At 49.1% G+C, this 60,948-nt stretch overlaps 1 protein-coding gene across 2 annotated transcripts; it reads right to left on the bottom strand.

Annotated features, from left to right (window-relative positions):
• Positions 1 to 37,669: 37,669 nt before the first annotated feature.
• Positions 37,670 to 43,545, bottom strand: BOD1 (biorientation of chromosomes in cell division 1). Of its 2 annotated transcripts, XM_009472228.2 has the most exons (4): positions 43,229 to 43,545; positions 41,791 to 41,915; positions 39,777 to 39,977; positions 37,670 to 38,550 (listed from the first exon to the last, which is right to left on the bottom strand). In XM_009472228.2, the coding sequence occupies exons 1-3, from the start codon at positions 43,457 to 43,459 to the stop codon at positions 39,779 to 39,781; spliced, it is 555 nt and encodes a 184-aa protein (XP_009470503.2). In that variant the 5' UTR covers positions 43,460 to 43,545; the 3' UTR covers positions 37,670 to 38,550; positions 39,777 to 39,778. The 2 variants fall into 2 exon arrangements, with proteins under 2 accessions (XP_009470503.2, XP_087610294.1); XM_087754168.1 differs by lacking the exon at positions 39,777 to 39,977.
• Between the last annotated feature and the right edge of the window lie 17,403 nt (positions 43,546 to 60,948).

Raw genomic sequence — 60,948 nt, forward strand, 5'->3', positions numbered from 1 at the left:
TTCCCACTCTCTCAGTCTTGAAGGGAGCTACTCTGGGGAATATCACGGCACTGCATTGTTATCATTTTGCAAGAGTGTTAAAGTCAACATGTTTGATGTTAGCTTTAGCAGGGCCAGGATCGCATCAATTGATACTGTCCCAAGCTGGGGGAGAACCTCCACAGTCTCCAGTTATTTACTTACTGCTGACCCAGTGAGTGAACCCATGTTTACACAGGGGAAAGCATGGAAGTGGTTAATTCGAAATGGCTGGGCAGGCATCTCTCTGCCTGTCAGCTTTACATCCCTCCCAGATGTGACACCTGATAGGGAAGCCGCTGGTGGGAACTGACAAAAGGATACAGAGGAGGCAGATAAGGAATAGCATGAAATTGTCTTTTGCTTCCCTGCGAGTGCCAGGGAAGAAACCAGCAGGTGTTTTCAAGGGGCAAATGGCTTGAATTGAGCACCAGAAACCCAATTCTCATCTCTCAGGATAGTCTTCCTAAGCCTCTTGTGAACCTAACGTCTTGGCTCTGGACGGCGGCTCAGTATGGTTGTTGAGTAGATTCAGATATCTGCACATCTGTAAATAATGAACGATAGCAATTACATGTTTTTTCTGAAAGACAAAGCAGTTCATTGAACGCTGTTGGCAGGGAGCAAAGCCCAGGAGGACCAAGCTTATGGCTGCTGATTTGAACGGTCCCCTCTATTAAAGGGGCACGGTTGTCACGGTGGACTTGTCTGAAACCTAGTGCTTCCAGCCTTCATGGTTCCTTTTACTTCCACCTCTCCCGTGGTTCTTACTCAGGCAAAGTGAGGGCTGACTAATGTTGGAAGGATTAATCTTTCCATTCCCTCCTTCCCTCTTTTGGCTTTCTTTTCAGCACTCCTTTCTTTAAAAAATACCTGCAGCAGCTTTGAGCCACAGACATGAAGAATGTAGATGGGGAAACTGAGGCACAGGGAAAGGTACAGTGCTGAAAGTGGCACAGTGTTGGAGCGAGCAGCAGAAGCCGGTAGAAAGCCAGTCTCCCTTGATTCCTCGTCCCGTGCTCGAGCGTTAGAGATGGATGCCATTTCATTTCTGGCAAAATCAATAAACCCTTGCATGTGTTGTCCCTGGCACGTTTCATGCTCATTTTCAGCTTGCAAGGAGCCACAGAGAGCCTTCTTCAGTACAGCGGATTTCAGAGGCCGGCTTCCCTCTTGCACGTTTGGATCCCCTGTGCTTGCCCATCCCAGGACCTGTTTGTATTGTACATTTAAACCCAATCGCGGGGAGCAAGCCTGTTTTGGTGCAATGAGTTCATCCATGGAGCCATGCCAAAGCTTAATGAGCAATCAGAAAGGTGAAGGAACATTCAACGTGCTTATTTGTTGCTGCTGCTGCTCCCAGGGGCGTCCTTTAACCCTCCGAGTTCAACACTAGATTATGCAAGTTTTGTTTTTGTGCTTAGTGGAGTGTGTAATTGTCCCTTCAGTGACTTGAAGAACTCTGAATGTTCAAAGACCATTTGGGGATCGGGGGGCAGAGGGGAAACCCAAGCAGATAAGTGACCTATTTAGGCAAGGTTCACATTGATTTCACTTTCTGTTTGGTTTGCATAACTGCTGCTAGTCTGGGCGCCTCTTCTTTCTGCACCGAGCTCCAGAACTGCCGGCAGGAGGTTATCTTACTTCTTGGTTGTAAGGGATCTCTGTGTTACGTGGTGGAGCCTTCTAGGCACTGAGCCTGATACACTTGGAGTTAGGTTCCAGCTACAATAAGCTAATAAGTGAAAATAATTGGCTTTTTTACCTCCAGCCAGAATAAAATTCCCCAGTTTCTCATTCAATATTCTGAAATATGACGTGACAAATTCAGAAGATGATTTGCTTGGGACTATCTAAAAGGATAAAATGAAAGGAGTGCTGTTATTAATATACATATATAGAGATGTGTATGAAAGTCATGATGAGACTTTTGCCACACGCTGCTCTTCCCCTGCCCTGCCAGCCAGCAGCAGGGAGCAGGTCCATCTCCCAGGGGAGCTCCCGGGGGATGCGGGAGGTTAAGTCCGCAGTTTCTGGGCAACCTCTGATGGTTGCGCAGGCGCTTGGGTGGCAGTGGTGTTGGCCACGTAGGCAAAAACAGAGAGAGACAGGCCAGACCTATGCGTCTGGACACTTAGAAATGTGGGCCATACAAAAATGACAGGTTTGGAGAAGAAGATAGAGGGATGTGCTGGCCTGGAGATTTGGCCCCGGACCAGGAACATTGCTGAAGGCAGGGTGGAAGCTCCCCGTTACAGACAAATGCGGCTGTGGTTAAGGTGGCTCTTGAGGGCAGTCTTTGTTCAGGCGATTTAAAAAGAAGCACGTAAACTTACACCTGCAAGAAGCGCGTTCGCGTGGGTCTGAGCCAAACCCCGTGGAATTCGGGAGGAATCTTTCCACTGACTTCAATGGGCTTTGAGTCCGTGTCCCAGGTGATTGGTTTGAAGTGACACGTAGACTATTTTTGTCTGACAATTTTTTCCTTTCTGTATTTTCCAAAAACACCAGTTAGAGAAGAACAAGTGAAAACTTCATCTGTTTTGCTAAAGAAGAACTGAAGCTTGTGTTACTCACTGCTATCCCAGGGCTGTCTGTACGGATTGCAGGCTGCATAGCTGCAAAATTGAGAGGTCTTTTTTTTTTTCTTTTTTTTTTAAATGAGATAAGCAATCTAAGCTATTTACATTCTTGTTCTACAGATTGAACCAATGGAATGGAAAGATCTCTGGAAACATTAACAAATGTGGTGTTTACTTGCTTTAGCGCATTACTGATTGCAGTAGGCGTATGAGATAATTTTTTTCTAAATTTGTAGAAACAACTAACAAATTCTGCAATGATCTGTGAAACAGGACACTCGCCAGAAGTCGTCTAACACAATGGCTGGCAGTATGGGGCTTACTCTGAATTTCAGTTCTGTTTCCTTGAAATTCCCTTTATCTTGACTTTTCTTCTTCCCCTGCACGTGGTGTGGGCTCTCCTGCTGCCGTCAGCAATACGGAGCAATGGAGTCCTCCAACTGTATGCTTAAGGCATTAAACATAAAATTCTTCTACCTCAAAGTTTCAAAGCAGTTTGGTTGCTGTTTTGTGTATAGATGTCGTTCTAAGGGATTTTACAGTTGAATAGCTGTAGGTGGGTTGATGTACAAACTTTCCTGTTGCTGTACAAGGAATGTGTAAAAAAGCACTGACTGATGCATCTCTAGAGACATCGTGCAAGAGCCTAACTTTGTCCTCTTTTTTAATAGAAACTTGGATCTCAAGCACTACCCTTGTGTAATGGCAGGCAAAAGGAAAAACTAACAGGCTTGCTGTCTTTTGAAATCCTTCAACAGGCTTTAAAGAGGGGCTTTGCTAACAGCACCATGTATAAGGGTGAAAAGATGACCGAAATGCTGATGAAAAACATTTTAAATGCAGTCAGAGCAATGTGATAGATCAGTAAGTCGGGACTGGCAGCCTTTCCAAGCGATGTGTGAGCCTGTGTTTTCCTCTGTGTAATTCTTGGGAGTGCCTTTCCCGGAGGCATGGCGATCTGAATGACCAGGGAGAGACAGTGGCTCCCCTGGAATCTGGAGGGGTGTCTGCGGGGGCTGCGAGCCCTCCCTCTCGTTCCCCTCTTTTAGCCCTGCTCCAGCTCACGGCCATCCACCCGCATGCAGAGCTGGTGTTGGTGCCCCGGTGTACGTACGGATCCCAGGAGCAGGGTACAGCAGTGACAACCCTCTCGCACGATGGCAGGTCCCACACCTTCCCTGCACGTCCTTCTTCCAGCAGAAGACTGGCTTTTAGAGCCTGTAGCAGCCCCCTTACAGTTTTTGCTAAATCATGGTCTTCCAACATACAGTTTACACTTTCACAATGCTTTGCAGCTCCATCCGCAAGAATTTGTCTCTATATTTAATGTATTTTGGCCTTTGATTAAAGCTTCTGCTGACAGCACACTTGGCTAGGGATGCACCAGCTCACAGGGCAGGGTATATGGTGGCAAAAGAAGTTTGTTGTGCTCTGAAAGAGCTATTATTACTGCTGGCATTTCCAATCACAGGGCTGGACCTCGGCTTGATACTTCACAGATTCCAAAACCATAATTACTGGCTGCTGCTTCTGCTGTGAAATGCTTTATTAAGTCTTTAGAGTCATTAAGGATTTTCAGGAAATTTATAGGAGCTCAGGTCATGTTGCCCGTTTGTTTATATAGCCTAGGATCTGCCAAAAATGTAGAGTTTCTGTAGTGAAGCCCACGCTCACCCACATCTGCTTAAGAGACTGATGGAAACTGCCTGCTTCATCTTACGCTGCCCTATCCTTGCGTGAGCCGTCGTGGGCAGTGGGATGCAGCCCTGCAGCAGGGAGCAGAGCATGATTCCAGCCAAATTAAGTGAAGCTGTTGGACTCGGAGCTGATTTCTTGCTGGAGGCAGCAACCTCTAGAGCAGTCGAAGTCTGGACGCTGGTGCTATAAGCTCAGGTAAAGCTGCCACTGCCTGCAGCGGGAGTAAGGACTGAGCTCAGAATGGGTAAGAAACCTGGGAATTGGTCCCAAGTGTTTTAAGGGACCATTGATTCCTCCCACCTTGGATCTAAGGGAGCCAAGGGGAGTCCAGGGCTTGCATGAATCAGACAAGGTGCAGCTTTATATGGGACCGTGCTTGACCGAGGAGCATTAGCGTTCAGCAGGGTGGCGCAGAGGCACAATTCATGACCCTAAGTCCTGTAATTTAATTCATCTGCTCCTTTTTTTTTTCCCTTTTTGCCTGGCCAAAATTTACACTTTGGGCTTTGCCATGCCCTGTTGTGTCCCAAACGTGTGGCACCAGCCATGATTTGCCCAGTTGTCACACAGAGGTGTCTGCCGTGCTGAGCCAGCTTAGCAATGGGAGGCAACCTACCAAATACTGTTCTGTGACGATGTTGTGCAGCGTTTGGGGGGACATTTGCCGTCCAGTTATCAGGTATGTGTTATTACAGACCGCAGAGCTAGCTTTTTACTCCGCTGTTAGAGGTCTATATTTTTAAAGCTGGAATCCAAACTGGCAGCATTCAATGTAAAATAATTGTGCCTTGGTCTGTAGAGCATTCATTTATTATAGGATTAAAAGCACTTGTAATGAAGAAGGCCAGTTACGATTACAGTCTCTCTATAATCGTGTGTAGCAGAGTCTAAAGATAACTTTACAGCAACCAGCTCACTTCTTCTGACACCAGTCCAGCATGGTCTGTGCTAATGTCAACGCGGGGGCTGATGGCCGTCCCTACAGAAAAGGCTTACCCCATTCTTGGGGAACAGAAAAGCCCAGTGTTTCTGCAAGCGAGCCAGACTCGTGTGTCTGTGTCTACGCTGCCGTGCGGCTTTGCGGCCAGACTGCGTTATTTATCTCTGGGTGCTCCCCGGGATTTACCCAGCTGTCCCCTGGGATGGGGCCGCGGGTCTGCCCTCTGCTTTTAAGTGCCCTTCGCAGCGTGGATATCTGTGGCAGGCAGGCTCTCCGGCTGCCTTGGAGCTGATAACCTCTGCCTCTCCCATCTGGACTGGCAGTGACAGCACATGGCCAGCATCAGGCAGAGGCAGTGGTCTGGGGTCTTTCCCGGCGCCTCTCGGGATTGCCTGCCGAAGGCCGACAGCCTGAGCTCAGCTGGAAAGGGGAATGCCAGCGTGCTCCTCTGGATCTCGGGACTGCCTCAAGGTGCTCCAGAGACTCTAAAGGTAAGTATGAGATCAGCGCTTGCCCAATAATATAGGCACATTTTCCAGTATCCTTGCGTTTAATGATAATTATAGTCAGCTATGGCCCAGAGCCTACGAAGCTTTCCATCCTCATTTATCTTTACAGATCAATAGGTGTCTAATGTAGGCTAGTAATGGTACTAATTATTATCCGTGAATTTCAAGGACATAAAAGCCCGTGCCAGCACAGGATTAGATAGCTCCTGACTCTCAGACCTTTAACAGGCCACTGGTTTCTCTTTCTCACCAGTGTTAATCGGCACAGCTTTGCTGACACAATGGAAGCGTCTGCAAAAGCAAAGGCGGCTCTGCCTTGGCAGCTTGCCTCGAAGAGCTCCAGGCAGGGGAGGATGAGATATACCATACGCCTCCATTTCCTGATTTGCAGTATATCAAGATATAGACAGATCTTTATTTTTTGATGTGAAAGCAGAATGAAAAACTAGGTTAAATCAGTCTGGAGGGATATTAAGCCAGTTCTCAGGAAGCCTATGCAATTGTTATGCCTCATCCCAGCCTTCTTGATTGGGAACATGCCTTTAAGAACATGATCAGCCCCAGGAGATCTCCCCCGTAGCCTGGGAATTCCACCCTGTCTGCTGACGAGGAGGGAGGCAGGGCCACAGAAACTCTCCATTCAGAAGGGAAAGCTTTTCTTCCTATTCCCCCCCCCCCCCCCTTTTTTTTTTTTGGCAAATTATAAATGTGCACATTGGATTTTTTTGTCAACCAAATCTAATGGGACTGGCCGGAGCTGAATGGCTGGTCTGTGTGATGCTCGGACTCGGTTTCTTTTCAGGTGCTGGTTGCTTGTTTCCCCGAGATGACGATTAGCATCTGCCTCTGGGCTGCGAGCAGCTGTGGGCGCTGCGCCGTGGCCCTGGCTGGAGCGTGCTGCTGGGAGATGCAATCTGTCATGTTAGGCTGGCCGGGTTTGTGTTATCGCAGGGTTGTGAGAATAGCGTAGGGCCTGCAGTGAGGATTTTTGCTCTTTTAAAAGGTGGGAAAGGCCTTCAAGGTTTGGCTTTCAGGCATATTCTCTTCTGTTCCCTGCAAAGAATTAGGCTGCCAGTTCAGCTAGGATGAACTGGTTGTGGGGATGACACGGGGAATAAAGAAGTTAATCAAACCTCAAGCAGTAGCACAACTCTCAAGGCCAACGTGCCTGTGATTTCCCTTGCTCCCTCGTGAAACTCCTGCGCTAGCTGGTGCCAGGCTAGCTGGGGACCGGCTCCTGGAGCCTGAGGTTTTTTTCCCATGGCGTTTAGAGAGCAGGTTCCCAGATAGAACATTTTATTGATTTGATATTCTGATAAAATCACCCAGATCTGAAATTCCAAGTGGAGAAAGAGAACTCCAGCCACTACAACTGCAAGAATGTGAAACCTTCAACCTGGCAACTGCTGGAGTGGGCTTCCCTCCTGTCCCCCCAGTCCCCCCACAGCCCCAGGGAAGCGTGTGGTGTACACACACACACACACACACACACACACACACACAGCCTGTTCTGTTGGGAAATTTACAGTTTGCCTTGGAGAGTGACCATCCATTACGGTTCAGTGCAGCTGTTCACGTGAAGACAACTTTAAACTCTTCCAGAAATTGCTGGCACGCATCTGTGGACGTCTCTCCCCCCAGCCCTTGCTCGATCCGTCGGGGCAGGAGCAAAGTGCTGCCACCCCCTCCGCCCTTGGGGCCACCAGGGCAAAGCTGGTGGCTCGGGACACATCCCCCCCACTGCTGTTGGCCGCTTTACCCTCAGGCCAGTTCTTTTGTAAATGTAACATCTCCATACCCTCCTTGCTGAGCAAGGCAGAGAGCTGCCCCTCGTTATGAACCTCTTGTGCATTTTATGATGTTTAACTCTGAAATAACAGCTTCCCTCAGCTCTGCTCTGCTGCCATCCGTTTCTGGATCAGCTATTGTATCAGGTGTTGAGATGGCATCAACTCTTAGTTCACAGTGCAGGCTCCCAGCTCAGGGTCTGTCTTCCTCCATACGTCCAGTGCAAAGCTCTCTATCCACACAAGGAGACGCAGAGACCTCTGCATGATTGCCCCCCGCATCGTTGCTCACTCACCTTCCTTTTGTCACCGCATTAAGTTACAGATCTTCCCAAGCCTGTTTCGACGGGGCCTGGGTGCCTAAGTCACCAGACGGTACAAATGTTCAAAGAGGGCACGTTAGCATCTGTGTTCTCCAGGAATAACCTTGTGTCCGTGTAGTCGTTCCTCCTCTCCGTAACTGCAGGGGGAAGGAGGAGACCTCTGTCCTCAGCTGGCTGAATAATGTTTCCCTTCCCACTCAGTAGTTTTGTCAAAACCAAGTTATTGACGTGGCGGTGAGTTCCCTTTGTCACCCTTGCCCTGCCTGGGTGACAGGACACCCTCCCATCGGGATGCAGGGATTGCTGCGGCAGGGTGTGCAGGGCTGCGGCAGACCTCGGCAGCACGAGATTGCTTTTAATCCCTGGGAAGCCTCCCTCCTCTCCCAGGGCAGTACGGGATGCATGGGAATTCAGAGTGAAGGCTCCAGGAGGGGTCCGAAGTCAGGAATTACACCGGCACATCTCCCACTTCCACGGGCAGTAACCTCCCTTGGCACACGAATGGCTTAGAGGCTGTTTGCGTTGCTGTGGCTTTTGGGAGTCGGAGTACGTGGAGCACCTCTCTCCCGAAGGCGAAGGGTTTGGGTGGCTCTGATCGATAGGCACAGCCCGTAGGAGGGCCCCTGAGGCCATGCCCAGCTCCGCACACCGGGCAGCCCAAGGCCAGCCGTGGCCTCTGCAGAGAGCTCAGCCTCCTCTGATGGCTGGTGAGGTGGCACTGGCGTGAGAGGGGGGCAAGGGCAGGCTTACTGCGGCCCATTGAGAGCAGTCAGGATCCTGGAGTGGGAAAAAAATGGACACCATATAGCCAAGAACTATACTTTAAAATGTAAAGTAATCCAGTCGTTTCCAGCCAGCGGCTTTTCCCCAGCTGTTTGTTTCCAATAGAGTATTATGATCAGTAATTGATACTCTCAGATGTCTCTGCACAATCCCCAGAGAAGAATGGCCAGGGCAATATATTTTTTTTCTCAGCTCACTGGAAAATCGAGCCCCAGCTGGGGCTAATAAGTGCTTTCATTAAAATACTGATCTTAATCCAAAGCTGAGAATAATGTCTCCTCTGTGTTGCAGCTCTCCTCAGCTCTGACATGGGCTATGCTTTTTAACAAGAAACGAAAGGAGGATAAATAGACGCTTCTCGCCCCAACATCATAAGAACACCAATGTTAGGTCCCAATGAGGTCAACATTTTTTTGATTGCACCAGTGGAACGTGTTCTTGTTTCTTCCACGCGATGAGCTCTTTCCAGTGATGGGGATGGGGAGTATGGCCAGCGTACCCCTCCATCCTCCTCCTGAATCCATCCTGCTCCACTGCCCGTGGGCGGTCTCATCAGGAAGAAAATGGGGAGCAAGAGTGCTTGTCTGGGTGCTGTGTGCCTGCCAAGACGGTGTGCTGGACTGCAAGGCAGAGGCAAAACCATTCCATGATTTCAACACAAGGGTTCATTTTGTCCTCCCACCTCTTCATTTTCTTCTGGCCGAGGCAGAGAGATTATTACTAATATTTACTCATCCAGAGCTTCTCAGATGGAGGAGTGATTTGCAAACCACATCTTGAAAGGTTGAATGATTTTTTTTTCCCCCGTTCTCACGCTACCTTCATGCAAAGAAAGAGAAGAGATCTCCCCTTTTTTCTAGGAATAGGGCCTGTGAATTTCTGAGTGAAGTTCAGTAAGCAAACGCGAATGACAAGAGCCTAGTTTCATGCTGTTAGATACTGTCCTGTTTCCAAGACTGGATATGGGTTTTGTTCTGATCAAGAGCAGGACCATAAGGCATGTCTTGCTAAGTGTTCATGTCGTTTGGCAAATCATCGAGTATAACATAAGAGACAACTCTTCTGCCTCACTTCCCTCGCTCCCATTCATCATATTCTCTCTCTGTTATATCTTTAATTTGAAGATGGTCCTGTCTCTGCTCACATCTTTTCTACTTGTGCTGTTCTGCACCAGAGGCCACAGACAGGGATGCTCTGTGAGAAGCCTCAGGTGTCGTGGGAAGAGAGAATCTCGAGATGTTTTGTAAGTAAGACCGGCTGGAAATCCCAGAATAGTCTCCTGCACGTGCATCAGGTTTAAAACACATGAAGCTGATGGCTATTTGAGGATGAACTGCTGTGACTCATTGCTGGAACAGGAGCACGTGTCCTGGTGCTCCTGTGAGGAATGCTCCCGGCACGCATAGAGGTACGGTTAGGATGAAGTCCTGATAGTTGAGGTGCGTTAGGAGGAACAGCTGAACTGTGGGATGCTTCCCTGAAATGACCCCTCCATCAGTTCTTTCTGTGTCCAGCCTTATGGCTACAGTTTTGCTTGTAGGGGGAGAAGGGCATTCCGGGTAGCAGAGTGAGAAAGCAAAGTGCACAAAACCAAAGAATTCATCAGATGCCTCTGAAAACACGCGGTCATTCCCATTTGCTCTCTGAGGAGTCGTACAGCTCTGGGGAAGAGTTTTAACTCCTTTAATGAATGGGTGCTGCGTGATTCATTCTGGTCCTTACAGAACCTAGAATGCCCTCTTTGAACATCAGCTCCTCTTTTTCGCACATGCTGGCCAATAAAAGCGAAGGGCCAGGCTTGGATAGTTTTACTGACAGCAGATTGCATGTTATTTCTTAGGAACTGCCCTTCCCTTCGTTGATACCACTCATAAGTAGTGCTCAGGGCAGGCAGGGATTTTGGATTCAGGGTGCCGCCCATCTATAAAGCAGGGTAACATCCTAAATTCATGGCTGATAGAAGGGGCCTCTCGCAACACTGGATGCAACTTGTAATATGAAGGACCAGTTCTCCCTGTCCTGCTCATTTCACTGAAGCGGGTTATCTAATCTCACTGCAGGTCATAGATCCTTATTTGAAATCCTCTTGCTTTGTGAAGTTCTAGTCAGTCTTAAATGTAAGGATACGACATCTTGTGTGCTGGTTTTGGCTATCCTATGGATCTACGGAGCTGGCACTCGGCCCCCCAAACACAGTGGATTTTGACCTACGCTGGCTATCCTCAGCTACGTGCGATAAAGGTCAGGCCTTTTGACAAAGACAATAGTAGAGCTGTAGTTAAAACTGAAGCATTAGGGATGTTCCGTATGGATTGATGAAAACAATTAGAAAATACGGAAATTTCACAGCAAATCTAAACCATTGCACTGCTTAGTAAAAACTAAAGAGCTGGGCTTAGAGATCACAGCTGGAAATGACTTTCTTGAACTGTGCTCGGAGACAGACAGACTGCCGCAGAGCCCTGGGGCGCTGCCGCTCCTGCTTCCAGGGCTTCCCCGCGCTCCCACCGCTGCCCCAGGCCTGGCATTGTAACGGCCCTCTGCCTCGCAGCATCCTATCCGGATGGTCACCCTGCTACTTAAAAATACGTCTGAGTGTTTATCTTTGCCTGTAGCATCATCTTGCATTTAGTCTGTAGGGGCTTCAGGGCAGGACCTGCCTTGTTTGGGTTTTTGTGGAGCGCCTGACGTATCTAAACCTGCTCTGCAATGCTGCAGTTGCCCGAGCCCTGTTTGGGAGGGCATAGGATGTCTCCTGTTACCATTACGGGGTAACCCGCAGTGAGTATCCGCAGCACAGCTCTGCCCCGCTGCCAGCTGAAATCTGTTCAGCTTCCCAACCAGCTGGAGAAGGACAAGCCATTCATTTAGATTGCACGTAACCCTTTATAAGCCGGGAAGCCGAGAATAGCAGAGAGAGGGGTTGGCAGACTCCCCTGTGGGTTAAGAAGGAGCTATTTGTTCTCATAATTACTTGTCCAGGAGAGAGGTCTGTTTGACAGTGCTTTCCTGCAAAGCATCATGTTTGCCCTGAAGCCAAATAAAACCTTGGTGCAAACTTCTGCCCAAAGAGAAGAAAAGGCAACTCAGAGGGAGTTTATGTGAATAAAAAGGCTGTAGCTGTTTCAAAGCACCTCTTGTGCATCAGGCGAGTGTGATCCCTAATATCTCAGATGCCAAAGAGGCTCTTTAATATCCAGGAATAGGCACAAATGTGGGCTGGTTTCCCTTGCCCTTTGCAGAGGGTTTTTAACTCTGTGTACGTCAGACCCCTCTCCCACCTTGCTCCGCTGCCCACCCCCTGGGTTTCACCTATTTCAGGAGATGCCAGTCCTGAAAACCTGTGTGTTCCCGGGCAGAGCCGGCCAGGAGCTGCCTGCTGGGGTAGCCAGAGGGATCAGGTGCTCTCTGCTCCTTGTTTCCCACAAATACAACGGTCTGGGATGGCTGAGAGCAATTTGGGCAGAGTGGCTGCTGCTTGGCTGGTAATTGTGGCTTTTGGGTTTTGTGTTACCCACTGACTAATCCTGTGCAATCTGCTCAGGTTTCCAAAGCTTAGTTAAAGTAGAGTGTCCATACCCCTCCTCCCTTCAGGCTGTGATGATGAGATTTGGCTTTTGTGTGGGAGGGGGCATTTCACTGCAGACCCGACCCCTGCTAGACCGCGGGCACAGCATCTGCAGTGCTCAAACTGCAAAAGCGAGGGCTGGGCAAGCGACTCTCGATTTCAGGGGTTTTCTTTTTTTCTTTCATCAACTTTAATCACTTTACCATCATCTCCAGTAACAAATGCACCTAATTAATGGGTAGAAGTATTATTGCTCTCTGTGGGCTATGGGCCAAATTGCTCAGCTGTGTCCTGCAGGCTCAGTCCTGCTCGAGGCCGCGGGAAACGAGCCACGCGGTGAGGGGCGCAGGCGTGTGTTTGGAGCGGGCAGACCTGAGATCTTGGTAAGCAACTGCTCTGAAATTCAGAGTAGCTGTGGTGTCCTGATCCCGGGTAAGAGTAGAGACCCTGTTGGAAATGCAGGAAGGAAAACCGCATCCGGACCTCGCTGAAGTTATACTGGCTCTGCCGGGAATAACAACCTGTAGGTTTGCTTTTTGTTGGAAAATTCTGTATCTATGACTTGGAAACACATAGGGAGCAGGTGCACTGTGCGGGGAAACAGCAGTTAGCAGCTGAAGCAAAGCCCCTGAACACTGAGAGATGACTTTTGCAGTTTTTCAACCTCTTTCTTGGTTCCCCTGGTATTTCCTATGGCAGACAAGTTTCTTCCTTCCCTTGTGCAAATGCCTGAAGGGAGGCTAGCACGGCCCAGGCATCGGATGCCTGCAGCTGCCCTGCCTGCACCGGGGCTCTTCCAAGCCTGCAGAGCTTTGGAGCCCTGGAAGGGAAAGATGCCTGGTGACCTGATAGTTGTCTCAAGTTGATAGAACTACTGCTTTCCTTGGCTTCTGTGAAATGCTTGGTGGAAAAATAATGACTGGGCCAAATCCTGTTATTTTACATCAAAGTAATCAAAGTGGTCACTTCACTGGCTGCCTCAGAATAAGCTGTTTCCTCTCTGAATAAGCCAGTTTGACCTCCAGTTTCTCTACTCTTTGAAGAGTAAGTGGGTTGGTGGCTGAATGTCCAGATAAAACACCTTCAAATTAAGCTGGGCGTAGACTTCTGAAGACATTTGGCTGTGTAAGACTTTGTCATGTGCCAAAGTCAAAGCAGCTCTAGCAATTCATTAAAAGGGGTGTGTGCGTGGGGAGGACAATGTGAATGAAATAAAATGATGGACCTCAAACTGATAGACAGCAAGATTTTGAGGACCTCTAAAGGATGTTTCAAACAAACATTTAAAAGTTTGAATTAATATTTTGGCCACTGACTGTTGTACAAAGCTGATAAAATTATCTCTTTTAATCAGTTTTACTGTTTATATTTGTGAGGTTTTGTCAATGGTAAGTTGTAAAGTGTTTATTTCCATGTCCAAAAAGCTCTGATTCCCTTAAGAATAAGTCTTTGGCCTTTTCTCCAGGAAAGGGTGTAATTTCTCCTGCTGAAGACACCTTCCTTGCACACAAGTGATGAGGCTGCCGTGCTGGTTTGGTCACAGGATTATGTTTTCAGGCACTAATCATAAGATTTTTGTGCCTCCATTTCCTTTTCTGTGTGTTAGTTCTCCCTGCTGCAGATGGACAAAGGTGGGTGCTGTGTGGCGTAGAGGCTTAGCTCTCGTACAGTGCTTTAGGATTCATGGATGGATCATTCCGTCCAAGATGGAAGTAATCCTTGGCACATCTTGTGTTGTTCTCTCTTTTTCATAAGAGCAGGATATACTTTTCTTACCTTGATATAGGACTCTAAAAAGGTGGATTTACACCCCTCTCTGCCTCTTACTAGAGACCTATAATGTAACCCAGTTGCACTACCTAGGCTAAAAGAAAGGTTAGAGTTAGTCTTGAATATGATGTTAAAAGGTTTCCAGTATAGCTGACCCTAGTCTCCCCTAGTCTGTAAAAAAAACCACTGCTTGCATGGAACAGCCATTTTTTGAGTGAGATCTATGTGCTTCGAAACCCACAATTAATCAGAGTTTCAGAAGCTGCATCTGGATAGCATCCCAGCCTTTTAGAGCTAAGGCGTGCTCAGATCGATGGGATGGCTTCAGGTCCTTCTGCAACTGCAAAACCTTCAAGGACACACTTTCTTCATCTCAATAGACGCTGCGCTGTGAGTAGGATCAGTCTATATTGATGGAATTTGGCCTTTTGTCAACATTAATATAATAAAGGAGGCTGGAACATTTTGGAGGGAGATTTTTGCACTGTGCTGGGCACAGGTGGTGGCTTGTTCTAGTGAGGAGACAGTATGGGAAGAAGAGGTGGGGTGGGCGTTTATCAGCAAGTTGCTACACTCGTTTGTAGAAGAGTATGGCCTGGTTTTAAGAGGTTCACCATCACTCTTTGGGGGAAAACACCCGGTGTCCTTGTCTCTCATGAGGACTGGTCATTAAAAGACCCTCTTCTGCTTTTCGTGGCTGTGGTCAGATATCCAGCAGTGATGAGCCATTTTCCTAAGTTTGCTTTATTTGTCATGTTGAGCCGGCAGTGTTCAGTGCCGCGATTGAGCGAGCAGCCGAGCTGGCAGCGGAAGCGTCCAGACAGCCCATGAACAGCAGCTTGATGCATGTGCAGGTACGGTATGTATTTATATCTGAATGCATAGTCTGTGTGGGTGCACATGTGTTCCTGGGAAAGTTTTTGAGTGAGTGGCTAATGCATCTCAATTACAGCCCAGTCTGGGGCAGCAGCCTTGCTAAGGCATTGAAAAGCTGTAAAGAATCCACTGAAGTTAAAAACACCATTTGGTTTCCTTCGCCGGAGGGACACTCATCAGTATCTCTTTCTGTTAATATCGGAGGGTTAAAGCCTTGGCAATGTTCTCAGCCGCCAGATGCAGGCAGAGTTCAGATGCAGGCAGAGATTTTTTGTGAAAGGCAGTTTCATTGCTGTTGGGTTAAAGCTCCAATTTTGCCTGATGCTGCAAGTTTCTTAAAAGCAGCGAAAAAGAGATTGATGTACAGGCTGCTGGCTTTTTCCCATTGTATGTGTCCTGTAAATGACCTGGCCTCTTGTTTTATCCACATCAAGATGAATTTCCTTACAATTCACTCCCCGCTTGGGATCATGTGAAACCTTGGGTTCCCCGAAGTGAGAGACGGGTGCTTTGGTGCTGACGCTGCACCTCTGGCTGGCGCACAGCGCTCGCGAGCAGCGGTGATCGCGGTGTCGGAGGCACTGAGGAACAGGGAGAAGAGACGTTCCTAAGTCAGTCCTCACCAGTTCATGCGTGGTGCAGGAGGAGGGCTGCTAACTCAGGCTTTTTCCTGCTTCAGACTGAGAAGCAACCTTAGCAGTGCTGAAGCCCATTTCTTTCTCTAACATATCTCTAGTAATAAATCCCATTTTCTTTCTCTGTCTGACAAAGGACACTCCCTCCCAGAGCCAGTAATAGAGCAGATTTCTTCAGAGACCCGCTGTGCTGCTCAACCCTGCCTCTTAAATATTTAAGCCACTTACCCAAGGTTACGCAGCAACTCTTTGGCTTCGCGCTAAGTGACTGAAATGCCCCTGATTGCGTTGTGGTTGTATTCCCATCTCTGGCGAGGAATTTCCTCTGGAGCTTCTCAGTTCATTAGCGCGCTGCTGTCTGACACCACCGGCCTCCGCCAGCTGCCTCCAGCCCGTGCCGCGCCGCGCAGACGGGGACACCTGGTCACCACAAACCCCCTGCTCCGCGGGGGCTTCGCAGCCCAACCGCGGACATCTGCTCTGAGCTGAGAGTTGGCACGAGGAGGGTTTTGGCCTTGGAAGGAATATATTTACTTCGTACCGCTTTTCCATAAAGAAGCTTCGGATGGAGAAGCCCAACAATCTATTTAGTCTAGTAACAGCAGAGCATGCCAATGCTTCTGGAAGAGCCCCCCACCAGCACAGCTGGTTACTTGTATAATACTTTCCTATAGGAGGGAAAAAAGATACTTTATTCCTCCCTCCTGTTCATCCTTGCCCCATAGCACTAGGGTGCTGTGATTTTGTCTGGCTTGGCAACGTATCTCGCAGGCTGGGGTGGGGTGGAGGGAAAGAACAAAACCTTCTGGTTCCGAAGAAAGATATTTTCCTGCAGTTGCGGATAAAGCTCTCTCTTCGGGATAATTTTATTTCTTCTCAACAGGATCTGCTGCAAAAACGTCTCAACATTACTGCCTTTTGCCAGTCATGGCTAAACTCAATTGTATAATGCTGCGGGCTTTGGTTTTACAGAATGACTTTTAGCCAACAAGTTCTGATAGCAGAGCAAAGGTTGACTTGTTGGGATCAAGTGTGAGGATGAAAAGCATATGTTTACCCTTTTCATACAGAAAAACGTAGCTGTGGCTGTTGTGTGAATGAACCTGATGATAGGAACATGCTGGTGTTAGGATGCTGGAGCCAAGTGGTGCGTATGGGATGCCTCATCGGACTGGGCAGGACCAGACCACAGGTACTCCATGGAGTTGGAGCCTCTGTCCTCTGTCGTGAGTCCAGAGCAAATCTCCCAGGATTTATGAAGTCCCAGTCCCATGTTATCTTCCGTACCCCAAAGGAGCCACCGATCACTGAGGGAGCTGCTGGCTTGTGCCGTGGCAGAGCAAAGGAGACGCCGAGGAAGGTGTCTGAACTGGGGAGAGGGACTGGAGAACAGATGATCCCTGAACGGGGGAACATAGGGCCAGAGGGGTGCCCTGGGGAGAGACCCTCAGGAGAGGGAGCTTGGAGCCCCAAAAGGACACAGCCTTTGGGAGTGGGCAGGAAAGCCAGAGAGGACAGGCAGCATCTGGCTGATCTGCATGGCAACGCGTTCTTATGATAGCTGGGGAGGGGAAGAGAGGGCATTTTTTTTAATTAACCTTTTGCAAAGTGTTTGTGTGACAAACTTCAGTTATCCCATATGCCTGAGAAGGAGAACTGTCATCTCGGGGAGTTCACAAGGCTGGTGTCCTGGGAAGGGGCACGCGTCGGCCCTGGAGACAGGCACAAAGGCAGGGTATGGGTGTGCTGCCAGGACGCGTGTGTGTCCTGAGGACAGGGTGCTGGCCAGAGCCCGTGGGGTGCCTCAAGGCCGACTGTGTTTGGACTCCCTCAATTCAGAAAGCTCAGAGCACACACGCCTGGCTTGGAAACCTGACCCTGTGTGCTGGTGAGTGTCCAAGAGAGGCTGTGACCCACCTAAGGCTCCGACACCTCATTTAAACCCACTAGATGCAGCGTGAGGGGTTTATCCTCTGCAGATGAGCGCGGTCGTGAGGGCAGGAGCAGCTTTGCCCCAGGCAGGGCTTTGCCGCCTCCAGGGGCTGGCGTGGGGCGCAGGGGGACACGGCTGGCGTTTAGGGGATGGGGCCAGGCAGGGCAACCCGGGGCTGGGCTGGCCCCCGGGGAGCGTGCAGCGCCTGCCCGTGTTCGGTTTGGCTCACAGAGCTGACGTCTCCTGGTTTATATGACATTCTGCATTATGTGATAATTGCAAAAATATGAAAATAGGACTCAAAGTACTACCAAGCAGGCAGCACGAAGCTTCTGTGTGTTTTCTGCTTCCCCTCAGAGTATAACTCCCCCTTTAGAAAAGAGCCTCCTGCTTAGGGTAACTTTCTTATTACTTCGTAGGGGTTCTTCCTTGTAGGGCCCCTAAAGCAGGGTTAACTGGCAATGGGTGGCACAGTTCCCTTAGTACACAGTGATCCAGCTCTACATGCAAACGGGCACGGGGCTGTTGCTGTTGCTTCTTATTTTCTGCCAAGTGCCAAAGGGGGGTTGATGTGAGCCAGTGTAAACGCTTGGTCCGTCTTGGAATGGGTGTTATGAGCTAAACCGTGGTTTGCCATTTGTTCTTCCCTGTTATCTATACAATGCCAGGTCCCCTCTGAGCCACCTCCTTGGGGAAATTGTTAATTTTCTCTTACTGGGTGGCATCAGTTTGTTTTTCAGCACGGGTTTCCTCTCTTTTACTGGCAACTTCCAAAGCCAGCATGGAGTGGGAGAGGAGGCTCGGGAATCCAGTTGGGATGTGCTGCGTGGCAGGGTTAATGTTTTTGTGGTCCCAGCAGGCAGTGGGACGTGCTGGTCTGTCTCGCCAAGGCAGAGCGGAACCGGCAGCGGACTGCGGTGCTCCGACATACCCCAGCGCCCTGTGGGCTCCCCCTGTGCCACTTGCATGCTTTCGGTGTCAGGATGAGACCTATGAGGATGTTGGGATCTTGCTCCACAGATTTTGCACAGCAGATTTATCAAAGCTTAGGCATGAGACTTGCACTTTCCTTTCTTCTAACTACTTTTTGATCTGGGGGTAAGAAGAACACGGGGGGAAGATGAGTCTGCTCCAAGACTTGTGAAGATTTGGGCCACCAGCATTAATTCTTACTGATGTAATATAGCGACTCTAAAATTTGTAGAAGGATTGGCAACCATGAGGTCAGGGCTGCGGCACGGAATAGTCTGGTTTGCGTGGGAAGCACAAACGACAGGTTTTAACACAGCTGAAGGAAAGGCAAATATCTGCAAATGTGCTGTCCTGTCCCGAAAGGAGTGCTGTGCTTGGCAAAGAGGGTGAATGTTGTAGATGTATCTTTGTGTATGACCCTTAGGCACATAACAGGTGAGGGTCAGTCATTTGTGCTTATTTCAAGGGACATCTAAATGGACGCTCCTGGACTAGCCTGAGGGGATTATCAGAGGAAAAAAGAAGTGTATATGAGCCAGAGAAGTTCTGGGAAGCCATCCAAACAGGTAAGAAAAAGGATCAAATGAAACTCATCAAGTGGCTGTTTCTGACCTCAACTGCTTCATCTTGCAGGTATGCAAACTTCCAGTTATGGGAGAGATACGGCAGTAGTTTTAAGCTCTTCTTTTATTTTCCCATCAATTTCTGTGCTGGCCTATCAGCCCCTATGTCAACATCACCACTTCTAACCTTTCTCTTTAAATTTGCCCTCGCAGTCATAGGCTACTTCCAGGCTAAGGAAAGGGGTGAGGAGCATCCCCTAGCAGCACCAAGCTAATAGAATATATTGGTGCTCATACTGTGGGTTATTTAATGAGGAACATGGTCTGATTATCTGGTTTCTTGAGGAGTATTGACCTGTACAACAGCTAGGAGAGTTTTCATTTAGTATCTGTTCCTCTGTGTCAAAAAATACAGGTTTTGGCTGTGAGCTCTCACTTAATCTCCTGTTTTCTTCTGGATAAATTCAGGATAGTCCTTAGGGAGCTGAAAGTGAGCTGCAGAGCTGTAACAGAAGAAGGGGCTGACATTCCTTGATCTTGAAGGCAGTAGCCCTGTCTGGGTGGGAATGGCTGGGGTTGTGGCATAGGACTGAGCACTGCTGGGCTCCTTTAGGGCGAGAAGGGATCCCTTGTATCGGAAAGGGAGAAGGGGAAGCTGGAGGGAGGCGAGTCTGGTTACTGCTAACGGAGTCCCCTCTTGCTGCAGTCAGAGGATCTCCTTACAGAGAAAACATCCCTGGCTGTGCTGGGGGTGGTGTTGCAGACGCGGGGCACCCCTCCTTTCTGGGCTGGGTCCAATTTCTGTTGGCACAAATTCTTGGTTGTCCCAGATAAACCTTTGTCGTGAATTGTGCTGGCACTGAGCAGAGCCTCAGGACACAGTGAGCTGGGAGCTGAAAGGGCTCCGGAGCCTGAGTGCCTGCCTGCAAGATGGGGTTTTGCCTCCCTGCCAGCAGATCCTGTAACAGAGCAAGGAAGCGCTTGGTTTTACGCTGCTTTTGGATGGGATGGACAGCCATGCTGTGTAGCTGTATAGCTCTGAAAGGGAGAACCATAGGGCAGCATCCAGCTCCTGGGTTGCTCCAACCATTTCAGACCAGCGTGTTTGTGAGAGATGGCCTGGGCAGAAGAGCTCTCCCAGGGACCATGAGACAGCATGGCCAACTGTGCCCCATCCTCATGCCCATCCCATCACTCCTGTCCCAGTTCCTTGATTCTGGACAGAAACACGGCTGTTGCATTAAGGAGATTCAAGGATTACATTTTAAGTGTTTAGACTGAAAAATGCATAACTAACTATGTCTTAACGCCAGCCTGCGATACACCCTGTGCAGCGACGGTGCAGCGTTGAGCAATGGAGGGGAGGAGGAGCAGGAGGTCTGAAGGGGGCACAAGCCTTCGCATGGGTTTGTGGCCATTCGGAGCAGCTGAGCAGCACTCATCTCTGCCGCCTGAGAACCAAGTGCTAACCTGTTTCTTTCTAAGACTGACCAAAAAAACCTCCTTATGTTTTTATTCAAGAACAGCGGAGGTGAGGAGAGGAGGAGGGCAGATATCCACGGCTGCTGCTGTTCAGGCTCTTGTGCCTTTGGGATCTCCTCCTGCTGTTTGCTTCGCTCGTCAGCAGTTTCCACGCTCCGTGAACTCTTTCTTCCACGTGGAACATGCTGCATCCATCCTAGGTCCTGAATCCCATCCTGAAGGCAAACAGCTTTTCCATGGGCAGCGCTGCCTAAAGAGGTTTTGGGTGGAAGGAGTGGTCCTTGAGTGTCATAATTCAGTTTCTCCTAAAAACTGGAAAAAATTTGCCCTTTATTCTGAATCTCACTTTGTATTGTTAGGTTTCTGTTCAACACAGGCACTGTGTGCCTTTGCAGCATTGAGGGGAGGATTCCAGGTATAGACTTGTTTGGCTCAGTAAATATACTCCCTGATTTTTTTAGCATTCCTAAAATACAGGCAATACGTCACTGTCAGGAGACAGCGATTCTCTTTAGTTCCGTGAGCAGACTCTGATTACCTGAAAGGGTTTTTTTTGGAAGAAATTATTTGAGGGGAGGAGAAGCAGCATTATGAAGGCATTAAAGCAGGTATGATCTTCCTACGCACTTATGTAGGAAGATAATATGTCATATGTGTGAAAACAAATGAGAAGTTAACAAGAGGAGGGTATAACGACTCAAGAGAAGTTTTGGTTGTTAGACAACCAGAAGTCCCAGGACCTCCAAAATATTCTAGAGCATAATATTTTTCCCTGTTCTTTCAAAAAATAAGCAAGGCCTCCTTTTTAACATCCAATCCAGAGGTAATCCAGTGCTGTCTTGCGATTTGAAACGGCAGCTTATACGTTATCTCGTCTTACATCGTTGTCTGTTGCGCAATTTTCAATGAAATTTAGGGAAAGGAAATAAAATGCTGAGATTTTTCTTTTAAAGAAATATTATTCTTGGCAGTGTACATAGTCTTTGCACTTTCTGATTTGCTGCCACCCTCGAGACATGTGAGGTCCAAGAAATATGGTATCAGGGCTTTGTGATGGGTAAAAGGTGTCGTTATCTTATTCCTAAGGAAAGGACAGTCTTGAGACACCTGTCCAGACCTACTAGGATGAAAAAGTGTATTAATAAAATGTACTTAGGCACTTGCACACCATCCCTTTAAAGGGATGTAACAACGCCAATGTGGCAGCGTGCAGGGAAGGGATGGGATACTTTTTTTTCCAGAGTGATGATAACTTTTGTTAAAAAAAAAAAAAAAAGAGTGCCGTCCCGGAGGTGGTGGATCCGCGATAAGGACCCGTGGGCAGTGAAGCTGCTGAAAGTGATAGTTCCCAGCGGTGCCAGGCCTGACAGCGAGCAGGGGTCGAGGCACGTCTCCACTTGCTTCTGGGTGAAACCCTTCAGCAGGGGCCGACGAGGTCCCGCTTCCAGAGACAGCTGAGCGTGGTCGCTAAGGCTGCCAGCAGATGCGGGGCTGCAGACAGCAGCTCAGCCAGCAGGTTTCTAAGCCGTTGCTGGAGCTGCTGACTCCAAGCGCAGGGGGTGATGTGGCAGCACAAGATACTCGCTTTGTGGTGTTACAAGTCAAGTTATGTTTATCCTCTTGGAAAAATTCCCAGCCCACCAGGAGTAATTTCTGACTAAGAGGCACCCCTTAATCTGTCTTAATCCCCTCTATAATTTTACACTTATTTAGCCTCATCCAAATAAAAACCTTCAGTTGCTTAAGTAACGATTGATGAGGCTTCCCATCTCTGCTGGGAAATAAATATTATAATCTCCCTTTCTAAACAAGCAAACTGTCCCTTGGCGAGACAAATAACTTCCCAAGTGAGGGAGTACCAGGTCTTATAACAGATGCACCGCCGGTGCCCCAACCCAGGTACCATCACTTCGCCTCCGTGAAACCCCGGTGAGGACGGACACCAGCACTTCCCCGCCGAGCTCGTGCCAGTGGGCTGGTTGCAGTGCAGGGAGCGTGTCTGGGCCAACTGTGGAAGGGGATGAACCAGCCCTGATCCCCGATGGCGTAAATGTGAGCAGTTCTTGCGCATTCCTGGTGGTGTGTTGGGAAATGCTTATAAAAACGGAATACTCCAGAGATGCCACTGAGTACGGACTGTAATATCTGCAGAATCTGGCATTGTCAGCAAGCTATAAAACATCCATGCTAGTTTGCTAGCAGCTGCTCCCAATTTAAAATTTGCCAAAGGTACACAAACAAACATCGGGGCCGATTGCATGGCACCTTGCACTGCCGCTCGCTCGCGCTGTGTTTGTTCAAAGCAGACGGCGGGATGGCAAAGCTGTGAGGCCTCTGCCCAAACAGAAAGACTCTGCTCCGGGACTTTTCCAAGCATTTCTCTTTTTCATCATCAGATAATCACGATGTAACCACTTTCCCTTGGCACTGGAAAAGCACAGCATGTATTCTTCATCTGATGCTCTGCAGTGCTCCTGAAATGAGGGATGTGCCGTGCTTTTGTGGGACTAGACTGTATTATCCAGAACTGGGCTGAGCTTGCATGGACGTCCAGAGGAGCTGGGCCTGTTTTTCACCCGCTGTGAAAAATATCAAGAGAAGTTGCAAGAGAAGTCCCTGTGATTGTGTTTCCTGAACGCTACAGAGCTGCAGCCTTGGAAGGAACGGAGCGAAGCCAGCTGTGCTCTGCAGGCGCCCACCAAGAATAGCTGAGCGCTAGATGGGAGCAGCAGCATCTGTGTGGAGTACAGGGGCCGTTGCAGATAGTCATCAGAAGATTTGCTGTTCCCAAATCCTAGACGTGATGATGTTAAAGATAGCTGAGCTTTTAGGTATGCCCTCTGGGGAGGGCTCCCTGCTGCGCACTTGCATATTTTTTGCCTTGATTACACAGCAGAACAAATGGTTGGGCAGGCAAGGGAAGGGTTTGGAGGCTATCACATAGGCAACACCTGAACCAAATGCTCCCTCCTACTTTTATCGCCTGAATCCTAGGGTGATAAAGCAGCTTGTGTACAGCTGAGGGAGGAATTCAGCCTTGTACAAAAATCTTTTCTGGTGTGGTGGCTTCCTTGCTGCAGTGCAGAAAGGCTGGCAGACGAAATGGGTGTTAAATCGATGGCTGTGGCTGACAAACTCGTGCTCTGCCCTGCTGGCCTGAGCATGGTCTCTGGCCGTTCCCCCCCACCCAGGGAAAAGATGGCAGGATTTACCTGAGGGATTTCCAGGCTGGTGGAGGAGGGTGGAGCTCAGGGTCCCTGCGGGCAGCACGGCGCTGCTGGGGAGCTGCTGGGTCTCGCTCTCCTTGCAGGGGGTCACCCCGCTGGTTGGCAGCTCAAGGGGACGATGGGATCCTCCACCAGGCACGGTGCTCCCGGGGTCCCGGTTGCATTGCCCCTCTCCCCTCGGAAGCCCACCAAGCTCTGCTGTTACTGGTGAGCAGCAATGGGGTGGCAGCAGCACTGGCACGTGCCGGGCTGGGAGCAGGAGCTGCATGCTGGGTTTTATGGTTCACAGGAGTAGGATGGTGTGGCACAGGTGAGGCAGAGCTCCCTTCGTCTTCTCCCTGCTTCAGACATGAATCTGCTCATGCGCTTTGCCAAGCTGCTGTCCCTCTTTGACTGATAAAGATGGCATCTCACTGGAGCACTGTTTCACTGGCTTTTTTTTTTTTAAATTGGGAAAACGGCTCTTTGACAAAAAAAATAAAGGAAATTTTTGAAGACTTTTTTTCACCTTCCCAAATGTCGTTCCTTTTTATAAAAGTTCCCCAATTTTGATGAAAGATACAAACACAACTGGGAAATATTTGTTTCTTTGGGAACTTTTCATGGAGAATAAAAAAAATTGTTTTGTTGTTTTTGGTTTTAGCAGCTTCAGAAAAGAAGGCAAATCATGGGATTTGAGTTGGGAGGTGAGTTTTCTTCATGTTTTCATTCTAAAACGTTAGACCTAATTTTGTTTGCCATCTGTATGAGAGATGCAGAAGAGATGGGCAAACAGCACAATAACTAAATTTCCAGCCAGTACTAAACTGGGTGAGGCACTGCAAAAGGTGGTGAGGAGGGAGATGTGGTAGGATAAGACTTAACAAAACCAAACCGCATGAGCAGGAAATGTAAAATGGATTTAAAAAAATGGAAATACTGTAAAAAAAAAAAATTAAAAAATAGGGAAAGAATCATCCTAACTTCAAAACTCACGGCTCTGGTAGTCAGGACTACTTAGAAAGCATGAAGAGGACTAGGAGTGACGGTGTGAACTTGCTCTGAAGCTTTTTGCCTGAAGACACAGGCATGAAATCTTGCACAGAAGAAAACGAGCTGTGGGCTGCACTTGCAGGTGACACGAAAGACGTGGCTGTGCAGCTCTGTCCGTGAACCTCCGCTAGGAATGCGGCTTCTTTCTAAGCTGCTGCATTCAACATGTGCAGCAGTGTGTTGGTCACGGTCTGGACACAGCCCTTGGCTGAAAAATTTGAAAGGAAAGTAGTTAAAGTGGAAGAGGCCGCTTCATATGAATGTCTGGAAGACCGAAATCTAATACTGGCCTAATCTCTCGCATCCCCGTCGCAATGTCTGGGCTGGCTCTGGCTGCCGTGCGCCGTGCTGGACAGCCATCTAGAGGTATGGCTGTGCTGGGAAGGGGGAAGCGTTTGGGGTTGCTCAGGCGTGGGGCAGGATGGGGCGAGGGCAGGAAGGGACCTCGGGAGCATCGGGATACGTTGCTGAGCGGGGAACCTGCTAGTGGCACAGGAGCGTCCGCTGCCGGCCATGAAACTCAACAAAAGTGTCAGCACAGGGAAGACCAGAACCGGTCTGAGGCATGGACTGGGGCTCTTCAGAGTTATAGGGCCAAGAACTGGCCTGAGCAAGGGATAAAAGTGGTTACTGGGTAGAGCTGGTGTTGCTTTTAGGATGTGTCTTTTGCTTAGGCAAATGCCAAGTGTGGTGAGTTAGACCTCATAGAAGACTATGGCTGGGCTAATAATGATATGTGTAAAAGCTAAGGCCAAAATTTCAGGTCTTGGAAAAAGGTAGGAAACCATACGTGGGACATTTTACAAAATTTAATAGTTGGCAGAAATGCTTTCAAGAAAAGAAAACTTACTCTGGATGGTGAATCCTGGTCCTCACCTGGTCTCCACCAGGCTTTGGCTCTTCTTCCTTGACGGGAACTTCACTGATTCATCCCAGAGTCTGGCCCTGATGCTAGAGCCTGGCTTTTCCCCTTTGCTCTTTGCAAAGCAAAGACGTTTGGGAAGCGTAAGAGTAGTGCAAACCCTGGGAATTATTGTCATCCACCTGAAGGACCAAATCAGCACTGATGCTGACGAGTCCAGTCAGACGGAGGGGCTCCTAGTACCACTTGTTGCAGAGCTTGCAAACAGTCGGGGATTGGAGCCACCTCAGTCCCAGGACTGTCCTGACATTGGTGTAGTCCCAAGAGTGCCCCGGGGCTGCTGCTAGTTCTTCCAATTGCCAGGGGACTCGAGGGAGTGATCTGGCAGCGGAGAAATGCCGAGGGGCAGGTATGCCGAGCCACAGTAACATGGGTCAGTAGATTTTTTTCCTTTTTTCCTTTTTTAATCAAGTCATTTGGGGAATTTTTTCCTTCAAAAAAGATCTTTGAGATATTATATATTTTTCAGCATTCATAATTTTTTTACTTTGTTTAAATATGCTTTAGCTGTAAGTATAAAAAAAAGATAACTCGGGAATGGCCTGGGGTCAGGAGTAATTATGGGTCCCATTACTGAGCTGAGCGTTTCGCCTTTGCAGTGATATAAAGTTTCCTGGAGATAGCTGGCTTATGAGTCAAGGCCGAACATCATCTGCAGATCATCAAACCTGTCAGCTCAGTGCCGCTTTGTGCAGAAGGAACTGGTGGCTGGCTGGGAGGTGTTAACAGATGAGTGAAAGATGGTTGTCCCAGCCTGCTCAGAGGGGGGACTTCAGAGGGCAGTGACTTCTCAGGCAGATGACACAGCCAAACATGCACGCAACGTGCACCGCCAGATAGGGCTTTAGTCACATTTCAACCCCACGGAGATGAGGTGTGCGTCGGTGCTGTTCTTTATGCAGCTGCAAAAAATTTCCATGTAACGAGCTGAGGCAGAGAAGCGAGCTGCAGGCTGGGGAGGCTCTGCGAGCTGGCGCGCCAGCGCACCTGCAGCAAAGACCCGGCTGGTCAATTAGTTACTCGCGTTAATGAAGTAGGTTCAGGATTCAGAGGCCGTGTCATGGACCTCAAATGAACCTCCGCCATCGGCTGCCTGAAGTCATCCACCAGCTTCCAGATACCCCCTCTCGTGCAGAACGTGGTCCACGTCAGGGTCTGGGGATCAGCTGGTTGGCACTGCTGTGGGTCTTCAGAAAATACAGCAAAGCTGATATAACTCCCCAAAGAGGGGCACTATTGTGGAAGTTCTCTCCTGGCTTGGAGAGAAACTGTTTCTCCTTCTCTTTGCAATACTCTCAGCATGAAGGTTATGAGATAAAGCACTCGTAGGCTTGCCCCCAAGCACGCCGCGTTGGAGCTAGTACAGGAATGACATTTCGGGGGCGTTATGTTAGTCTCTCCACTCTTCAGAAGGGGCTGGCTGTTTAATCCCTGACTCTCAGTGATTTATAGAGGGTTAGTTAATGTCCGTTAAAGTCAACGGGAGCCTTTTGATGTCAGTAGACTTCAGTTAGGCCCAGAGTCTGCCCATTCTTGTAGCATCTGGGTACGTGGCAAGCGAAAAGCACGGATGATAAAGCGGGCAGTGAAAGTCAGGGAGGGCTGAAAGAAAAAAAGCCTTCACTTGAACAAAAGCCTGGCTCAAAGGTACAATGTTTCTCAGAGCTCTGAAATGCACAAACTGTTGCTTTCCTTTTTGGCTTTTCAATGTTCTGTTTTGTTTTTAAGGGGCAGTCTGTTCGCGCTGCTGTTAGTACTTTTAAGTACTGCAGCCCCCCTTGGCCGGGGCTGTTGCAGAAATGACTTCATTAGCATTTATTTAGATGTCTGCCTTAGGAAGCAGCCTTGATTGATGTGCTCATTGTCTGGACTTCCCAAATGACTCTGCGGCTGCACTTATCTCCATTATGCCATTCAGTTTTGAGCAACTGTGATGTTTTTGGGGGTGTGTTGGGGCTGGATTTAATCTTCAGAACATTCTTCAAACCTTAATTCTTACAAAGCCAGTTTGGGGGGAAGGCTGTTGCTGCTTTCCTGTTCTATCAGTTGGGGTAATGGATGCAGAGGGGTTAAAAGTGTTACCCCCAAGTCAAGCGTAGCATCCCAGCTGGAGCTGGACTCGGGACAGAGGAGATCCTGACTCCATCCTCAGTGTCGAGGCTGTGCTTTTCTTTGGTATGCTTCTCGCCTAATGAAGCGCGGTTTCTAGGTGCCATGTGGACAAACGAGCCAGTTCAAACAATTACTAGCTAACCTTCTCACCCACACTACTGCAAAGGCCAAAAAATTACTTTTCCGTCAGCAACATGTGAATGTTTGCGTTATCTACAGCCACAGCCCAGTAACAGCCACTTTGACCAAGCTGTGTCCCTGCACAGTGGCCTCTGGGGAGACAGACTGGGCACCCATGGAATGTGTGTCATTTAGGGGCAAAAGCCATTCAAAGGTGGCTCCTTGCAAAAGCCAGGCCTATTTTGGCATCTGCAAAAACTCTGAGTGAATTTTTCACCTCCGAGTTGCTAAAGCCTGAAAAGACTCGTCTTTTTTTCTATGCTGATGTTTAAATAATAGCAGATAATAAAGGTATCTATACCCAGATATCTATCTTTATTTTTCAGGACTCTTTGGTCATTAAAAATACCCCCCTGCTTGAAAACGCTAGATGGCAAGAAAATAAACTTGAAAGCTTTTTCCTGCACAAGAGGTTTGTTGCCTCTCCTAAAGCCAGTGGAGTTCTGGACTTCACCTTTTGTAGTCAGCAGAGTTAGAAAACACAGGGATAACAGATAGGGGAGCGGGGGGATCAGCTCCCGGCTGCTGGGAGGTTTGATCTCGGGAATAATCTCCGTTTCCCACGCAGTTCTTTGCGGGACACTGAAGTGGATGCGGAGGGGGCGCAGGCACGGCAGTGCTGACCCAGGAGTCTCCCATGGACGGCTTGCTGCTCTAGGAAGGGATGTGACTGAGCGGTGGCTCTTGTGGCAGAGAGTGGCTGAGGGGCTTAGGAGAGGTGCCCAGCCTTCGGTGGCCCAAGTTAGCCAGTCTTAGGGCTACTTAGTGATGTCTGTGAGCTACCACTGGCCATGGTTTACTGCGGGAGACCCTGCTTTTCTAATGGGATGTACAACTGAGGTACTAACCTGATGAAATAATGAAGATCCTACATTTTGCATGTGTTGGGTGATTACTCTTTTTTTTTTCCTTTTTCCTTTTTCCTTTTAAATCCATGCTGCTGTAGTTTTTGTTTACGCTCCCTCCTAAAGCGTTATGGTTTATTTGTGTTAAATATCTGCTCCTTGCTGCTCCCAGAGGTGTCTGGATTTCAGCGAAGGATGAAACAAATTCTACAAATGCAGTCTGATGCTGCAAAATACTGCACGCCTTTGGCCAGCCTTGATTTCGGTGGAGAACAGGGTTACCAGCTGCTTAGCACCTTGCAAGTCTGCAGCCCACGTGGGGCTATGAAAAGATCTTATGAAAAAGGAAAAATACGTTGTGTTTGCAAGAACTTAATTTATCACGGTGTCTTATGTGGCTATGAGTAGAAATTAGTGCACGAGTAGTACCTTGAGAGGAAAAGAGGAGAAAGCAAGCGGATAAGGGACACCTTATATTAGGCACATGTAGCTCAGACTGTTTCACAGGGGATGGGGACAGCTGAAAATTCTCACCCTTTCCTGTTGCTGGATCGGATTCCTTTGGTGGAAGAGGGCAGGGTGCCCCGGGGAAATATCTCAATAGCCCGAGGCCCCCTCTGACATCAGGTCAAATATTCTGGGTCACATAACTGAAGCCTGCATGATGAAACTCAATATTACAATGGATCAAGTGCTCCTGCCACATGGAGCTGACGTGCTCCTGCCCTGAGGGACTCGGTGTGCTCAGCAGATGCTCAGGGAGAACGGAGGGTTCGGCCACGGCTGAGCACAGGCCGTGACCGGGAACGATGGAGCCGATGGATGGATAAACCTGAGCCAGGCTTAGGTTAGCACCGGGGTCACCAGCTGCAGACAGGACAGTGGTGGTGGCAGGTGAAACAGTGGCTCGGCTGGGATGGAAGGGGAACAGGGAAATGATGCTGTGGTTTGGGGAATTGTTTTCTCTGCTCTATTTGGAGCAAGGAAAAAAGCTTGAAAAAAATGGGAGCCCTGATGTGCCCAAATGGAGAAAGTGCCGCTTTCATCTTGTGCAATGCCAAAATCTAAAATTAAAGCCTATTAAATGTCCAGGTCCAGAGAGTGAAAAAAGTAAATATTGTACTTATTTAAATGTGACTGACAGGCGTTCCAGTGAAGAGACTGATCCTGCACCAAGGATGTGAAGTGGCCTGTCCCTTCTTCCCGAAAAACAAACCCAATGAGTTGCCTCCAAGCCCCATTTTCAAAGCTCAGATCCCTTTAAATCAATTTCTGCTGCAGATGTCCAAATAAGACCCAGTTTCTATCATCTTTTTTCAGTAAAAATAGCTTATCCTCTGACATCTGGGAAAGGTGAAGGTGTTGCCAAGCACTGAGCTGTCATAATTGCTGTCATAATTTGCTTTCTGATTGTTTAAAGTCCCATTAGTTAGATTTTGTTCTTTTATGCTTATTACCATCTTCTGCTAGAAATGAGAGAGCGTGGCTGATGGGAAGGACTCCCATATTCTGCAGAAGTGGCACGTAATGTTTTACAAACTTATTCCCTGCCTGCAGCACAAAGCGCATTGCAGGCTGAACTCTTTAACATCTTGAAAGCTCAAAGCAATGTGGAAAAGTAAGATTGAACAGCGAAACCCAAAGCTATTTTTACTGCAGAGATGCTAGTTCACCTAATAAAATGCTCAGAATTCCCAGAACTTCTAAGACCTTCTGAAACTTTATTGCTACTTCGGCTTGCTTCTGATTTTTGTGTCAATAAAATTCAGATCTTCAGGATGGTATGGTGTCAGCAGTATTTATCTGTGCTGTTTTGCAGTGAGACAAGCGCTGGTGGAAAGTGCTGGATGTGAACAGCGTGGTCACAGGCGAGGTGCTGCTGCGGCACGGGCAGCCTCCACCTTCTCCTTCCCAGTCTTCTCCTCCTTGTATTCCTCAGACTTTTTTTTTCTGAAGAACCCTGTTTAGGGGTATCTGTGCCCGTTCAGGCTCTCTTCCCTCCGCTGAAACTGGTGAAAGGCTCTCCACTTATTCCTGATTAAAGTCTTGGGGTTTTGACCTCTTCTTTGCTATATATCACTTAGCTGCTTTTCAGTGAGAGCGATTTAATTACTATTATGAGCCAGTATCTTGTAAGCTTGTTTCTTTTGGAACCCTTTTCCAGTCCCCAAGAACATTATTTCCATGCCTTTATTTCTCTTGGATGGGCTCTCGCATTGCAACTGCCCTGGGTTAACGCTTGCAGAAGTTTGAACTGCTGGTTTGGCTGGGAGCGGTCTCCCCTGACCACCTTCCAGTAACTCCCAGCGACGCGGTGTCCTCAGGCTGGTATCTGTCCTCTGCCTTCGCTTCAGCCCAGTTTCATTAGTATCCCTTTGATTTCACTCTTCGCTGTCAAGTAGAAAGCTCTCACAGAGGTAAGGGATGCCATACTTATTACATCTGCAAAAATTACAAATTATTCGTCGCAGCTAGATTCAATCCCATAAAGGCAGTTCTGTCATTTGTCCTACTGCTCCTCGGAGCTGCTCTCTTCCAGATCCTGAAGCCTCCGGAGTAAAGCTGTTCTGCTGGCTGGGAGAGGTTTTTCATCTGGTTATAACAGATGAGACACTGAGCTTGAGAGGGACAGGCTAGGGGGTTTTTATCTGCCCTGGTAAGACCAAATTTCAAGGCAGCTAATAATCTCATGAATGCTTCTAATGGTGAGATGACAGATAATCAGAGCAAACCCCAGATTTGTCCTCTTCACTGGGGATCGACAAACTGCAGAGGGACCTCATATTTAATTGAAAACATACCCAAATGCACGCCTCCCTGAATTTCCTCTGTCGGCAGTATTGGCCAAGAACTCAATTGCCTTTTTATATGGTGCTGTCAGGGGCTTCATACAGCCTTCGATGTGCTCTCTTTGGTGGTGCAGCCTTCCTAGCCCTTGCCCCTGTGGATGCCACAGCACGAAGATGGTTCTTCCACATGTGGCAGAACCTCGTTCACGTCCTTCCTTGGTTTTCGCGCAGAAATTCCCGCTATAACTTACTTCAGGCAGCTCTGCAGGGCAGCGAGGCTTTGGGAGGGACCTGTGCCCCCCCGGGTCTGCCTGCCGGCCCCAGTGCCGCCCGTGAAACCCCGACAGCAAAACCTGCATTGATACAAACCCTATAAAAACCTGGCTTAACCATCAGGGACCACGATGGTGTTTACCCACCAAGCCTCTACTTTTTCTTCTGTTTTCTGTGGAGACTGGCTTCCCAAGACACAATTTGTGAGAGAATTTGATTTGAGAGTCAGTGAGTCTCCTAATGAAATAAATGTTCTACTTTCCACCCAAAAAGCAGTGCAGCTTTTGGGAGGGCTGTGCTCTGGGGCGACCGCCCGCGTTTCAGCCCCTCGTCCTCAGCACTGCCGCGGTGAGGGTGGTGCCAAGTGGCAAAATAGCCGTGTCTTGGGGACTGAATTTGGTTTCCATCTGAAAACTTGTGATCTTATGGCCCTCTGAAAAAACATACAAAAAAATTCTCATGTCCTGATTGATGCCTCAGGGCTCTCTTTTTCCTAAAACTCTTTTTCACCTGTTTGCCCTGCCCGTTGCAGAGGGCAACCTGCGGGCTGGGGAAGCCACTGTCTGCCCTGGAGCCGAGCGCTGCAGACCCGCCATCCCGGGGCCGCTGGCGAGGGCAGGCGGTTGGGAACGTCCCATAAATCCGGCGGCTGCAGAATCCCACCCTAATAAAAGCTGTACCCTCGGTCGCGCACGTCGGCAGTGGCGGGCGGGGGGAGGAGAGCGAGATGGGTTAAATAACGGTTAAATAAGGCGTGCTGTTGCCTCAGCAACCCCCTCCCCGGCCACGTCGGAGCTGGAGCGGGTGTCGGACCCCTGCGGCTCTCCAACAGCTCTGGGGGCCGGGGAGGCTGATGTAAATCTGTTCAAGATGGAGTGACAGCCCGGCTGCCCCGGTACCCTCCTGGTACCCCCGGAGAAAGGACGCTGGGCTTAGTCCTGTTTAAAAAGGGAAAGAAATCTGTCCCTAGAATAAGCGCTAAGGGTGGCTGCCAGACACCCCCCACCCCTTGCACCTTCGTGACATTCCTGGGGGAAGGGGGTGGGATGTTTTGGGGAGCAGCGTCAGCCTCGAGGACCTGGCGATTCTGCACACTCGAGCTGGTGGTGAGCTGGGACCGTCAGGTATCATCACCCCTGGGGCCAGCAGCTGCCAAATCCCACTGTTCCACGCTCTTACGGAAAAGGTGGGCTTTTGCATCGGATTATGGCTGCATCCAGGCTCCCCTGTAGGAAGTGGAAATTCAGGCAGGGTTGGAGATAGCTAGTTGTCACTGTTTGCAGGTGAAGCAGCGTGGCTTTCCCCCAGAGGAGGGTGGGGTGGGGAGGGAAGGCAGCGGCTCAGGTGTGCCTGGGGTCCAGGTGAGCTCAATTGCTTGGCAGAGCTCCTGCAGCCGGGGTTGAGCCTGCTGGGGATCAGAGTGTGTGCCAGAGCCCAGGGGGAGCGGAGAGGAGCGGAGTGGAGTGGACGGCTCTCCGGAGCAAGGTAAGGTTGAACTGGACTTTATTTGGGTTTCCTTGGAAGGTCTTATGTTGGTAGGGTGCTTTTTGCAAGCTCTTGAATTCGTAGCATGGTTTTTGCTGGTTGGAGAAGCCAGCGAGTGGAAGGTGTGGAGCTCATGCTGTTGTTGGAGGAGGCCAGCTCGGGAGCTGGTGTTGGCAACCTCTGAGGCTGGTTGTCTTGGTCGAGGCAATCCTTGTTTTGCTGGGTTTTGATGGTAGAAGTTGAAGATAACTACCTGGAGGACTAAGTCTTAGCAGGAGGAGCTGTTGAAGGTGAACGCTGGTGTGTGAGGAGATGGAAGGCGTTGATCAATGTGTCGGTGTCTCACGGGGAGTGCTGTGGGGGAAGAGTTACGGCTGGATTTTCTTTTTTTGCTACAGTTGTGCTGCCCCCTTGTAGAAAATGTGAAATTTCATGAGTGTTCTCTGAAGCAGGATTATTTTATCTCCCTTTTGCAGAGTTGCAATGAAATATGAAACTCATGGATGTCATGGTTTTCTATTTCTGTTACAAAACCCTTCCAAAATGGATGCATTTACTGTATCAAGTTGCTTGGATGTCCTAAAGGCCTCGACTCTGCAAAGCAGACTGCAGCCATCTGTCCTTACGTGAATTCTTTGTAGGGCCAAGACCTGAACTGGTTTGGGGATTTTCTTTTCTATTTTTCCAAGTGAACAGGTATCTGTTATAAAGACGCTAGTGCAAAAGGCACGGGTTTCCTCATATGAGAGTCAGCAAGATGAAATCAGTGAAACGCGAGGTCCTTGCACTCCTTTAGCCGGGACAGCTGGGTTGGACTTGTTGCGTTCTGCTACGATGCTTTTCCCTGGGCTCATCCCAGTGCTGGAGGGAATTCTTGGTGGAGCCAGCTCCCAGTCTGATGGCTGAGGTAGCGCGTTTCTCCGCGCCGTGGCTTCCAACGGCGTCTAGACGAGGGCAGCTACTGCTGGGCTGGTTACTGTCCAGTCATGTTTCCGAGGCTGACTTGGCACTGATGTGGGCTCGGCTCTTGAATCACAAAAATGCAAGAACTGAAGCTATTCTGATACAATCTCGTGGCACTACCACCTGGGGCCCCAGGCACTGGTGCTAGTGTTTTAGCCTCAATCTTCTTCACACCAGAGCAGATCAGTTAATTACAGATTTGGGTAGGTCAGAATTTAGAGTTTCACATCCTAAATCTGTGCTTTTGTCCCTGATTACTTGGGCTGTTTGCTTTCCTCCCCAAACTCTCCCTAACCCTAATTGATATTTGCTTCCCACTATTGAACCTCTTGAGAAATCCCAGTATCTGCTGCGTGATTTGCATTAGACAAGTAGAGTCTGAGTTCATGGAAACGCTCTGGGAGAGCTTTGCCCACACCTTGCTGAGCTGATTCACTCAGGAGTCAGCAAAGGCTTTGGAGTCCTGGATCTGCTCGGGTTTTGTAAGGAGGCATCGGGAGCGAGCAATGCAGCAATGGTTTACCTCCCTCTGATGGCCGGACCCAGAATGGCTGCGCTGCGCACAGCTGGGCGGGAGGCCCGGCACTTCTGAGCGGTGCCGGGTGTGGAGATGAGGGGCCCTGACTGCTCGCAAGGAATTAGGCTGGCTTCTCTTTAAGCGAGCTGGGAAAATATATTTTTCACTACAGTATAAACAGGAAAATTTCTGTGAAAGAGTTAAGCTGCTCCAGTTCCTTGTGGGTTTGAACTGGAGAAACTGGTCTCCGGTTTCGCAAAAAGTTGGCGAATGGGATCCTGCTCGGCGGCAATCGCGGCTGTGCCCCGGTTGCTGAGAAGGAAGGTGCTGGCAGAAAACTCGGCTGGTACCCGGTGATGGCCGTGGGCCTGGCGTGGCGGCGTGCCTGAAGCAGGTGGCATAGGAGGAGTGTCGTGACAGCGGGTGCTGCTCTCACTCTTTCTAGGGAGGTGGTGAAAAGAGAGTCAAACGGTCCGTGAAACCTTCTAGGTGTGATTTCTAACCCTCCCGGCACCCCTTCTTCTGGCCAAAATCAAAATGATATATTGAAGGCTCTTTCTTCCAGGCCTCTTGGCTGTGCCTCATTAAAACCAGTCATCCTTGTCCTAAAAACAGGCGAGGAAACGGAGCTGTACATGGTTTGGATTCAAGACCCCTGTATCGATTCCAGTGCGGATTCAGAGTGCTTTGGCAATGACTAGCTCCGTGTTTGGGGCAGGGGTTGGTTTGACCCACCGTCCTGACAGAGGCCCAAGTTTGATCCTTCTCGGTGCCAAGGATTCAGAGCTGTGGTTTGGACTTGCCTCCAGACAGTCATGATGATTCCCCCTTCCCGGAGAGGGGTTTTGTTGCCTGACCTGTAGGCTGGGAATCTGGGTGTCTCGCTCATCTGGTATCAAGATTCAAAACTGGGCTGGTTGTGAATTCTGTAATAAATTTTAAACTTGGCACTGCGTTACCATGATGTGGGAGTTCTTTAGGGGTGAGTAAGGCCTGGGTACCAATGAGGGAAGAAACCAAAGATGAGCGATCTCCTAACACATTACTCTCCCATTTGGCTGTCCTCCCTTCCCCGGCTATGCTTGGGTTTAGGTGTTTAGTTACAGGGGTCACCGAGTTATTAAGGCTGGAATCCTGTTTCTATCGGTCGCCAGGGACAAACGTGTATGATGAAAGGGCACTGCCTACCAGTCCTCCATCACGGTAAGGGCTTGGTGGTTTTTGTCACTGTCCCATGTGATGTAAGGTATGCTTCCAAAGCTTGCTACTTCCAGGGCTCTGATCCAAAGCAAGGACTTTAGAGCCCAGACGTTAAAGACGCTGATCCCAAACGTGGATTGGCTGCCCAATCTCGTCAGGTGCCTCAGCTCTGATCTGAGCACTCCCATAGTCGTTGCAGTCACGCACCGGGCACGGGCTGAGACCAGCTACAGGCACAGCCCTCCCCACGCACAGCATTAGCGTTCGGAGTTTAAGACAGCACCGCGTTCAAAGACAGAACAAAGGAAAAACCTTTTAAAAACTATGGTGGCTGAATCTACTCTCCTTCACCTAGCTGTCGGAGCGCTTGTCAGAGGTAGAGAACGCAGGTACAGGCTCCCTCTTCACTGCAATAAATCCAGCTCTGCTTACTACTTCTTAAAACTGAACTGGCGTCCCTGCTCCCTAACTACTACTACTGTAGTCCAGACTTTGTCTAAGCACAGTTAAACCCTTTTGACTTGCTCTTTCTAGACTCCTGAACTTTTTTTGTCCCCTGCATAAATGGCTCCGTTTCAAAAACGTGGTCAAGATGCCCTACCAGGAGGTAAACGATGGCTCTTTCCTGCCAAGAGCTGCCCTTGAGGCTCCAAGGGAAAACACCTCCTTCTGATTTGGAGGGCAGTCTTTAACCACCAAATCAACATGCAGGAGAGCCCTTTCCTCACGTACCCCCTGTCCTGGTTTATAGCAGGAGCACGGGCTACGTAGCAGCGAGACCCAAGCCACGCAACCAGATTATCCCAAAATACGGTTTTTTCAAACCATCTCGGGAAGGTTGCGGCCAATGTAGTTATCACTAAAATGTACAGGTATTTCAGTTCCCTCTGAAATGGGATATCCCGCTCTTAAATGGGATAAAAATATTGACGGAAGAATCATGTATCAGCGGGACGACACAGCGCTGTGCAGCGTGCAGGCTTCCTGCGGTGGGGAAGTGCAGAGAGCTCTCTCGTAAAGGGGTTAAAATACCAGATGCTCCGTCATCTCCGTTTCTGCATGTAACTCTGTTGAGAGGAGGTACTACGCAAAATAAGTTAGCTACCAGATTAAACCACGGCATTAATCTTCCCTCCAAAGCACCCGTTTTGAAAAGGGAGCAGACTGTAGCTGGAATTGCGTCTGTTCGCACACACGGTCTATGGGTAAGGCTGTGGTTGAGGTATTGCAGCCCATGAACAGCAAGGATTCAAACGGTATTAAGTGTTATTCAGTGACACAGGCAGGTACTAGCTGCTTAAAAGATTGCTATCTGAAAGGAAAAAACCAGAATAGCTCTGGCCTGTTGCCAGAAGTGGATTGTTTTCCCGAGGTTGAACGTGCCTTCACCGTCACCAGCACCAGGCTGAACTTACTCAGGATTTATACCTCATAAATGATGCGAGGTAAGGTCAGTGCTCTTCTTTGATACTTTAGATTTTTTGAGAGAGACTTTACATGGAGAGGAATGCTAATATCCATCTTATTTCATGATAACTTCTACTAACAACCCCCTGTTGTCAGACCTGGATTAAGCTACGAACTGTGTGAGGTCAACACTTCCATTAAGGTTCCAGCAATCGGGACTCCTGGATTTCTTTAGTTTTCCTTAAGAAAAAAATTCTGAAAAAGCTAGGAGTCAGAGATGCTTTTTGAAGTCTTTTATTGCAAAAGGTAGGGACATTTGCTGGCAGAATATCTGATCACATTCTCTACTTGAGTGTCATCCAGAGGACACCGCATGCGTTCCAGCTGAAAGCATAGGACAGTTTCCACTGGGCACCTGAGAAGTTTCACGGGAAAGAAAAGTCTTTCAAGCTGAAAGAGACAAGTTTCAAACTGATCACCTACTCTGGTGCCCTGCGCTTCCCAGAGTTACTTAGGAAATAAGAATTAGATCAGCTATAGTCATAGTCAACTGTAAACGTTTTCCTGCAATGCAACAGAAATTATCTAGCTAACGGCTCCTGAAGTGTTCCTTCCAGTTTTGAACAGGAAACGTCTCTCCTAAAGCTGGAGTGCAATGAGTTACACCCGACTCGGCGCCTACTGCTCCACGCCGCGTTGTGCAGCAGAGGTGTACGACGCTTCCTCTCGTCCGGCTTCTATCAAAGAAAATCTGTCTGCTCTCACTCGGTCTCCAAGAGACTGCCCCACCCCCCAAACCATCTTTCTTTTCTTCCTGCTCCCAAGACCAGTATCATCTCGAACCGCTTCCCTGCTCCCCCAGACAAGAGTCAACTCCCTTTGTCTTCCCACCCCCTTGCCTGAAGGCATGACTAACAAATACACGCTGCTCTCTGTATTGCTGTTAATAGCAAAAATATCTTCATGTTTTGGCTGTCCCTCCACACGCAGAACTCCGGGTACATCTGAAATTCACTGATTTCAATGCCTTCCCACAGGTCTGATAAAGTTTAATCATCTTTGGCAGACAGCAGTCCTGCACCACATGGAACAAGTACTCCATTGCCAATCTAACAGGACACGTATTTTGCAACTGCAGCTGCTTAGCATCAGGAACTCACTGCAAGAAAAGAGAGAGTTTAGAGGATGGTACCTTCACAATTAACTGCATTTGAACAGAAACTAGATTACAATATATTAATTAGCAGCTGCACTTAGCTGCAGGTTATAATGGACTTTAAATTACTTGAACTGGACAAATGCAAAGATCTATCAAGGCATTAAGGCTGCAAGTCACAGGTAACTAAATAACTCGGGATGAGACTACAGGCAGTTTAGCTTCTACTATTAAATTAATAGTCATGCTAATTGATCTAATAATTCCAAGCATAAGAACAGCTGTTGTAGGTTACTTATTCCTTCTTTATAAATCGGCTGTCGATTATAAGAACAACTTTTGCTTTCAGAAAGCCCTAGCAGATAAAGAATCCACATTAACTTCCTTTCATGCAGCATGGTTTTAGGTTCCCCAGCAAAGCTGCAGGTTGAAATTTTCCATCAAGAGCGTGATCCCTCAGTAACGTGCACGCAGGCCTCAATATTCAAATCGACGTTAAGACACAGGGCCTTAGCAGAGATGGGTGCATAGCCATTTGTGTTAAGACAGAGCAGCAATTATAGCCCCCTCAGGCCCCTTGAGTTATTTTAATCACAAAAGCCAGAATGAACTTGTTTGCAACAAAGGCACCCTCAGTCCTTTCAGCTGGAAAGATATAGGTTGCTCTATTTAAACCAGTCAATTTGGAATGAACAGTTATTCGCTCCCAAAGACGTTACCCTTACTCCAGCAGGGAATATTTCAGTCACTAACAATTCAACACTCCAGTGTATGTTCTAAAGAAGAGCTATCTAAAACTTCCAATGCTAAAGCACAATAACTTGTCACCACTCTCCTTTCAGCTGTATTGCAGTAAAGGATATATATTTTTAATCCATTTGATATTGTTCTGAAAGCTATCCAGCCAATGCCATGTCAATCACTGCTGGATATGCTTTTACAGGAATAAAAGACCTTTTGGCCTGATCCAAAACCAGCACTGGCAGAGTCCACAGTGTTCCTTGATAGCTGTTCTACATCATACCTATGTCTTCAGTCCTAATGTATTTTTAGCTGACACTTAAGTGGAAGCAGCCCAGATGACTGTCTGACACTGACAACACGCTGATGATCAAAGTGTCCTCCCTGTCAAGCCAGGAAGAATACAATGTCTTCTCTGTCTCGCATTGTACAAACTAGAGAGATGAGGTACATGAAAACTGTAAGTAGTAAGTGCAGAGATACAAGACCTTTAGGAGGCATCCTGAGAGGGAGCAGGAGGATCCTTATTCTCAGGCTCTGGAGGAGGAGCTGGCACGCTTTCCTCTTTCTTTTGTGCAGCCAAAAATTCATGAATCGCCCTCTCTATCTGGGGCCTGAAGATGTGGTTTAGTTTTGGATCCACCACCTGAGAAATAATTCTGTCCACTCCAGCTTCCAGCATTCCTGACCTTGAACAAAGACAAAGGAGTCATTCAGCTCCTCGGAAAAACTTCTCCCCAATCTCCTCCAGTAATTCTCCAGAGCCCTCCTGTCAACTGCAATTAGCATTAATATGGTGAGAACTGCAGCCCACTCAGTAGGTCCTTAACAGGGAGTTGTTTCAATCACCTATTTCCCCCCACCCCCTCTCACTTCTCCCCACAGAATTAAGAACTGACATCTGGTCTCCCAGGTACTTAAATGACATGCTGGACAAGAGCCACTTTAAGAGGGCTCATGTGGAAATGAGGTCAACATGAAAGCAAACAAACACGTTTGGGCACAAACAAGGGAAATAAGCTATTCTGAGGAGGAGGGCAGGTGAGAGCACAGTCTTTTTTTTGGCTGACTTGACGGAGAAGAGGCCTTCCCCCTAACAACATTACTGTCACTCACTCCTTATAACTGTTAGTCTAGACAGATGGGTATTAATTATAAAAACAAGCACATGTAGCACGCAGCAAAGTTTCTGGAACTGAACAGTAGTGACTGAAGTGACTTATTACTTCAGGGGCTGCGTCAGCCTCTTGGATTGTGGGGCACAGGCTGTCTAGCAGGCTTAAGTCATGTCTGCAAGGGAGCGGGGGACAGGAAATGGAGATGTTGCCTGGCGCTCAGAAAAGTAGCCACAAGCCTAATAAGGCTGGTGAGTGAGCGGGTGCGGGGTCAGGGCACATCATGTCACCTCCAGGTAACAGCACACGTATACGTGCATGCAACAAAAGACACGCTCAGTGCTCGGTCTTGCAACTACAGGAGTGACAGAGACTCTTAACTCCCTAATACTCCGTGTCTATTCTTTATACTAGTAGCCCACTTAAAGGGAGCCCTTTACATTCTTCTCATTACAGGCTCTCTGACATAACAATTTTCAATTATCCACTTCATTCTAGTGGTAGAGTAACATGAAATAAGAGGAAGCATTGACAAACATGTCTCAAGGCAGGAAGTTCTGTACTTCCAGTGGACACCCCCTTCTCTAATTACACATTAAACAAACTAACGTTACGTACTAATGATTTACAGGTTCTATCAAGTGCTCTGAAATGCAGTTTCTTCTCTGTGCGAGACATTCTAATAGCTTTCCTTATAAGCATAAATGCCGTTAGCAAGTTCCCTACTGCCCCCCTCCCCACAACTCTTACAATGAAGTTTTTATCCATGGCTTTTAGTCAAACAAGCTAAGACTCGTGCTTCAGACCGCAATGCGTTAGCAGCAAGTGATACTAAACCTAAATCTCTAAGCAGCAGAGTTTAAGCTGGCTTTCTTGTCATGCTGGAAACGTACTGTCTTAAATAGCTGTACCAAAGCCACCCTCTGCTGCATGAAGCCAGGCTAGCCCAGTTTGATTACTGCCTGCTAGTGGTCAAAGTCTACTTAAACAAGCTTTGGCATTTTCAGGATTTTTTCTTTAAGTGATATAGGCTCTTCTCTTTTCTGAAAATAAAGATCAAGGCCATTCAGCTCAGCACATCAGGTACAGTTTTGCTAGCAGGCACAGTGTTGGTTATTTGCAGCAATAACTTGGCCAGATAGCGAATGTGAGTACTTCACCATCCCGCTCAACTCATGGAAATACAAATTTCAGGTAAAGCAGTGATGTAAGCATTTTGATGAGAGGTAAGACTGCATCCCTATTATAATGAAACTCAAGAGAGCACAACAGAAAGTGTTGTGAAAAACTTAAGTCTGCAAATTCTTATTTGACTCGGGTGATAAGACAGTTATATATTACTTATCAAATAGCATTACCATTATTTTACAGAACGTTGCTTACTTACTGAATCACACTCTGCCTTAGCCCATTTCGTAACTGGTTTTTGTTCATTGTTGGATTCCATTCCTGTTTGTCCAGGTGGGTCGATACAAAGTTGTCTACTTTCTGCCTCAGATTTTGATAGGCTGGCTGGAAAAAAAAACAAAATTCCAGTTAAACAGCTAAAAGATCTCAAAACAATCCCCTGCCAGAGTCCTTCATAGTTCATCTTTTGTCATGTACACGGCTGCTCTGTTGTCTATATTCTCCATCCTTTCACTTTCTGAACAAAGGTAGGCTTGTTTTACCTAAGAACACAACTGGTAATTGCAAAGAACAGTTGGTCAGTGCGGTGTTATAATAATTTAAATAGCTGGAGAGATTGGTTTTAAAATTGTTGCCTGCTCGTAATATTATTCAGTGAAAGCAAACTGCCTGTGCAGACAGGAGTTGTTTAAGCAGAATTTTTGTTGTCTGGAAACCCTCCATCACAGAACTCCTAGGAAACTCGCTGAGTAATATAGTTGCTAACAAAGAACTTAATTATTTGCTTCTGTGACACTAACACAGAAGATAAGAATTATGAGGGCTTTATCAGTGGAAACTTAGTTCCAGTGAACAGGAACTGAACTAACAAACCCATATAGATACATAGTACCATCCAGATCCTGGTGCTGTGCAAGGAAAGGACAAGAGGGTGGCAACATTTAAATTTCAGAATTTGATATGCATATGGGATGATGAACGAAAGGGCTGGTAACAGAGGTGCAGCGTCTGCCTATCCTGACAAAGCTGCTCTGACCTACGGCTGCTCTCTGTAGGTGACCTGACAGCTTCAGGAATGGTTTTGCTGTAGCTGCTGGGGTGGCCTAGAATGACGATTGCAGGTCGCAGGACAGGACTCCTGCTGAAAGCGTAACAGTTTGGGAAAGCAAAACACCAGTGTTTAATTTTGACAGGGCAATTGTTAGCAACCCAACTTCAATATTGCCAACAAATGCTCAGGCGTTCATGTTGTGACTGAGGAAGAAATGAGTTTCAAACCACGGTCTGAGGACATCTACTCAAGAAAGACAGATTAAATGTTTGTTTTGGAAATGTGGGAATTATGCTCAAGAGGAGCGGTGTTCCTATGGAAGACCGTTTTCCTCATAAGGCCTGGGCTAGAAAATGGAAGTCTGAGCCCGTTCTCCGGCCCGTTTCTCCTCCGGGGCGTTGCTGTCGCTTCGAGCCCGGACCTGCTCTATGGCAGCCTGTCCGACAGACGCCGGTCGCAGCGGGGGCGTGAAACCCCACCGACCGAGAGCGGAACACCGGGGCGGAGCGGGGGGCAGAGGGGAAGGGAAGGGATGCGGGTGCCCCAACAGCAGCCGGGCTCCGGGGTCGGTGCCCGCAGCTCCGGCCTGGGGAGGCGATCCCCGGGGGCTGCCCGGGAGCCGGGCCGCCCGGTCCGGCGGCGCTACCTTGGTGTCCACGTCGGCCAGGCAGTCCCGGCGGAAGCCGTCGAAGAGGCCGCGGCTCTTCAGCTGCTCCACGATGATGGCGATGAGCTGCGCGTCGCCGGGCGGCAGCGAGGCCGGGTCGGTGGCGCCGGGCCCCGAGCCGGAGGCCGCGCCGCCCGCGCCCCCTCCGCCGCCCGCTCCGCCGCCTCCCCCGCCCGGGGCGGCCCCGCCGGCGCCGCCGCTCTCGGACATGGCCCACGGCCTGCGCCCGGGGCCCGCCAGCGGCTGCGCCCCCCTCGCCCTCGGCCCACGGCACCGCGACCGTCGCCGGCGGCGCGCCGCGTTTGCGTCACCCTGGCGCGCTGCATCACGGGGAGGCGAGTCCTCCGCGGGAGGGGCCGCTATAGGCCGTGGGCCGCTGAGTGGCCCGGGGGGACTACAATTCCCAGGGTGCACCGCGACGGCGTCCCCACAAGGCCGCGGAGGGGCGGGCGCCCTGCTTTTGCGGTGCATCCTGGGAAGTGTAGTTCGCGTAGGGGACGGTGCGGGCCTGCCCGCCGCCTCCAGCAGCAGCCTGAGTGGGGACGGGGCTGACCCGGCGGGCACTGCGGTGGCGGTGCCGTTATAAGCCGGCCAGGTCGGTCAGAGGCCGCTGAGCACGCAGTGCTCTGCCCCCCGGGCCCACCCGGAGTCAGGCTCCGCTCCGCAGGTGCCGTGTTGGGGGCCGAGGGCCCGGGTTCACCTCAGCATCGCGCGGGCCCCGCCGACGTGCGGCTCGGCGGCCTGGGGTCCCCGTCCCGGGGGACGCCTGCCAGGGTGCGACCTCAGAGTGTTCTTCAGTGGTGTAGTGAGGACAGCACTAATGTAAAGTCAGGAAAAAAAAACAGTTTGTGTGGGATCATCCTGGGTTTCCACCAGGACCTGAATTTCATTCGTTGCACCGCTAGCAAAGGGAAGGGCAGCACCAAAGCCGACCCCGATACCGGTCCCTGCAGAGTGAATGAGCGGGGGAGACTCCGTTAGAGGCGCTTTCTCTGTGGTGTGTGCTCAGGCGTCATTTATTGTTCTGATTATATCTGCAAGCTACAGGGTCTGTACAAGTTCTGTGCATTAGTTTTATTCCTTTCCTTGTCACATTGTAAAGAACGCTTGAACACAATAGGATATTCACATCTTAATTGCAGGGGGACAAGCCGTGCATGAACGTAATAATCCAATCCTCCACTGCAGAGGTGCATCCTCACCTTTCTTTTTTTATACTACTGAACGAGCAAGTAGATGGCAACGTTTTGCGTGCGACGCGTGGTCCTTCTCCACCTGATTAAAATTCAGCAGCTCTGGGAAGCGGCGTAAGCTGTCCCTTTCCATCTGGCAGCTTTGAGAAAAGGGAAACATGGTAGCGTGCACAGAGCCCGAGCTTTACGCTGACAAAAGCATCTCATGCCACTCTTGTGTCTGCGGAGACACCCGAGCGCTCTCCTGCTGGCGTGGAAAAGCTGTCCCTGTGGCCGGCCGCCTTGTCACGGACACTAGTCCATCTTGGCTATCTCAGAGCCGGGTATAACCCCCCCGTGATTCATCCAGGCACTCAGAAGTATCCCTGGAATTGCATTCCTGCCTGACAGCTGCCAGCCGTCCTTTCTCCCCACCACTTGCGACCAGCTCACGCCAGCATGGAGTTCGCTGACATCGCGCTGCCCTTTCACGTGAAGATAACCCCGTATCGGAATGCACTCATCTGTCGTAACGCCCTGCCCCAGCGGGATCCGCAGGGATGTGTTACTGGTCGTTCAAGCCCTGTGCTGATGCTGTACGTAGAGGAGACCTCTCTGACCAGCACATAGACGCTTTTTATAAGACAAAAATCTCTCATGAGCCTGCGCCTCCTCGTTCTGTATTTTTTAGGGGACGCGGCCGTGACTCCTAGTGTGGCCAGCAGGAGCAGGGAGGTGATGGTGCCCCTGTGCTGGGCACTGGTGAGGCCGCCCCTCGAATGCTGTGCTCAGCGCTGGGCCCCTCACCCCAAGGCGGCCATGGAGGGGCTGGAGCGTGGCCAGAGCAGGGCAGCGAGGCTGGGGCAGGGGCTGGAGCCCAAGGCTGGGGAGGAGCGGCTGGGGGAGCTGGGGGGGCTCAGCCTGGAGAAGAGGAGGCTGAGGGGAGCCCTCATCGCTCTCTGCAACTGCCTGAAAGGAGGCTGGAGCCGGGGGGGTCGGTCTCTTCTCCCCAGGAACAAGCGATGGGACGAGAGGGAACGGCCTCAAGCTGCGCCAGGGCAGGGTTGGGTTGGGTATTAGCAAAAACTTCTTCGTGGCGAGCGCGGCTGGGCATTGAACAGGCTGCCCGGGAAGCGGTGCCATCGCAGCCCCTGGAAGTGCTGAAAAACCCTGTGGATGTGGAGAGCCTGGGGACAGGGTTTAGGGGCGGCCCTGGCAGCTGGGATAGCGGTCGGACCCGATGATCTCGGGGGGACCCGGCGGGGGCTCCCAAGCAGGCGGCGGCCGGCAGGGCCCGGTTCCCCCGGCGGGGCTGGCGGCGGCCCCAGCAGAGGGCAGGCGGCGGCCGCGGTGCCGCTCCCGGCCCCGGCCTCTCCTCCGCCGTCACCCCGCCGGGCTGCGACGTCATCGGTGGGCGTCATGAGGGCAGGCGCAGCGGGCCCGGGGCGGGGGGGTGTCTCTCTCTCTCTGCCCGCCTAAACCGCAGCCGCCTGGGCAGCCGCAGCCGGGGAGCTGAGGGGAAGGCGGTGGCTTTGGCCCGAGTTCCCCGCTGGCCCGGGAAGGGCTCCCTCCCTCTGCAGGGCTGAAGGGCGGGGAGCGAGCAGCCCCCGAGCAACAGCAGCCTCTGGGAGCACCCGCCCCGGGTTTACTGGGGACTGCCACAAGTGAAAATTCCTCCCAATTAACAAATTACTGAAAGAGACCGTGAGCATCCGCGGTGCAGGAGAGGTAAAGCCTTAGCGCAAACCTCTGGTACCCAGGGTGTCTCCCAGCCGCAGCACCCAGAGCAGCTTCTTGCTTCAGTTCAGCGCGGTCGGCATCGCCAGCCATGGCAGCTGGTCTGAACGGCCTCGATGGTGCTGAGGTGGGCCTCGATGGTGCTGAGATGGGAGAGCGGTGCTGACGCTGCCGTTACCAGCAAAGCACCGCTGGCAGTCCCTGCGTTAGGCCTCTCCCTCTGTCTGTAGGTGGATGCAGGCATCTCCTCCTCAGCGTGGCACGGAGGGGCAGCAATCGGCGTTTCAGGGTGTGGGGGAAGGAGTAAACCTGGTAGTTAGCAGGGATAGCGAGGATTCGCTGGGTTCCTCTAACAAGTTGGCTGGCTGTGTGACCTGGGTCAAGCAGCGTTTCATCGCTCTGAGATCTGTAGCTGGGGCACAAGAAAAACATAGCATTTAATCTAATCTATCTGGGTATTTTTGCCCAACATCGTAGCGCGCAGGCAAGCATATTACACTGTGCTGTCTTAGATAAAGCAGCCTATCCGCCAGGGAGGAGAACTGTGGGCCGCTCCTTGCATCAGATCTCTAGTACAAAATTTATGAGATCAGTGAACTCTCCCTGTATCCACGACCTCAAGGAAAGCTTCAGGCAGTTCGCGTGGTTCAGGCCAGTAGGAGACTCGGGAGGGGAGAAATCTTACCTGTTTGCTGCTGCTTTTGAAGATGCAGTTCTCATGATGAGATAAATGCTTAGGCTGTGGGGGGAAGCAAACTCGTAAACCTTAGGGAGAAAGTTTATTTCAGGAGAAATAAAGAGGAAAAAAAAAATGCTCAGAAAGTTATTTGGATCAAAATGACAATCAAAGCAATTTAATCTTATTGTCCTATGTGGTAATCCCCCTGAAACCCATTCCTTTGGTTGACCAGGGAGATAAGGATACTTAACTGTAATCTCATTTTGTAAAGGGCCATCCTTCCAGAGTCACACTTTCTATCGCAGATGATCAGAGCCAGAGCTCAGTCCTTTTTTTGTCAGTGTTTGCCACCCCTGCCTTTTAGGTTTCCTCCTCTCTCAGCCCCTGTTCTCCACTCCCCCTCCTGTCACCGCTATCACAAGAGCTGTAAAACAGCACCTCTTTCCATGGAAATTCTGATATCACGGGGAAAAAGTGACCCTCTGCTCCAGCTGCCTACAAAGAGTTCATGGACGTTGCAATTGGCTGACAAAACCAAGTTGCTCCATAAAAGTGGTGTGAATGAAGTCTGGTTTCATGGGTGCTCGAGTCCTTTCTGCTCCTTAAAGCTACCACTGAAAACGGCGCCGTTGTGCAGTTCCTGTGTGATCCTGCTGCCTTGCAAGGGACGGTGCAGCTGGCGGCCCCGTGCTCGCCGTGCAGAATACGCAGCGCTGGAGTCCTGCCAGCCTTCTCCTCAGCGATGGCACTCATTTGGGCCCCTGTCTGCCCAGCTTCTGATATTCGTAAAGTCTGTAGAAATGCAATTACCGTTGAGGGATGTATGCTGTATTCTGTTTTATCACTCTGTGGAGATGTGAGGTTTTTTTCCTTTCTCAGCAGTGATGACCAGCTTTCTCCCTGTGTTCATTCTTTTGCCTGATACCAGCCCTGATATAATCTGCCCATCTCCAGGGCTCGGGAACAGGTCAGCTGCTGGAGAGGCAGAAAAAAACCTCCTAAATATCATAAACCATGAGTATATCATAAACCATGTTTCATACAGGATTGTTGGCCTTTGCATGTTTGACGAGATTTCTTCCTTCGACAACGTGTGTAGCTTTTTCCTACAGAACAGTTTGAGATACCCTGATTGTGAGGATTTGGGGTGGGGGCAATCACTGTGGCTGGGAAGAGGGGAGGGTTCGTTTTGCTCTCTCGAGGTTTTCCAGCTCCTGTATTGTTGAAAGACAGGGACTGCACAGCGAAGACATAGTTGGCGGTTTTCTCTTCCTTGTCCTGACAACCTCTGGCTGCAAAATTAAAAGCCGGTTACTGAATCTAGTTTCTAATAGCTTTGCCCTTGCCAATGATTAGACGGAGAAACCTGGAAGAGGTGGCTGTGGCCAGGCACTGTATGTGCTGAACCGCAGACGGAATTACCATGGGGACCGTTGCAGAGGCGGAGGGTGAACTTATGCATTCACGCACTCCCACTGCCTCTCTCATGCACGCGTACGCACGCACCTTCAGATTGCTAGCAACAAAATGATTGAACTCTGGCCGTTTTAACTGAAAAACTGTTGTGTTCTAGCAACGGTGCTGGGTTTCTGATAGACTAGGTCACAGAGCATTCAAGAGGGACTATGTTTTTCCATTGCCTATGTGTTTTGGGCTTGGGAATGGGGTAAGGAGCTCGGTGTGTTTATCGGATGTCAAATCAGATGTCAAATCAGATGTCAAAACGGTAATAGTAAGTTACAAGCTGTATCAGTAATTTGGGAGTGGTTTCTGGGCGCAGAGGCTGCCTGGGATGGTTCTGAAATTGCAGATAATGCTTTCAGCATAAAGGCTCGGATGTCCATCTAAAGGCAACGAACGGAGACGAGCTCTCGGTGCTCCAAGATGTCCCTCGTTACCAGTTCTGCAGGGCTCAGTGCTGGGAAGGATTTGGGGCAGAGAAAGAGAGACAAATCTCCTCCGCTGAAATGAGGAATCAGGGTAGTGTGAAAGAAAGTCCGGGTTAACCCCAAGAGGAGATTAGACAAAGCCCAGTAGGTATGCAGGCATTCCCTTCTCTGAATGGATTTTCCCCTCTGTAAATCCAACCTATTTATATAAAAAAAAGGTTAAAATTCATTTTAAAGGCTGCTCTCCTAATATTAACATAGGAAAAGCCCCCTAGGAATCTTGCCATGCTATCAAAAAATAAAGGGAAACCATTTCAGGGCCAAACTGGAGTTACACTTTGAATTTTGTTACCCAGCCTAGCACGTTCAAAGCGGGCATCCGACAGAGGTGTATTTCTTGCCCGGGAAAGCAGCATCAGCGCTAGGGTTCTTCACCACCTCCTTCCATCTCCTCCGCAGGAGAGGCTTTCTGGGCTGGAAAAGGGGTTACGGGAGGTGGAGACGACCGTGAATGGGGCACACTTCTGCTCCAGCAGTTCTGTGTCCCTGTCAAATGCTGCTGAAGCTCGAGTTGATATCGAGACAACCGTAGCTTGTGCAACACAAAAACCAGCTGCTCCTGGGCAGGAGCTGTGGAAGCTGCCTCCCTTCCTCCCTGCGCTGGGACCTCCAGCAGTACAGACCCAAATCTGGCTTGCTGTTATTAGCAGGTGAGCTTTTTCCCTGGTGTGTTTGCAACCTAGATATTGCCCTGATACGTCTGTGCATGAGAACTACAACGTGTGATTTAGTACGAGCTGACTATAAACCGAGGTGAATCTAGCAGCAGTGTCAATGAGACTAAATTTGCTCTTCTCCATTAGGAGCATACAGGCGATGCCCACTGGCTTTGGGCCAAGTTTGCCTACTTTTTGTAGGGTTGTGTCACTTTGCAGAAGCTCAGATTCTGTTCCCTTCACACGGTAGGATGGAGCTGTGTCCAGGAGTACAACCCTTGTCCTCTGCACCTTGGTGGTAACTGCACAGCAGTGCAGAAACCTCTGAAGTAGAGAAAATGCGTGCGTGAGAGTTTGGTCCATTTGGCGTCACCAGTTCCAAGTCGCTCTTTAATCTTTGCATCAAACCTTGAACTAGTTAATGCATTATTCACCGTGTGTGTGGATGGATCGGGGTCAGCGCTGCGGTGAGCTTTCTTTGGCAGCCGGAGGAAGTGCCAGAGTTTTTAGATCCTGTAGATTTACAGAACGAACAGCTTGGCTACGCAGGTGGCAAATTACTGAAAGAGTTGAGAAGTCGGAGGAATGCTCCCCAGCCCATAATTCTCTCCTGAAGAATGTATGCCATGCACCCAGCCTGCCAGCCTTTCAGAAGATCCAGAGCCCTGGGAGAAAACGTGTATTCCCTGCACGTTTGCCATTCGTGCTGGGCAACATATTATCCGTGGAACATATGCTGTGTATATGACGCACTTTCTGAATCAGCCTCAACTCAGACGGCCCCAATCCTGTCCTAATGGTAATGACCCCAGTGCAATAGGTTTACCCTGGAGGTTCAGTTTTTATGTATTGCTGGCAAGACCGGGCCCTCTAGCATTATAAATATTACTGCCGCAAAACACTATTGCAATTTATATGTTGGTTTATTTTGTACGTAAATATATACATATGCATGTGTGCGTGTGTAGGCATAATATACCTTTGGAAGTATCTGGGTGTTGTAACAGCAGATACATAAAAGCTTCGGTAGACAGAGTTTGTGTACAACATGCCCATCTCCAGAGTGCTCTTTTATTCTGTCTCTTTTTGGTGGTTTCTATCTTGTAACTAAACCAACTTGGAACCCAAAGTACTGTCTCTTTAAGTACCTAAGGAAAATATATTTGTAAAGCAGAGCCGCTGCAGAACTTTTCCAAGGAGATGCATGCTGTGTCCTCAAACAGAAATGTCAGTTGTTCATTCTTGTATCATTGTTTCCATTATTATGAAAGGCTAAAAGCATGTGGGAAAAATAATATAAATATTATTGCCTTATATGCAGAAGGGGGTAATTTTCCATACTAGATCATCAAATGAAACCTTTGTACCGTATCTGTGTAATATAATATGTTGGAATAATTGGCTTTCATTTGAGGTTTTCACATGTTTTATAAATGTTTATTAAAAAAATGCTGATTAAGCTGATGAATTCAGTAACTGCCCCGCTATGTAGGGGCATACAGGCTTTTTGGTGGTGAAACGAATTGCATGTGGTTGCTCTGGAATGTAGCGTCAGAGACGGGAATAAAACCGAGAAACCGAGACCGTCTGTGCAAACTGCTGGACAAAATCATGCTTCTCAAGTGCAGTATTTACCTTTCTTGCCTGAGCCCGAGAAGCATCTCACCTTCCATACCGCAGATTTTACTATTGAGGGCAGTACTGCTATGAAAACCACTACGAGGAGTGATGTGCACGGGATAAAGTGCAGCTTATTTCTGGTCTTTCCATTTTAATATCTGTGTCAGGGTAACACGCTACGGTAGTCAGTGCTCCCTTGCTTGTTTCTGCTGCATCGTCTTTCCAGAGTTTCACCCCTGGAGTTCTCTACAGTTCTGAGCCTGAGCAGGGTTTGACCCTTTTCTTCTCCTTGCCCTATCCTACCTCAAACTGGGGAATGAAACCCCGTGTTTCGAGTTTCTGAGCGGGAGGAAAGCGTGACACACTGTAAGCATTTAGGGCCCTAGTGCTGTCTGACAGCTGACTGGAAATCCACTGGTGTCGGAAAGGAAACCAGCTGCTCGCTCACCTTCTGCAGAGAGGCAAGGACTAGACTGTCACATCCAGGAGTAGAGGAGCAATTACCCTGACATTAGAGGATGAAAAGATGAAAACAAGTAGGCTGAAAATTAATTTCTTTTGCCCCTCTGTTTCATGCATCCATCAGCAGTACATCTGGGCATCATGGATCTAATTTAAAAGTGTAATTTCTATCCCAAAAGATCATATTCGCTGTACTTCCTGCTCTCCAGTCAAGTTCAAGGGGGAGCAAACACGGAGTAGAGGTTATTTCTGCCTCTCTGTGCTGGCTCTGGAGCTCTGCCTCAGCCAGTTCCTTTGTGGACATGTGCGTATGTATACTATGCGTTGCCTCGTAACACATTTTATGCTCCACATAAGTTACTTGTCCCTTATTTACAGCTTGCAGTTTTCTTCCCTTCTCCAAGGACCTGCAGCTCTTGACCTTTTAGCCTAGTAAATTATTTACACATGAAACAGTGAATCAAAATGATGGGTCTCAGGAAGATGCTGCTTATTCTCAAGGAACAAAAACACATTTCTTCATGAAATCTCCTTCCTGAGGCTTTCATTTTAGGCTTGTGTGTCCTATCCTCCTCGTCCCTTCCCATGATGAGAAGGAGAGGCACTCCTTTTTCACACGGCTGTTCCATTTGCAAAGGGAAATGTTTTTCTGCCTCTAATTTTAAAATATCCCCTTGATATTTTGGGGATGGGGTGAGAGGACGTTAGTTTGATATCTTTCTGGAACTGGAAAACAATGAAAGAACGCAAAGAAAAAGTGTGTGTAACAGCCCAAGTTGTGACGGAAATCCCAAACCGAGGGAGATACCGGCAGAGTTAGCGATGCTTAAAGCTCTAAACTGAAACCCGTCTGCTCTGCGGAGCTTCGGGCTGCCCAAACGCTCGTTCTGTGTATGCACAGCTCCGCCTGGCGCGAGGGCTGGCGGGCCGCGATGCCCCAGCGCTGTGTCCCGAGAGCGTGGCCACGGCCCTGATCTGACGCGCTCGGCTGTGCGCTCATCTGGGATTTGAGAGGCCGTCGGCATTCCCGTCTTTACTCACTGTGGGGCTTGAGGCAGCTCCCGGAGGAAACGCTTCCCGGCGTGTTTGCTTTTTAAGCACGTCGGTGTCTGGCTGCCCGGGTGACACACTTTGGGGTTAATTTTAAAACTGTCCAAAGCCCCCCGATCCATCTTAAGTCTGTAACTTGCAGCAATTTCCCACTTTTAAAGTCTGAAATAAAAATGCTTCATGCTGGATATTACGAAAAAAAAAAAGAGATTATTTCACATCAAGGGCTTCTAGAAAAGGTTACTTTTAATACACTGTAAAGTACACATAACACTACTTCTAGGTAAAGCTCTTGCAGCTTCGTTGATGAAAGGCGCTATTGTAAGTGAGACAGTTGTGCACATGAGGCGATGGGGGAATTTTTTTTTTTTTCCTAGAGCTATATTAATCAAATTGAGAAAATGGTGTTATAGTCCTTGTAGCAAATACCTCGTTGATATTCACACAGTTTTATCTGCAGTACAGAGAAAACATGCGCGGAGAAATGTGAACCCAAGAAACAAAGTGGATTGAAAACAGAAAGTTATTTGAATACTATGATTTCTTGCCACAGAATTTTGCCCATTGAAGGAATGTGGGAAAATAAACAAGAAGACAACATTTGAAAAGCAAAGATTTGTTTTGGAATTATCTCTATCAGCTTTTTGTTTTTTTAAACTGTGTTTGCCTTCACATTAAAAGGTTGGAACATGTCAGGCACCTCCTTTTCTGAAACCGCCCTGGTTCTGAGTCAAAAAAGGAAAAGAAAGTATTCTGATGTTATAAAACTGAGCATTTTCTCAGATTAAAGTGGCTTATTTTCTCAAGAGCATAAGGTATTGTATAATTCATGCATATTGCATGAGGAAAGTAGCCAGTCTGTGGGTATTTCATGAGAAATGAAATTTCTACATCACTAAATGGCCAGCGAGTAAATTGAAAAGGACCACGTATATTTTTTGAGAGCTTTTAAATTCATTTGTTGTAGTTTTAGAAACTAATAATATAATGTAATAATCTAATATAATGTGATTTGATAGTCCTGCTGTTGGTACCGCTCGTGGGAGGGTGAGTTACACCTGGCGTGTAGTGCCATACAGGCCCCCAAATGCTGGATCAAGGGAAAGAAGCACTTATGTAGAGGGTTTTTTCACAACATGGCTCTGAAAGGAATATCAGGTTGGTAACTGCCTCCTATAAATTTTACACCTAAAAAAAAAAAAAAAGCTGGGCTTGATCATGAAATCCTTGGAGAGAAAAATATCTTATTTCTTCCTCCCTAAATATGGCTGCATAAAATTGCCTTCTTCTGAGCTTTGTGCAATGCTCAGCGCTCATCATTTGACTAACGCAAAGTAGCCAAACACACTGCAGCTGGTATTTGAGATCCTTTTATCCATCTTTCTTCATACGCACACACACACAGAGACAAAAGTTAGTTTCCTTTAGGCAATCCAGAGCCCTGGGAGAGTGACAATTTCTTTGATTGCTTATTGTAGCTGTAGCGCTGGAGATAAAAGTTTAATGCATTCTTATTGTATCAGTGCTTTTAAGTATTCAGCTGCACTGAGCAATGCATCTTCATCCATGTAACCAACTGAATGTAGTGGTTTAAGATTAACAGATACAATGTCAGTGCCATTACCTTTTTTTGTTGGTGCTCAAGAAATCATTTGCATTTGAGGTAAGCGTCGCTGTAATAGTCCCTGGCAGATGGGGGACGTACAGCTCGGGTATGAGACAATGCAAAGAACCCAGTTAACAGAGGCAATAGCAGCAATTCACAAATACGATATTACTGTAACAAACGATGGGCAAATTGGCTTGGAAAAGCTGGGGCTGGCCCAAAATTCACCTATGGAAAACTGCAGGTGTGGAGCTGCTGGGCTGAGCGTGGCGGTTGTGGGTGAGAGCTGGGCCACGAGCACGGCTCAGCCCAACGCCTGCCTCCGAGAGCGGAGGCACGGCTGAGGCGGGTCCCTTGTCCTCACCATTCCCTCCGTTTTCCTAGAGGGAAGCGAGAGAATTGTTTAAACCAAGACAGAAATTGCAAGGCTGCTCCCATTAGATAGAAACAAAAGGAGACGGAGGCCAAGTTTTAGGCTGTCCTAATTTTAGACTGACATTTAAATATTTCTCTTGTCTTTTGTCACAGCACTGGTTTCCCCTTGCAGCTCCTAGGAAGATGCTTATTCTGCTATTTTGCTGGCATTTCCTCTCCCCTCTCCTAACCACCATTCAGCTCCTGTTGCAAAAGGGAGGTCAGGAGAATAATGCCCTTTTGCTGACACACGGGTAACCCAATCCTCCGCCCGGTTGGTCTGCTGTGCTGAATTCCAACTCATCTGATTGCGCTGAGGGCTATTGTACCGTCCCTGCCATCAGAGCTGGGTAATTGATATGCTTGAAGGGACTTTAATGAGGAAAAAAGCTAATTAGTTAATGTAAGGAGTGAAAAATAAGTCCGACAACCTTGTAGTCCATTTCGTTCCATTCTGGCTTCCCACAGTGCTTAGCATGGAGCCTAATTTTGAGCTGAGTGCGGCTGAATTGAAAGCTTGGCAAATCCTAGCAGCAACCACAAAGCAGAACTGGGGTTAAGCTCCGGGTCTGGGTCTTAGCTATGCTTGGAGAGGATAGCTCCAAGCTATGGTGCGCACTGGCTCGCACTAGGGCGTCCGCTCTGGTGAGGGGATGTGAAGTGGGGAGGGCTGCGGGGAGCTGCTGTGCAAACCCTGAAGGTCGGAGCCTCCTCGAAAGGGGCTGCTGAGGATGAAGGTCCCTGTGTTGGCCAACCAGGCTCACGGCAGCAGGGAGGAAAGCGCCGTTGTGGAGATGTGGCACCTCAACGGGTATACCTACATGTTTCCAGTAACCTCGGCTGTCCTCAGGCACATGCGAACTCTCCAAGGTCCATGTAGTTTGGTGGGATATAGCCTTACCTCTCCTGTGAGGAACGGAAGGGGATACGGAGGGGGAGAGCAGAGCTGTAGATGTTATACTCTGGTGGAAGAAGTGAGCAAAAGGGATTAAAAGCAAATAAGGCAGAGAATAAAAAAGCATACAAACCAGATGTTGAATCTGAACTTCACGTTCCAGGTGTTTGCAGAAATTAGCTAAAGCTGGTCGAGTGACAAAGCTTCTGGTGGACTGGTCTAGGCTGGAAATTGCATCTTTCGGGCAGTGTGATGAAGGACTGGAGGTGTCATGGTGGAGCTCAGGATGCCAAGTGATGCTGGTGTGAGTGTCTAGCACTGTTCCTTTCACTGTCATCTTTATTTTTTTGGAAGTTGACATTAAAAAAAAATTACAGTCAGAATAGTCCACCTTCTCTATCAAGTGGATTGAAAAGAACAAGCTCAGCCTTCAAAGGTGTCTCATCTGTGGTTTCCTGAAACCTGCCTGAATCCATCCTGGCATAGCACAGTCCTCATCTTTGTAGCCCTGGGCAAAAAAGTCCCAACGGGATCAGGGAGATTGGCCTAGACAATCTCTCATGCCCTTCATTTTGTTCACTGGTTTAATGCTCTCCCCGTACTCGGACACGGTGAAACTGAGGTGATTTGCGTCCCCCTTCCCGGGGAGGAGAGGTCAGAAGGTTTGAAAGGTTTCAAAGACCACCAAAGTCTGTGGCATTTTGCTCCCTGACTTCAATGGAGGCTCTGTCCTTTAGAGGGGAAAAGACAGTGAGGAAGGAGAGAAGGAATGGGAACGAAGAAGGAAGAAGAAATGGGATAGGAATAAGACAGCAGAGAGACACATAATCGAATATGGCTGAATAGTGTTTGTTCTGAATAAGTTATGTTTCCCAGTATGGCCTTCAGATTTGTATTCTTTGTGCAGAAACCCAGTTTCTTCTAGCAAGTCCTGTAAACACCACCTGCTTCTGGTGCTTTAGATAATGAGATAGACCAGACCTTGGGCACAACTGGGGCTGAGGCTGATCAAAGTGGGACGGCAGTAAGAGCTTATCAAGTATTTGAGAGGAAAAAGTCAATAAAAAGCCGTTTTCAATATAAATATCTTGTTGAATGTGGTGGGACTCTGGGGAGTGAGCTGTTCACATGAGATGAAACTCTTCTAGTTGTTGATGATAACTAATGTTTGAGGACATCTTTGAGATATTGATCTAGTAGCTGCTGCTTTGTCCTTGCTTGCCTCAGCCCTCTCTCGAGAGCCTGGGAATGGTACACAGCCATGCCCTGTAGGCCAGCATATTTCCAGGTCCTGGTTCCTTACTACATAGTCCTGGTACCCTTTTCCCTGTGACCAAATTCCTCTTCCCCAGAGGCTGTTCGTCCTAGAGTCACATCAGAGCAGGAAGGCAATGAGAAGGGAGCTTCCAGGTTTAGGAAGAAGGTATTCACACGGCCGAATGCCTGCCAGTCTGCTGGTGGTACTGTCTTCCTTGACAGTTCCTTAAGCACTCTGGATTTGTGCTCGTGGGCATGTCTGGAGTCTTGTGTCCAGTTCTGGGCTCTCCAGGACAAGAGAGATGTGGTGCTGCTGGAGAGGGTCCAGCAAAGGGCCACTAAGATGATTAAGGGACTGGAGCATCTCCTGTGAGGAGAAGCTGAGAGCTGGGACTGTTCAGTGGGGAGAAGAGAAGGCTCAGAGGGGATCTCATCAATGTGTGCAAATACCTGAAGGGAAGGTTTAGAGAAGACAGAGCCAGGCTCTTTTCAGTGGTGCCCAGTGGCAGGACAAGAGGCAGCGGGCACACGCGGAAACACGAGAGGGTCCATCTGAACGTCAGGAAACACTTCTTGGCTGTGGAGGTGACCGAGCACTGGAGCAGGCTGCCCAGAGCGTTTGTAGACTCTCCATCCTTGGAGATACTGAAAAGCTGTCTGGACGTGGTCCTGGGCAACCGGCTGTGGGTGGCCCTGCTTGAGCAGGGGCTTGGACCAGATGACCTCCCGAGGTCCCTGCCGACCTCAACCAGTCTGTGACTCTCTGATGTGTGCTTGCATGGGCCCGCTTTCTGCTGAGTATGCTTGTTTCCTCATTTAACCACGTGCTCTGTAGCAAAGGTGCCCAGAGGAGTAGATCAGGCGCACTGGCCTTGTTGGCTGTGCCTCTGTCTCCGTGCACCCCCACGGTCCTCTGCTCCAAAAGACTTGTTAGCACGCACACGAGAGGGCTCACACGATCGCAGCCCATTCACAGGTGCGTCACGCCTGCGCTCTCCCTGTGTTGCTAGTGCTGGTGCAGCTGACCGTTTGTTAGCAGCCATGAGACATTTTCCCCAAAAGGTCCTTTTAAAAGGAAAACTTGAGGAAAGGAAGGCTACTTACTTCTCCTGTCTTGCAGAAGAGATGCAAAGCTGCCATTAACAAGCAGTCAGCTTCAGGGCTTGGGTTTCTCAGAACTTTTCCGTTTGCTTTTGCACTCTGGACCCTGGCGTCGTAATGGTATCTATGTCATTGAATTGCAACGTCCTGACGTGTGAATATTCATCACAGCAGTGTTCTGACAGTCGCACTTGCCAGGTCCTAGGTGTGTTCGTTAAAGAGTCTGTGTCAGAGAAGCATTATCAGATACAGCTACAAATATGATACTGAGTATCTGGGGCTTAATATTTTTTCTTCCTAAGTATCTGGTTGCAAAATCTAGGTAGTGCCTTACTATATGTGCTTTCAGCCCCATTTCCAGATTGTGCAGCTTGACTGCCTGCATATCCACTGCTCCCTTTTCCCCTCAGAAAAAGCTTTTGGCCGGATTTCAGCTAGACTCATCAAATCACAAAGAGAATGAAGTTCCTACAAATTTTATGAAAACTGATGACTGGATAGTAGAGAAAGTCCAAAATTAGTCCCCCAGCGAAAGCGGAATAGGCAGAATTTAGCAATCAGCCACTGTTTGTAGCTCCCAGCCAGCCAATAAACAAGTTTATAGTTGTGACCCAGCTATCGCTTCTGCTGCCTCTTGCTCTGCCAAGCAGCAGGGAGACGTGGGAGGGAGATCCTGGTTTTTGGGAGAGGGAGGGCACATTGCACTGGGAAAAAAAGTGCAGGGACAAAGGACACAAAGCTGTAGGGAACCAGGCTTCGTTACTTCTGGTGCGCGTGAAATAACTTGTTTTGATAAGTAGTTCAGAGGCCTTAAAAAAATCAATAATAGCAACCAGTGCTCCCTAGCAACCCTCCAAAAACAAAGCAGTCTGGGCCGCTTGGTTTTCATGAGCACCAGTGTCTGCTTCATTACAGTAACAGATTTCAGTCTGAGCCTTTCAAGGGGTTCCCAGTAAGCAGAGAGCATGGGAAGGATACTGACTTGGCCCTGCGTGATGGTGTCCAATCCCGCATTCCTTGCATAGAGAAGTTAATGGAAGAACTGGGTGTACAGGGAATTCTGACTTAGGGTTTGTGTTGTGCTGTTTAAGAACTGAGCAGCAGCAGCAGTCGTGTGTGTGGACATGAGACAATTATAAAGCTCCTCTGTTTCCTTGCCTTGCCTCGTACTTTGTCTGTGGAGTACAAAAGATACAGGAACTTAATCTCGTATTAAACTGCTTCTTATATAATAATTACCGCAACTGTGCCCATGAGATGTTCTAGTTAGGATTCAGTACAGATTGCTTATCTGAGCACGGCTCTCTCAAAATCCTTCTCCTAGGGCTGAAACTTTCTCAGTGGCATTTACTTAGAGGCAGATTTATCGTGTTAGGAAAGCAAGTTTCGTGAGTCAGGGGAGCAGGGTTTGCTGCTGGATCGCATGCGGCGCAGGGGGAGAAGAGGCAGAACCCCTTCTGCGGGATTTACCTGGGTGGGAGCAGCAGCCAGTTGCGTATCCCGTGGGACTGAGATACTCTGGCATTTACACTGAAAACAGCCCTCATGCTTTCTGTGACTTGACATCTCTGTCCGTCCTCCATGTGGGTGAGGTTAATGCCAGCTTGCTTCTAATAAGGTGACGAGCAGTACAGAAGCGTCAGCCTCCTCCTTCCCATCCTCCGGAGCTCAGGTCGCTGCTGGCTGACTGAAGAGGCACCCTTGCCCTTTCCCAAGAAATAAGCTGTCAGCTTTTAGCTCCTTTCTGGAAAATAAAAGCAGTGTGTGCCACAGCAAAAAACTCCTGCATGGAGGGCTGGCCCCTGTCACACCGAAAAGAGCTGCGAGAAGTGCCGGGGCTGGGTGTCCCCTGGCCCCCTCCCTCGAGGGTCCACCTGGCGTCTGGGAGCACGAGGCGCAAGGCAGAGCCCTGGGAGGGGAGCCCTGAGGTTGCAAAACAGGAGCTTTCCCTGTGCTGCTGTGGGAACGATGGCAAATACACGTGGGTCCCAACTCCCCTGCCAGATGCTTGGTCTTAGGGACTACCTGGGTTAAAATGCTACTAAATCCCATTAACTGGGTTTGATGCCTCCTTGCTGGGGTTGATGGGAGGCAAACCACTTGCATTTCTATTATTCACGCATGGCTGGATCTTACAGGCCTCCGGTGCAATTTTTTAAGTCTGTCCCACGTTGCAGTCCTGATTCAGTGGCTTGGGGAGGTCTGCAGGACCACGGGGTAACCCGGGCTCGTTCTGCCCCTACCATGCACCCGCTCCACCTCCTCTCCCCTCCAGCTATCTGTACCCTACTGCAGCTTATCCCAAGAATGAAAACACATCCCGTGTTTATACATTGAATGTTCAGAGGCACACATGGGGATCTCCCACTCTATGAGGAAGCAACGCCTTCACACGCTGCACAGGATGGACCTGTTGGCGTTCCCGCACCAAGCGTGCGACTCGCGCAGTTGGCTCCTGTCTCGCCTTCCCCCTGCGCTAGCGCTGCCTCTCGCAGCTCAGCACAACCTCCGCTCTCCCCCTTCGTGACCCCGGGCCCAAGACACTGCCCAGCTGCCTCTGCCACGTGGGGCTATGCCGAAACAGCGAGTCGAGCGCGCTGTGCTGCCAGTAGCTGGTGGCCGTTCAGCCCCCACTGCTCTTGGCAGGCTGCGTTCATGGGCACGCTCTCCAGCTCCTGCTTGCCCCTGGGGTCCCCTGCCACATCCCAGCATCGACTTGCCAAACGCAGGCCCTCACCTGGCCTGCTGGAGAAGAAGAAACTTCCCAGGTCTGACACGCTGACTGTACATGCTGTCTTGCAAGAGAGTTTAATATTTACTAACTTTTGTAATGAACTCTGGGATCCCTGAACAGATTTGGGCAAACCATATGAGGCTTCTTTTTTTGGCTGAGATTTATTGTGCGTAGAGCAGATTCAAATCCCAGCTCAGGGGAGTTTGCAGAGTGGGGTAGAATTGAGCAACACATGGAACAGATCTGAGGAAGCTGCTCCAATCCCCTGCAGAGACAGCTGAATTTCACATGTGCTGAGTGGCTACCGTTGTGGGCCACGAAGGGTCCCTGGAGTTGTAAAACCTGCAAATCCATCCCTTTACCCCAC

The sequence above is a fragment of the Nipponia nippon genome, unplaced genomic scaffold (genome assembly GCF_047370975.1).
Source record: "Nipponia nippon isolate SJK-2023a ecotype South Korea unplaced genomic scaffold, ASM4737097v1 scaffold_17, whole genome shotgun sequence".
In the NCBI taxonomy this organism is placed as follows: domain Eukaryota; kingdom Metazoa; phylum Chordata; class Aves; order Pelecaniformes; family Threskiornithidae; genus Nipponia; species Nipponia nippon.

Bases quoted from the DNA above. Each gene is read 5' to 3' on its own strand.
- BOD1 (XM_009472228.2), bottom strand. From the start codon at position 43,459: ATGTCCGAGAGCGGCGGCGCCGGCGGGGCCGCCCCGGGCGGGGGAGGC. The intron at 41,916-43,228 runs GTAGCGCCGCCG...TTTTTTTTCCAG, and splicing joins TGGCCGACGTGGACACCAAG to CCAGCCTATCAAAATCTGAG. The intron at 39,978-41,790 runs GTAAGTAAGCAA...TCTTTGTTCAAG, and splicing joins CTAAGGCAGAGTGTGATTCA to GTCAGGAATGCTGGAAGCTG.